Source organism: Tasmannia lanceolata, unplaced genomic scaffold (genome assembly GCF_043159265.1).
Source record: "Tasmannia lanceolata isolate RefF3 unplaced genomic scaffold, GAP_Taslan_0.1 ptg000012l, whole genome shotgun sequence".
NCBI classification, from domain to species: Eukaryota; Viridiplantae; Streptophyta; class Magnoliopsida; order Canellales; family Winteraceae; genus Tasmannia; species Tasmannia lanceolata.
In genome coordinates, this window is record NW_027518689.1 from 49,135,161 (window position 1) to 49,207,249 (window position 72,089).

The 72,089-nt window shown below is 37.2% G+C and overlaps 1 protein-coding gene, 1 long non-coding RNA gene and 1 pseudogene across 3 annotated transcripts; all 3 read right to left on the reverse strand.

Annotated features, from left to right (window-relative positions):
* Positions 1 to 11,644: 11,644 nt before the first annotated feature.
* LOC143887485 (uncharacterized) lies at positions 11,645 to 13,419 on the reverse strand (annotated as a pseudogene).
* An 8,545-nt stretch (positions 13,420 to 21,964) lies between these two features.
* On the reverse strand, positions 21,965 to 41,693 carry LOC143888405 (NADH--cytochrome b5 reductase 1-like). Of its 2 annotated transcripts, none has more exons than XM_077392810.1 (10): positions 41,471 to 41,693; positions 41,239 to 41,378; positions 39,380 to 39,521; positions 39,023 to 39,113; positions 38,760 to 38,837; positions 28,809 to 28,889; positions 28,293 to 28,382; positions 25,917 to 25,982; positions 25,287 to 25,373; positions 21,965 to 22,342 (listed from the first exon to the last, which is right to left on the reverse strand). In XM_077392810.1, exons 2-10 carry the CDS (start codon positions 41,342 to 41,344, stop codon positions 22,250 to 22,252), a joined length of 834 nt encoding a protein of 277 aa, XP_077248925.1. In that variant the 5' UTR covers positions 41,345 to 41,378; positions 41,471 to 41,693; the 3' UTR covers positions 21,965 to 22,249. The 2 variants fall into 2 exon arrangements, with proteins under 2 accessions (XP_077248925.1, XP_077248924.1); XM_077392809.1 differs by having other exon boundaries at positions 41,475 to 41,688.
* Positions 41,694 to 46,674: 4,981 nt separating this feature from the next.
* Positions 46,675 to 54,077, reverse strand: LOC143888406 (uncharacterized). The gene is made up of 2 exons (XR_013254584.1): positions 53,676 to 54,077; positions 46,675 to 47,058 (listed from the first exon to the last, which is right to left on the reverse strand). It is a non-coding gene; the product is annotated as an uncharacterized LOC143888406 (long non-coding RNA).
* Between the last annotated feature and the right edge of the window lie 18,012 nt (positions 54,078 to 72,089).

A 72,089-nucleotide genomic window follows, 5' to 3' on the forward strand; every position in this document is an offset into this window, starting at 1 on the left:
CTCTGTTTTAGTGGATTGTTGCTCATTGATCTCTTCACAGTTCGAAGTTTTGAAGGAGAACTTACTTTCAGTTTAGATTTAGTTGCTTTCTTTGATTTTTATGAGGCTTGTTCTTAGATTTCATAGTAATAAGGAGAAGAAGGAGTACGAACAGGTAAATCAATCACTTCTCTTTCTATAATGCTGTTTCTTTTTTCTTCTCTGTGATGTGATTGATTGATGATCATATGTTTGCAAAATTAATTGATGCTCGATTGACCGATGTTCAAATTATAGTGATGTTTATTCTGTTTGTGATTCGGTTTTTATTTTGATGTGGATCATTTGTTTAGTCATCATAGTTAATAAATTCCGTTAACAATTCATGACAATCATATAATCATTTTGTTTGTATCTATTGATTTAAAGACTGGTGTTATTATGGTTATTACATAGAACAATATAGCTGAGATTATCGATTCAGAACGTAGAGTTATGTATGTGGATTTTGGTTGATTTTGGTGTTTTGTAGTATGTGGTTCAACTTTAGCAATTTTTTTTATGTCTGATGCTTGCATAAATTCATTTAGAATTCTAATGTTTTGTATTGATATAGCATTCAAGGGAAAAGTAGTCATTTACACAGGTAGGTCTGTTAGGTTCATAGGAAATTATTTCCTTAGCAAGGTCATTTTGTGATAGATGGGGAAAGGTTATGCTTGTATTATTCCAGCTTGGAAGGTAGACGTCTGAAGGTAGATGTCTAGCCTAAAGAATCATTTTTTTTGGTAATATGTTTGGATATTCTGAAATGTTTTAAATAAGCTTCATTCAGTTTTGGATATTGCTGATTCATATTTCTTCTAAAAATGTGTAACATTAGTAAATGCTCATGTAAATGAGTATTGTTGGGAGAGAAGGTCTTTTGTCTTGCTTTGAAAACCTGTTCAGATGCATACTCTGTTTGTTGGATCTCTATTTCTATCAATCTGCTCGGCTAGCTCGATTAGTTCATGTCTAGATTACAAGAGTTTATTATAGCTACTATAATGGTAAAGAAAGGAAAGTAAGAGAGAGCAAAAAGGTATGGTAGTGTCCCTGCTTCAAGCCTAAAAAGAAATGTCTTCTTTAGCTTTTTATGAGATTATTGTCAGGGTTAAATTCGTATATTTTCTTGGAAATAGAATTTGTATTGGATTCTTTCATGATTGACTCAATGATTTTAGCGATCTTTGTTATCTTTTTTTGAACCAATGTATTCACTTGTTTGCATCAGTTATACCCTGCACATGCTCTTCTTTATTCTTGAATTCATATACCTAAGAGATGTTGATATGGAATAGCTCAGGGAAGTTTAAATGCTAAGATTTTGTTCATTTGATCATATTAAAATTCAAAACTGTCATGAAAAACTGCTTTTACATGCTGTAAATTATGGATTTCTCAATTTTTCCAGCTGTTATGGTTGGAATCAGCAAAAATGTTTAGCATCAAAGCTGTAGAGTAACTTAAGTATATAAATTTTGGTATAAAATTCATTAAATTTGGTGAAGAAATGAGCAAGTTACATTGATTTTAAGATTTCAGTTCAAAAAATGACTTAAATGAAGATTTTCATAATTTGTGCTCATTTCTAATGAAAATTAGCTGAAAGCCTTAAAATAAAGGTTGTTAGGAATGATGTTTAGAACAAGTTATATGTTCATTAGATTTTTTGATTTGAAGTGTGTAAAGAGTTATAATAGAAATATTATTTTAGTTTATGCATTCTGTTTTTCTGAAAATCAGATCGGAAATGTACCTTTTTCGGCCGTTTCCGGCCAGATTTGGCAGGAGTGGTGAATTAGAAAAGTGTTCTCCGATCTCTTCTATAAAACTTTGATGTTGAGTACTTTTCTTGAATTTGAGATTTGATTGGTTAAAATTGTAATTCAAAATTTTCACCTTCTTAAAAACTGAGATTCTAAGAGCAGCACAGAGATGTCCATTTTCTGATCATCTCTGGCAAGATTTGGCCGGGGAGATGAACTAGAGACATGTTCTTTAATGAGTGCTCTAAAAATTTGTTGTTTTCAGTTTTTGATGAAAATGAGATTTAGTGTGTGAAAAAATCAATACAAAATCTCAATTTCTGCTGCATTGTGCTTTTAATGGCAATCAGCCAAGAGATGGCCATTTTCAAGCCACTTCCGGCCAGAACCAGCCGGAGATGTAAACTAGGAAAATGTCATTCAAGTCTAGATATACAACTTTGATGTTTATGGTTTTTGATGAATTCGATGTTTGGGTGGTCAAATTGTCCATTAAAAATCACATTTTTCACATCAAATGTCATTATTATGTCTTTTCGTGCAAGTCATGGATAATTTGAGCTTTAGGCAATACAAATGATTGTTTTTTGGATGTTGTGAACTTAGTAACATGTCCTAAATCATATATTAGACAATTTCCATGATTTACTTTGTACTTTTGGGCATATTTTGTGAAAATTCCATGTTGTTTGAAATTTTAGCCTTGCTATTCTTCTCGAATGATTTAACCTGTTGCATGAGTAGATTTGTAAGACTAGCCCAGTCTTTTAAGTACCTATAGACATTAGAACCCCTATTCATTGTAAGGGTGATGAAGGCGATAGCCCAAGCCCATCTTTTAGGAGGACTTACTTAGTCTCGGTAGTACCTCTTCTTTCTTCTTCTCTATATAGAGACTTGCCTAGTCTTTTAGACACCCTTAAACCATAGATCCTTCATTGCATGGGCGATAAAGGTGTCAACCCAAGCCCATCATAAGGGGACTTGCTCAGTCCAAGTAGGACTCCCCTCTTATTTATAAGACTGGCCCAGTCTTTTAGAAATGTACACCTTTTAGATATTAAATTCATTCATTGCAAGGGCAATGAAATAGTCATCTAGAGCCCCCCTTTTAAGAGACGGGCTATATCTCTTGCAGAAAAGTCGTACCCTTTGGAGACAAGCTTTGTCTCACTAGCGAGTCAACCCATAGGAGACTACCTCAAGTCTCATAAGCTGCACCTCATTAGAAGACTAACTTAGTCTTTTATTTCCTTAACCCCTATTCTATCATTGCAAGCGCAATGATAAGAATACTTGGAGCCCTCCATAGGAGACATGCATTTTTTCATTAGTAATAGTGGTTTCTTCTTCTTCTAGAAAACATATTTTGTCTAGTTAACACCCCCTCTTAGGGTTACCATTTTAGGAGTCTGTCCATTAGCATTAGAGCCTATCCTTAGTTAGAGAGTCAGTCTTTCAGGAGTCTATCCTACCGTCATAGGAAGCTAGGATTCTATCCAACCTTTCATAAGTCATGTGATTCTGTCAAATGCTTGCAAGGCATAGGATTTTGTCCAACCCTTGCAGAGTCGGGATTCTGTCTCCCCCGCAAAGTATAGGATTATGTCCAACCTTTGCGGGATATTAGAAGTCTGTCCTACCATTATGATGATAGGAGTCTGTCATCTTGAGTCAAAAACACTTGAAAAACATCTGAAAAACCAAACATCAGAAAAGTTATGAGTCATTAAGAGAGTAGTAGGAAAGTCTGTTTCCGAACTACGTTAGCTTGATCCTCTTCCACGAGGTACGTAGGCAGCGTGGGATCCTTATCCCAAGTCCAATCAAACCTCTCAAAATAAACATTTCAAACCTTCCAAAAATACAAAAATTCAACAAAACCTTTTCAAAAAGATCTTTCTCGAGAGTTAAGAGTCTGTCTTAGAAGTTTGGGGTGTCTTAGAGTTAGGAGTCTGTCCTGGTTATGTTGATGCTTTGTGTGTCTTGTCGCATGAGTGTCCCTAGAGTTAGGAGGCCTCGAGTAGTGGTCGGTTAGACACTTAGTCGAGCCAATGGCTAGACTAGGAAACACTTAGTTAGCTCATGGTTTTCCTTAGGACACACAGCCTAGTAACACATAGGATATAGGAACCACCTGCATTAGCTTAAGGCTAACCAACTTGCATTAGTTAGGGCATATAGGGAGTCATAAAAAGTTACAATTCACTTGAACTTAAGCAATCGTACAAGAAGCTTTAAAAACTAGTTGAGTCTAGTTGATCGAGTCTAGGATAGCGGTTATAGATGATTAGGCATCGTAGCTTAGAATAGGCCATTAAACTACGTTGACTCTGATTCTTTCGAGGCCGGGATACATAGAGCAGCCGGGATGACCATCCTGATCCGAGTCAAGTATCACATTAGAGTCTTAGAATTTATTGTCCTAGAATCATAGGAGTCTGTGGTCTGATACTTGTTTGTATGCTTGAATGATTGCTTGTCCTAGAATCATAGGAGTCTGTGGTCTGATACTTGTTTGTATGCTTGAATGATTGCTTTCTTTAGATGATTCACATGCTTAGCTGTAGCATTTGCATGTTTATTTTATCTAGTTTACCGCTTGCTCACATGCTTAGCTGTAACTCTCACATGCTTAGATGTAAAATTTATCTTCTTATTTATCTTGATCATATGCTTAGCTATAGCTCTTGATTATTGCTTGATTATTATTTTGCTATCATCTATTGATGTTTGCTCACTGTGCAGGTTCGTCTCTTTAGTTATAGTTATGCATGCATATGTTTACCGCTTTCTAGATGTGATGAGTTAGGACTAGGTATGATTGATGGAGATTGGTAACAAGGTTATCTGTTATCAGATCGATACCAGTCTTCAACGCCTCTTTCTGAGAGACGGCGGATTCTAGTGTTCATTCTGATAACAGATGAAACTGGTACTAGCTCTCTTTAGGCGTGGATGTTAAACATGATGTATGGAGATAAATAGCAGGGTTGTCTTACATTGGATAAACATTAGTCTTTTACGCTTCTCTAAAAGACGTTGGATTCTAGTGTTCATTCCAATGACAGATGACACTAAAATCAACTCTTCTTAGCACTTGTATGTTTTCTTTTCTTTATCCCTCCCCGAGAAAAGCATGCTTAGGTAAACGTCTTCTCAGGGATAGCCGTTCCCATTTCACATGATTTTTGCTCAAAATTCTTCGAAATTAATAAATAAATGGCATAAGAGACTGAGTGTTTACACTCGGGCGAATTGGGGGCGCCTAACACCTTCCCCATTCGTCATCAGGCACAAACTTTTGTATCTCTGGTTATCCGTTGCGCTAGAGTATAGTATGGGATCCAGGGCCTACTTCCTTAGATGGCGACTCTGAGTTATTTTAGGTACGTCTCGATTCCGGGCTAGCCCCCGAATTAAGAGGTATCTCATTTGTACATCGCCACTCATGCTGTGAGAGGCACTCTTTCTAGAGTTCCTTGGTAGAGCTCTCCTGCACGTGTGGAGGTCTCAGAGGATCGACGTGGATCTCGTGTAAATGTCGCCTTCCTCGGGATCGGGGTCCACAGTGATATAAGTGCATGCCAACTTTTGATGGAATGTTTAAGAGAATTTTTGTGTTGGCTTTTGTAGTGTCGTTTGTAACCCGTTACTTGTCTTATTGATGGTGTATGTTGGGTCTAGTGATATTGGTGGTAGTTTGTTGGTGGCTTGATTTTCAGTGTTATTCGTAGTTGATATTCGTTGGTGGTGGATGTTAGTAGATTGGTGGATTTATTTGTGGTTGTTCATGTGGCATCTATGTTTGGGTGAATAGCAACCCATTCATTCCTTTGTGGCTGGTGTTGTGGTGTTACCGTTTGTTTGTATTGTTGTGATTTTGTGTAGCTATTCACCATGGCTATGTCCTCTACTGTTTCTGGTTCTCTTCCTATGATCTCCATGACTTCGATCAAACTTGAAGAATCTAACTACCCTGCATGGAGTCGGGCTGTTAAGCTTTATCTCCGTAGCCAGGGCAAACTGAGTTATATCCCTTTAGACCCACCATCACCTAAGGACTCCACCGATGACAAGTGGAGCCAGGAGGATGCTAGTCTTCAGTCCCTGTCATGTTAGAGTATGGAGCCCAAGATTGCTAGTCATATGTTGTTCCTGGAGTCCTCGAAAGCTGTCTGGTTACGTGCAGAGACACTCTACTCAGGAACCAACAATCTTACGAAGATTTGTGATGTGTATTCGGACCTCCTCAAATCGAAGCGGGGCGAGCGATCTGTTTCTGAGTATTACTCTGAGTTTGTCGGCTTGTGTGAGCAGCTAGACTGTTACTTGCCACCCTCTACAGATCCTGCTGTGCTCGCCAAACAAAAAGAGGAGCTACGTGTTGTTCAGTTTTTGGATGGTTTAAGAAGAGAGTTTCTTCCTATTCGACAACTGATAGTAGGTGAGGGCAGTTTATCATCTCTTGATGTAGTTTTCTCTCGTGTTCAACGGGCTCTTCTGGTTGATGTTCCTGATGATCTTGTTGGTGAGCAATCTACTTTAGCTGTTCAGTCTGGCTATGGTCGCGGTACTCATGGCGGTCGTGGCCTGGTCGTCGCGGATCTGGTAGAGGCTTTGGACGTGATTCAGGGGGAGGCCGTGGATCCCGTTATTGTACACACTGTGGCATGGAGGGTCACACTGTCGACTACTGCTATGACTTGCATCCAGAGTTACGACCCCCACGGGCTGCACATCACATTTCTGGGACTCCCACATTGAGTTCGACGGTTGTCTCTTCTGCGTCTAGTTTTTCTGATACACTGGTTATTTCTCGTACTGAGTACGAGCAGCTACTGCACCTAGAAGAGAAAGGAAAATGATCCATTTTCACCCATCCTGTTCTCTTAGTCACACCAGTTCATGGCTCATTGACTCTGGAGCCTCCCATCACATGACGGGTAACAGTAGTTTTCTTAGCTCATTTAAGCTTACTTCCACTTCAACATCAGTTACTTTGGCTAATGGGGGTTTGTGCCCTATCTCTGGTGTAGGGAACACATTTCCTTGTTCTAATTTATCTATCTCATATGTTTTATGTGTTCCTAGTTTTCCTTGTAATGTTCTTTCTGTTAGTCAACTTACTCGTCGTCTTAACTGTTCTGTGACCTTCTTTCCCTCTTATTGTTCTTTTTAGGATCTTGCGACTAGGAGGAGGATTGGAACGGGCCATGAGGTGGATGGACTCTACTATTTTGACGATGATACTCCACCCACTGTGTTGCGCACTTCAGTTGATTCGTTCATGTGGCACTGCCGTCTTGGTCACCCACCAACAGATCGTCTACAGTATTCTTCAGTTGTGTCTAGTCCTGTTAGTCAGTTTTATTGTGAGTCTTGTCAGTATGAAAAGCACCATCGTGTCTCCTTTTCGTCACGTTTTGTTAGTCGTGTTTCGAGTTCGTTTGAGTTAGTGCATTCTGATATTTGGGGTCCATGTAGAACTCCATCTTTATTTGGATATCAATATTTTATTGTATTTGTGGACGATTATTCAAGAATGTCTTGCTTATATGTAATAAAAGATCGTTCAGAAGTTTTTTCTTTGTTCCGTTCTTTTTATGCTGAGATTACTAACCAGTACTCATGTTCTCTTAAATACTTGCGTACTGACAATGCACGTGAATACTTCTCTGCTTCAAATGGGTTTCAGGAATTTCTATCTAGCCATGGCATTATTCATCAGTCATCGTGTGCTCATACCTCTCAGCAAAATGGTGTTGCTGAGAGGAAAATTAGGTATCTTGTAGACATGGCGAGGACTCTCCTTTATCAAATGCATGTCTCAAAGTCATATTGGGCTGATTCCGTTCTCACATCATGTTTCCTAGCCAATCGTCTTCCATCATCAGTTCTCCAAAACCATTCTCCATTTTCAGTTTTAAATCCATCTGGTAATCCCTTCCCTTTACTTCCTCGAGTCTTTGGTTGCTCATGCTTTGTTCATGATCTTACTCCTGGACTCGATAAGTTGGATCCACGCGCTATCAAATGTGTATTCTTGGGATATTCTCGTACTCAGAAGGGCTATAGATGTTATAGTCCTCAACTTTGTCGTGTCTATGTGTCTGCCGATGTTTCATTTTTTTAGGATACCCCTTATTTTGTTGATTCTGTTTCTACATCAGTTCCTGCTTCTCAGGTTCCTCTGCCATTACCCGTACTAGTCCCGAATTTGTCACCTGTGGAACAATCCAAGCCACTGCAGGTTTATTCTCGTCAGGGTCAGCAATCTTCACTGCCCTCATGTACAGACGACACCTCATGCCCACTAGCTCCCTCACAGCTCGCAGGACTCCCTACTGCTCCTGAGCTAACTGTTTCTCCTGATGAGGCCCCTATTTCATCTCGTACACGCTCTCGCTCTATACATCCCATTTCTGACGTGGTTTCTTATGCTCATCTTTCACCCACTTATAGCTCTTTTTTATCATCTATGTCCTTTGTTTCCGTTCCACGTTCTGTTGTAGAGGCTATGGCCCATCTAGCTTGGCGAGCAGCTATGGAGGCAGAGATGGATGCTATGAAGTCGAATCATACGTGGCGCTTGGTCCCTCTTCCTCCAGGGACGCAGGTAGTAGGCTGCAAGTGGGTGTTCACAGTAAAATACAAACCAGATGGGACAGTAGAGAGATTGGAGGCTAGATTGGTTGCAAAGGAGTATACACAGACTTACGCCATTGATTATATGAAAACCTTTTCTCCTATCGCCAAAATCCCATCAGTACAAGTTTTGATATCTCTTGCAGTGAACATGTCATGGCCTCTCTATCAGCTTGATGTCAAGAATGCATTATTGCATGGTGATATGCACGAAGAGGTGTATATGGAGCAACTTCCTGGGTATGTTGCTCAGGGGGAGATGAAGCATGTTGTTTGCAACCTACAAAAGGCAATATATGGCCTAAAGCAATCCCCATGTGCCTAGTTTGGAAGATTTAGTGAGGCAGTGATACGATTTGGCATGAAACAGTGTGCCGTAGATAGGGGTGTAAATGGATATTCGGAAATTCGATTACCGTCCGCATCCGAATCCGTTTAAAGTGAATATTATCCGAATCCGTTTCAAGCGGATATTATCCGAATCTGTTTATGAGATATCCGGCTCTTAGCGGATGCGAATCTGGTAAATGGTATATCCGATCCGTTTAACATCCGAATCCGAGAAGTAAATCATTTTTATTTATTATTATTAATATCATTAATATTTATTTTTAGTAATGACCCACTATCTTTTGTTTCTAAAAGAAAAAAGAAAAGTGAATTTTCTTTTTAGAAAAAAAAAATAAAACAAAAAGTGTTTTGGGTAGGAAATGAAGTAATCTCTCATTTTAAGGGAATTCTTGGAGTTTGACATGGCTTCTTTATGAAGCAACAAATGTCGGTTGTAGGATGAAAGAGACAAATGGATGATGGTGATTGAAAGAAGATGGCATAGCTTCAAGAGAATTATAAAGCAAAAAGCCCATCTAGGTCATTAATGGTAAATGGACGGCTCAATTTTTCAACTTAGGGTTATAAAAAAACCCAAAATGCAATTAAATAGGGGCCTTCTAAGGTTTGCAAATAGAAGCAAGCAAGAGAGAGGAGAAAGGAGGAGGCTGAGACACCTCTTCGGCATTCCTTGGTGCCTCCAACCCCACCAAAATCCACCGCCGCCCCTCTCCACCTTTTCACAGCCACCTCCATCACCGCTAGTCACCTCCATCTATAACCCAATCCCCATCTCCATCCCCATTTCTCTTCATCTTCCACCATCAACACCCCCACTTCTCTTGTTCAAAATAGCCCAAACCCATTCCATCATATAAGGACACTCCAAAGATCAATGACTACTACCAACACCATCATCCATCCCCACCGCCTCTCTCTCTCTCTGACTTTGTTTTAAAAGGAAGAAGAGGATCTCATATATTTTAGGGTTTGAGAGTTAATTTTGTGAAGAGAATGTAGAGGTCTAGTTTTAGGGTTTGGAAAATTCATTCGAGGAGTAAGAAGGAGAAAAAAGATAAAGTCCTGCAATAAAATGTTCGAATTTACCGGATAAACGGATACGGATAATCTCCGAATTCGAACAATATCCGGCGGATACGAATTCGGTAACAGATATTAAATATCCGTCAAATCCGAATCCGAATCCGAATTCGGATAGTGTATACTGTAATCGAATTCGGATATAGCCATATCCGCTCCGAATTCGATCCGTTTACACCCCTAGCCGTAGACCATTCAATGTTCATCTCCCAGAGCAAAGATGATAGGATCTTCCTGATTGTCTATGTTGATGATATCATAAATACAGGGAGTGACATTGTAGGTATACAGAGGCTGAAGGACTTTCTTCATAAGGAATTTTGCACCAAAGATCTTGGTCGCCTGAGATACTTTCTAGGGATAGAGGTAGCACATTCGCGCGGAGGGCTATCTTTATCACAAAGAAAGTATACACTGGATATATTGGAGGAGACTGGTCTTCTAGGAGCAAAGCCAGCTGAGACTTCTATGGACCCAAATGTCAAGCTTTCACCTGATCAGGGGGAGTTATTAGAGGATCCATGCAGATACAGACGTTTAGTTGGGAGGTTGATTTACCTCACTGTCACACGTCTGGATATCGCATATGCAATTGGTGTAGTTAGTAAGTATAGACATCTCATTGGTCAGCTATAATTCAAATAGTGAAATATCCGAAGAAAGCTCTTGGTAAAGGACTCCTCTTCAAAAAACATAGTCACATGAGGATTGAGGGATATTCAGATGCAAATTGGGCAGGATCTTCTGCAGGCAGAAGGTCTACAAATGGTTATTGTACTTTCGTTGGAGGTAACCTAGTTTCTTGGAAAAGCAAGAAATAGGAAGTTGTTTCAAGGTCAAGTGCCAAAGTTGAGTACAGAGCCATGGCCTATACAAGTTGCGAGTTGATCTGGTTGAGGTCATTCATGTCAGAGATTGGATTACCCTACTCATCACTTGCGTCGCTCCACTGTGACAATAAGTCTGCCATTCATATAGCCATGAATCCAGTCTTCCACGAGCGGACAAAACATATAGAGGTGGATTGTCACTTTATCCGTCATCAGATCCAAAAATGGGGAGATTTGCACTATGTTTACAAGATCAAATGATCAAATAGCTGACATGTTTACAAAACCATTGAGCAAGGCTAGATTAAGCGATTTATGTAACAAGTTGGGAATGTATGATATACATACTCCAGCTTGAGGGGGAGTGTTGAATATGGTCATATATGTGCGCACCTCCCATGTGGAGGGGTATTATTGTGTTTCTATGTATCCACCTATCTCACTCATATATATTCATAATATATTCGTTTGAGAGACAAGATACTCTCTCTCTCTCTCTCTCTCTCTCTCTCTCTCCATTGTAACACAACAACATCCAACCAATGCGAAAAGGCTATGGCTTCTCTATAGTGGTGCCCATCATACAGGTGCATCTGTCTTGTCAGAGTCTCATCATAGGTGCAGCTGGTAGGATTATTCATAATACAAGAAAACAGTGACAGCTAAAGGACTTCTACTTAAATAATAAACAAGTTCACCACATGCTAGGAGGGATCAACTACACATTTGTTATTCCAAAAGACAACAACACGAGAACATAAATTACCATTTTTTTGCTTGATCTTCAACAAAAGATACTACGATCAAACTAAAATGAGAGAGAGAGAGAGAGAGAGAGAGAGAGAGATGTAAGTCACCAGGATTTGGAATCTCAGTCCAACATTACGAAATTTGGAATACCCATCAAATGGCTCAATGACCTGTTACAAATTAGATGATATTAACTCAAAGCTTTTCAGATATCCTAATCATAAAAGAATTCACAGCAACCTTATCCAGAACAATCCATGAAGACTCAAAAAGCTCATGGAAAAACTCAGCTCCAATCTCCTCAACTGCAGCTCTAAATGCCACCCCAAATGAGCTCCCTAAACTGCCCCAAGACACGGTTTTCCACACACCCCAACAACCAAAACCTTGTTAGTATCTTGTGCTACACAAGCACAGATCAAAGGTTTCATCTTTGCACCCTTTTCTCGCAAAGCATCCATCAAAAAGTAGCAAAATTTGGTTAAAGCTTGAGGATGACCTAACAGCTTAGTGTCTACTGTGTCTTCAAGTTTCAGCCACCTGAACTTTCTGCCACTTCTAATAAACCCACTTTTCGTTATTCCAGAACTCCCTTGCCTCAAAATAGCTCTTTGTACCTGAATTGCATTTTGCATTCCCTTTCTTAACTTATCAAGATTGCCTAAAGAAAGCACTGAATATGCAATCCAAAACTGTTCGGCTGCAGATAAGCTATTAGACTCTACGAATGATTCAAGCAATGTTGTAATCCCATAAACTACATCAGCTGCCGACACCTTCGAGCTATAACCATGAAGCCTTAAAAAGCTTCTGTAGTATAATTCTGTCAAACCATATTCTGGTAAGAACCGCTCGAACTCATCCTTCATTTGTTTTTTAACTTCAGTACTCATGTACTGAAATTTCTGCCAACAGTCAATGAGAGCGAACCCCATTCGGGCTAAAAGGAGCTTCATTTTTTTCAACCCATTGTCACTCCAAGTCTTCAATTTCGTCGCAATATTCGAGGAACAAAGCATTGAATCAAATAGATTCCACTCCCTTAAGAGCATTAGTCTAGGCTCATCTTCATAAGCAATTCGAGAAGCATCCGGCGCTCTGATTTTTGTCCCATCTTTGAGAGTCACTGAAGTAACCGCGTCCAAATTCCCCGAGCTGTTTATATGTTGTTCAAGCTCCATTACTTCAGTTTGGTACCTCTCATTCGTTAGTCTCTTGTGTACAAACTGATCGGTGAGAGAGACGCAAGCTAACCATAACAACTCGTTATTGTTTCTTCTAAGTGAATGAGATAGATCAAACATCAAACAACCCGAAGGCTTACCATGGAATGTACCCAACTTGTAATACTCAGTTTTCAGCCTTCTATAAAGCTTAACAGGATTCGATTCCAATTCTGATTCCTCATAAATCTTTCTCCGCTTTCTAGCACCTTCCTCCTCATTCTCGCTCTCACTTTCTTCATCGCTATCAGAGTTTTTATCATTCTCATCATCGCTATTCAAATCCGATGCATTTGCCACGGTGCAGATATCAAAATCATAGGCCAAATCAGCCTGATGTTCGTCATCACGAGTATAAAGAACAACTACTCGGTCGTTCTGTTCACTTAAATTGTGAAGATGAATCGGATGGTGACTATCAACAACAAAAACAGAAGCCACAAGCCCCAGATTCAAAATTCTTCGTAAATCTCTATGGCTTCCCCAATTTATGAGGAGAATAGAGATTGGTTCATTCGAAGATCGAATATCTGGCCCTGCAAATTTGTCAATTTCACTGAAAGAGGAGACAGGGTAGCAAGCATATCTAACAGAATCTGAAGATAGGATGTGAGTTATGATCTTAAGCGTAGAAAGGGAGTCAACATCGGACGTAGATGAGAATATTAGCAAAGGCGACAACGAAGAAGCAGAGGCTGAATCGCATAATCGAGTATAGAATGACTCTACTCTATACTCGCTCACCATAATTCCTGAACTAGGTTTCCAAATATTAAAGAGAAGAATATATTTCTGTAGGAAAATACAGAAACCTTCATTCATACCAATCACACAAATTACCCCCTTTTCATTACACTCTAAGCTCTTCTTATTTTACTTACTCATTTCCCCCTTTTTTATAAAGAGAATATGAAGAAACTCCTAAAGAACAGATCTAATAACAAACAACTTTTGAAATTTGGAAGAAGAAATGTACCTGTAATAGCAAAACCGTTTTGGATGCTCTGATTTTTAGGGTTAGGGATGTTGACTTTTTATGGGAAAAAAGTCTTTTTGTAATTCAAACTTACAATGGGGTGTTTTTAGTCATTATATGTATGCTTTTGGGCATCCCTCCAAAAAGACTAAAGTCATGAGAAAACTTTAGTCCTAGATGGGAAGTGTGAGAGGATGAGAGTGGCCATATATATACTTTCACTCTCTTAACCTTGTGAATAAGTAAGAGGTCATGGGGATCCTACGCGCATGAATCACCCACTTGGGTCCGGTGGGCTTTTGATCTTACCACACACGCGTGCCGCCCGGCCCGGCTCGGCCGGCCACGCGCGTGGACCTAAGGCTTTTCTTTTTCTTTATTTATTTTTTCCTTTTAACGGTCAAGAATTTATTTATTTTTGTTTTAACTCTTTTTTTACCGTTTGAGATTCCTTAATCGTGGTTTAGTGACCGTTTGGAAAACGCCTCTCACGCACTAAAAGAGTGCGACGTTTCACCCTAACGTGTCGATTATCTTTCTATATAAATCGGTTTTAGAGAAAACAGAAAACAGATCCTTGACGGATTCTTCTTCTGTTCTTTCTCTTCTCTGGCTTTCTCTCTGGTTTTCTGCTCAAGGCTTTTGGCAATTATAAGCGAGTTCTTAGGCATCCGGGCTGCGTGAGTGCTCACCCCTGGAGCGAGAGTTGTTGTATCCTTGAGGCATACGCCAAGACGCCCATCTGCACCGTTGATTCGTCATAGTGGGGGCGAGATTTGCCTTAAGGACAGCGAAGATTCTTCGTGCCTCAACTCGATAAATGATCTAACGATTTCTTTTTCTTTTACAGATTATTATTGCAGAAAATAGTATTATTGATCTCTGTCTTCAAGTTGTGAGATTAATTTGTTATAAGGTATTCTCGAATCCTAAATTACAGATTTGCACATCAATTTTTCTAACAATCTTAAGGCAAATCTTTATCTGTGATCTGTAATTTTTGGGATTTCGATTATTGAAAATTAATCATCATGGCTTCCCAAACCGAAAGACCGGAGAAATTTGACGGATCGGGTTTCGATAGATGGCAGGAAAAATTGCGATTCTTTCTGACTTTTCTAAACCTAGACTATATCTTGAATGATCCTGACTCATTACCTGATGAGGAAGAACCTGCTAGAACTCATCTCACTGAGAAAAGAAAAGGAGATAACTATCTCTGTAAAGGTCATATACTGAGTTGTCTCAGTAATCAATTGTTTGATGTATTTTTTAGAATTGAGTCTGCAAAAGTGCTGTGGGAAACTCTAGAGAAGAAATACCTAGTCGAAGCAGCGGGTTCTAAGAAACATCTAATTGGAAAATATTTTCGATATCAGATGGTACATGGAAAATCCATTATGGATCAAGTGAATGAGATCCAATTGATTGTTTCTAACATTCTTGCTAGAGGGATCAAAATAAAAGAACAGATCCAAATTGGTGCAATTATTGAAAAACTACCACCTTCATGGGAGAAATTCCAAGACACATTATTGCATGACAGAAATGATTTTTCTCTTCAAGACTTGTTTGTTTATCTTAGAACTGAAGATGAAAATTGTTTCAGAAAACAGAAATCTAAGGCCTATGAGTTTAACTCTAAGGCAAATCTCACTGAATCTTCATCTGGAAAGAAAACTTCTTTTAAACCTGCATCTGGATCAGGAAAAGGTCATTTCAAGAAAAATAATAAGGATTTCAAGAAAAAGAAGGGTAACTGCTTTGTGTGTGGAAAAGCAGGTCACTATGCTAAAAACTGTAGGAAAAATGATAAGAAGAAAAACCCTCAAGGAAACAATGTGCCTCAGGCTAATGTGGCTGAAGATCAATATCTGTCGGCCGTAGTATCTGAAGTGAACCTGGTTAATAACGTGAAGGAGTGGTGGGTGGACACTGGTGCCACCAGACACATCTGTAGTGACAGAAGTGTATTTTCTTCCTACGAGCTTCTAGGGGATGGAGAGCAGCTTTTCATGGGAAACTCGTCATCATCTGTTGTGATGGGTAAAGGAACAATGATGTTGAAGCTTACATCTGGAAAAGTTCTGAAGCTCTGTGATGTCCTTCATGTACCAGATATAAGAAAGAATCTGGTGTCTGGGTCACTTCTGATCAAGAAAGGTTTTAAACTGGTTTTTGAGGCTGATAAATTTGTAATCACTAAAAGTGGTGAATTTATGGGAAAAGGTTACTCTAGTGAGGGCTTATTCAAACGGAATGTAACTGGGAACATTATGAATAAAGCTTCATCTTCTTCTGCTTATATTACTGATTCTTCTTGTTTATGGCATGGTAGACTAGGTCATGTTAACTATGCATCTTTAAAGAAAATGATGACCATAGGTTTAATTCCTAAAAGTGATCAAGTAGTAGAGAAATGTGAAGTATGTGTGCAATCAAAGTACTCTAAGAACTCTTTTCACAAAGTAGAAGAAAGAAAAACAGAAATATTAAATTTAATTCACAGTGATGTATGTGACTTAAACAATGTTTTAACTAGAGGAGGTAAAATGTATTTTATTACATTCATAGATGATTTCTCTAGATATTGTACTGTTTATCTTATTAGAAATAAAGATAAATCTTTTGATAAATTCATTACATATAAAATTGAATTAGAAAATCAGTTAGAAAATAAGATCAAAATTTTAAGATCTGATAGAGGTGGTAAATACACTTCTAATGCTTTTAGTGAATTTTGTGAAAACCAAGGTATTATACATCAAGTTACTGCACCATACTCTCCACAGCAAAATGGAGTTGCTGAACATAAAAATAGAACTCTAATGAACATGGTAAATTCTATGTTAGGAAGTTCAGGATTACCTCAAAATTTATGGGGAGAGCCTCTTCTCTCTGCTTGTTATATTCTGAACAAGATATCTTTTAAAGATTTTGACAAAACTCCTTACGAGTTATGGAAGAATAGAAAACCACATTTTAAATACCTTAAAGTGTGGAGGTGCTTAGCTAAAGTTAGGATTCCAGATCCTAAGAGTACTAAGTTAGGTCCTAAGACTGTTGATTGTGCATTCATTGGATATGCACAAAACAGTAGTGCATATAGGTTCTTGATTTATAGGTCAGATCATGTTGATATGCAACCTAACACCATAATAGAATCCAGAGATGCTGAATTCTTTGAAACCTTATTCCCTTATAAGACTAGTCTAAGTGAGAACACAATTAAAAGACCCTTTGAATCTATAGATAAAGGCCATCTAGTGTCTGAAGAATCAGTAGAGCCTAAAAGAAGTAAAAGAGCAAGAGTAGAGAAAAACTCTGGTCCAGAGTTCATTGCCTATCTTCTACAAGGAGATCCAAAGACATATAAAGAGGCAATGTACCTTCCAGATTCTTCATTCTGGAAAGAAGCTGTCAAGAGTGAAATAGACTCCATTTTGAGTAATGGGACATGGATCTTGACAGATCTGCCTCCTGGTTGCAAACCTATTGGTTGCAAGTGGATCTTTAGGAAGAAATTAAAAATTGATGGAACTATAGATAAATATAAAGCTAGATTAGTAGCTAAAGGGTTCAAGCAAAAAGAAGGAATGGACTTTGACACCTATTCACCTGTAACCAGAATAAGTACAATAAGAATTTTAATTGCCATAGCTGCAATCTATAACCTGGAAATCCATCAAATGGATGTCAAAACTGCATTTTTGAATGGTGAATTAGATGAGGAGAGCTATATGGATCAACCTAAAGGCTTTGTAATCCAAGGCCAAGAGCAAAAGGTGTGTAAACTTATAAAATCTATATATGGTTTGAAACAAGCCCCAAAACAATGGCATGAGAAGTTTGATAGTGTGATGCTATCAAATGGATTCATAATAAATGAATCAGATAAGTGTGTATACAACAAATTTAGTGGGGATAGCGGTGTTATTGTTTGTCTGTATGTAGATGATATGTTAATCATCGGAACAGACATTAGTGTAATTAAAGGCACTAAAAATTTTTATCAAATAATTTTGATATGAAAGATCTGGGAAAGGCAGATGTAATCCTGGGTATCAAAATTAAAAGAAACCCAGAAGAAATAATTCTATCTCAGTCTCATTATGTAGAAAAAATTCTTAGAAGGTTTAATCAATTTAATTGTAAACCTGTGGCTACCCCATATGATTCTAGTATAAGATTATGTAAGAATAAAGGAAGTGAAGTAAATCCACTTGAATACTCTAGAGTTATAGAGAGTCTAATGTATTTGATGAACTGCATTAAGCCAGACATAGCCTATGCAGTGGGTAGACTCAGTAGCTATACCAGTAATCCTGGTAGTGATCACTGGGAAGCTCTAATTAGAGTATTGAAATATCTTAAAGGAACCATAGACTATGGTTTGCATTTCACAAAATATCCTGTTGTACTAGAAGGGTATAGCGATGCAAATTGGGTATCTGGATTTGAGACCAAATCAAGGAGTGGATATGTTTTCACTCTAGGAAGTGCAACAGTTTTTTGGAAATCAACCAAGCAAACGTGTATAGCCAGATCGACTATGGAGTCTGAGTTTATTGCTTTAGAGAAAGCAAATGAGGAAGCTGAATGGCTTAGAAACCTTCTAACTGATATTCCATTTTGGAATAAGCCAATACCGGGTATTACAATCCACTGTGATTGTCAAGCTGCTATGGGAAGAGCAGGTAATAATGTATATAATGGTAAATCCCGACACATTCGTCGGAGGCATAACTCCATAAGACAGTTGTTAAAGAATGGAGTGATAACCATTGATTATTTAAGATCAAGTGATAATATATCAGATTGTCTTACAAAAGGACTAAATAAAAATTTAGTCATGAGCACATCGAGGGGGATGGGGGTGAAGCCCAATGTTTAGATCACCTATAACAGGAACCCAACCTATCTGACTGGAGATCCCAAGAAGTAGGTTCAATGGGAAAAACAAGTTATTTGAGTGATCTGTTTTGCACCAAGTTGTATGTGAATTAAGTTCACTAAGCCTATCCCTATGATGTGGGTGCAACCTGTAACAAAAAGATGATGAGTTGTAGGACTCTTAATGTTATCTATAGCTGACTAGCTGACTAGCTGATTGTCAGTGGGGTGCGTAATTACAGGGCACTCTTGATAGATACACCTATATGAGTGTGGAAGTGTGGCCGCTTCTTATGAGAATGGGCTAATTTCTCTAGAGCGCTCATGAAAACAGGACATAGCACATGGCCGAAAAGTGCAACACCGAATGAACTTGCTTATGCCTTATGTGTTGTGTGTGTGGTATGTTGTCTCAGTTTATTACTAACAGTGCTTGGTTCAAGACGCATGTTCACCTAGTACTTGATAAACTCGATATACCTACACTAAGTAAAGGTTCAAGTCCAAAAGACACCTCTACTGATACATAACACATCTTGCCTTGATCAAATCTATTTACATTTAAGATTTATTTATTTCTTGTAATTTTGAATTAGGGATTGTTGACTTTTTATGGGAAAAAAGTCTTTTTGTAATTCAAACTTACAATGGGGTGTTTTTAGTCATTATATGTATGCTTTTAGGCTTCCCTCCAAAAAGACTAAAGTCATGAGAAAACTTTAGTCCTAGATGGGAAGTGTGAGAGGATGAGAGTGGCCATATATATACTTTCACTCTCTTAACCTTGTGAATAAGCAAGAGGTCATGGGGATCCTACGCGCACGGATCGCCCACTTGGGTCCGGTGGGCTTTTGATCTTACCACACACGCGCGCCGCCCGGTCCGGCCCAGCTCGATCGGCCGCGCGTGTGGACCTAAGGCTTTTCTTTTTCTTTATTTATTTTTTCCTTTTCACGGTCAAGAATTTATTTATTTTTGTTTTAACTCTTTTTTTACCGTTTGAGATTCCTTAATCGTGGTTTAGTGACCGTTTGGAAAACGTCTCTCGCGCACTAAAAGAGTGCGACGTTTCACCCTAACGTGTCGATTACCTTTCTATGTAAATCGGTTTTAGAGAAAACAGAAAACAGATCCTTGACGGATTCTTCTTCTGCTCTTTCTCTTCTCTTGCTTTCTCTCTGGTTTTCTGCTCAAGGCTTTTGGCAAATATAAGCGAGTTTTTAGGCATCCGGGCTACGTGAGTGCTCACCCCTGGAGCGAGAGTTGTTGTATCCTGGAGGCATACGCCAAGACGCCCATTTGCACCGTTGATTCGTCATAGTGGGGGCGAGATTTGCCTTAAGGACAGCGAAGATTCTTCGTGCCTCAACTCGATAAGTGATTTAACGATTTCTTTTTCTTTTACAGATTATTATTGCAGAAAATAGTATTATTGATCTCTGTCTTCAAGTTGTGAGATTAATTTGTTATAAGGTATTCTCGAATCCTAAATTACAGATTTGCACATCAATTTTTCTAACAAGGGTTTGGCTAAGAAGAGCTTCTTAGTAGTATCCCTTGGTTTTCCATTGAGGAAATAGAGAGATCTGTTCATAGAGAAATGGGGAAGGAAGAGTTTTGATGGTGATTAAAGCCTTTTTTTATTTTTTTTCAAATTTTCGAAATTCAAACTTTGTAACGACTGCGAAATTTTTTGGCAGCCAGACGGAGAGAAGAATCTTAGAATCTCCGCTTTTTTTTTTTTTGTTTCGATCACGTGCTGTCTAAATGACTATTTTGTTGGTAGCCATTTTACTTAATAGCAATTTTATCCTACACGTTGTATAGATCTGCGTAATCTCGGCCGCTCATTCGGTGGGCCTAAGGGTGGATGAGTCACGCTAGGAAAATCGTACTGATTGAACCATCCTAGCTGTTCCACCTTTGGTTGATCGAAACTGTCTATTTGATGGGTCTTTCTTTGGACAATAATAGAGCTGTAGCATCAAACAATGTTTACTTTTTGTCAAAATTATTATATAGCCAACGGTTTGGATCCCACCATGCCACAGTGGGCAAGGCTCATCTATAGGACCGTCAATCAGGCCGAGCTTGGGCGGGCCTGAGGTGCTCAAGCTCAGCCCATGTCTATACAACGGGCTTCAGGCCGAGTTCGGGCTTGCCCATCACCTCTTATTTTCTGCACGAGAAAAGACTAAGCCAAGCACAGAAAAGCCAATTTCATAGAAAGCCATTAAAATTGTTGGCTTTGGCATGTGAGAAAAGCCACACCGATTGATTTTTTGCCAGATTTTGTCTTATTCATTTAATAAATCTGAGGTCGAACTATAGCCTATAGGATATTAATGTTTAAGTAACCTATTTAATTAATATCTTCTTATTTTTAAGGGCATAAAAAATCTTGAAAAATTATATAGTAAATATATTATCGGGCTCAGGCCTATAACAGGCTTGATGACCCTTGATCAAGCTCAGCCTAAATTAGAGTTCCGGCTTCAACTTTTGACCAAGCTTGATTTGGCTTGTTCTCATTTTAATTATGGCCAGGCTTTTAGCGGGCAGAACGGGCGGGCTTCGAGCTTGCCCATCCCGATTGACAGTCCTACTCATCTATAGACCTGCTGGTCCACCTGGCCCGCCCGTAATTTATGGGTCAGTATCAATAAATTAGTGACCTGTTGAAATTTGACCCAGCCCGTACGGGTCCCATCAAAACTGGTTCAGGCCTTATGGACCGTTGGTGCCTGTAAAAGCCGAGGAATCATGTTTAGGTCTTGTGTTACTTTGAAAGCTAATAGAAGAAGACAAAGTACCAATAAAAAAAAATGAAAAAAGAGAAAGTGTGACGTCAATGTTGAACACTAGGAGGCATGTGAAAAGCTGACAATCTCAAGACAACTGAGTGACCCACGGGTCAACCCGGCCCATACCAGTGGAGTCCGGGTCAGGTCATTTGATCCTTAAGATTCCGGGTCACGAAATGACCCGGCCTGTACCAGCCGGACCCATACGGGTTGGGTGAAACCCGGCCTGGCCGGGCCGAGCCCACCCATTTGCGAGGTCTACTCATCGATCCATTTATCTATGAGAAATTATATATACTAGCCATGTTTCTTTCCAGTTTTCCGTTTTTTTTGTACTCTTCTGGCCAATTTCTACAACTCAGCATGGGGCAATATCAATAGCCTATATATAGAATTGTACAATTGTATATAAGAGACTGTTTCACAACATATAAAATCTCATAACTTAGTAATCTACCCAAAAATCAGCTTTTCACTTTTATGCAAAGGTTGAGATTAAAAATACGTTTTTAAATGAGATTTATCAGGTGAAACAGCCTCTCGCATAAAGTATTCGGTAATTTTTTAAATGGCCCCATGTTTTCCCTTTTCCTCTTATTTTTGTTGAGAAGAATACAAATAAAAAAGGATCATTTTATTTTATGATATTAACCTTCATTTTTATTCTATCAAGAACAAAACAGCATCCTACTTTGGGCGTTCCAACAGTAAAATGGAGGAAGGCCTTGGGCCTATTTGAGTCTTGCCTTTTGCACCTTCCCTTCCTTTTCATTTGAACTGGTTTAATAAAGCGAAGATAACGTATGACCTCATATTTAATAAGTTTCTAAAAGCCAGCAACCAGCTTTAAAGATCAAACAAGTCTCATGCTCAACACCAGAGGGACTAATGCCCACAAAAATGCTTAGAACTGGAACTGCATCTCCTTCATGTATCCTAGATCATCAAGGTGAGCACCCATGGCCTTGTTCATGGGTGGAGGGCCACACCTCAAAACCTGCAAACCCAATGGACCAAAGCTCAGTTTACCAACTCAAATACTTTACATCACAGCCACTGTAGATTGATGAGAAAAGAGTTCCTACTCCCCAGTAGACAACTTATCTACTCTGTGGGCTTAAAATACAATGAGGGCCACATTGTTTGGGTGATCCAAAGCACTCATTTGATGGGCCTCGCATAGATAGGGTGTGCCCAAAAAATCATCTCTGTAGGATCATCCCAACCCTTCGATTTTGATTTGTGGATGCAAAAATGGGCGGGTACAAACCTTCACAAATCTGTCCATTTTTTGCCTCCACAAATCGAAATCGAAATCGAAGGGTTGGGATCATCCTATGGAGCTGAATTTTGGGACACCATATCTATGTGAGGCCCATCGAATGAATGCTTTGGATAACCCAAACAATGGGGGCCCACTGTATTTTAAGCCTACGGCTTTGGATCACCCAAACAATGTGGCCCCATTGTATTTTACGCCCACGGAGTAGATAAGTTATCTACTTCGAGGAGTAGGAACTCCTCTCTTTCATATATATATAAGTTATCTACACACTAGCTTAAATACAGTGGAGGGAATATTGTGTGGGTGATCCAAACCATTCATTTGATTGGCCCTCACATAGATAGGGTGTCCACAAAAAATCAGCTCCATAGGATCATCCCAACCCTATGATTTGTGGAGGTAAAATGGATGTGTATAAACCTTCACAAATCTGTCCATTTTTTGCCTCCACGGTTCGAAGGGTTAGGATGATCCTATGAAGCTGATTTTTTGGGCACACCCTATCTATGTGAGGGCCCATCAAATAAATGCTTTGGATCACCCAAACAATGTGGGCCCCCACTGTATTTTAAGCTAGTGTGTAGATAACTTATCTACACTTGTGTGTAGAAACCGTTATATAAATATATACTCATGATTTGGCCGACACTTCGAATTTATTGCCGACACACGTGTCGTGTCGTGTCCAACACGACACCCGTGTCCACACGTGTCAACACTCCTTTAGACACTTTCAAATGTATTTCTATAAGTGTTAGCAACTTTATATGTATGTATGTGTATGAGTGTGACACTATTTCTAGTTTTTTATGGGTTTCCATGTTAGATACATCGTATTCGTGACGAAACTTGGTCGAAACTCGGCACACGAATATGTGTCCACAAATCATGAGTATATGTACTTTCTATTTTACCAGTGTCCCCGTTTCTAAATTTTGGGAGTTTGACGTGTCCAACTCCCCGTGTCCGTGTCGATACGCGACACTCGTGTCCGTGTCCGTGTCCATATATATATATATATATATATATATATATAGGGCTTACTATTCCTGCGCTAGAGCACATATAAGCTTATTTGCGCTCGAGTGCATAAACAGGATGAGCCTACAATTTTGTAGGAAACCAAAGCATTCATTTGATGGGCCCTATCATGGATAGGGTGTCCACAAAAAATCAGCTCCATTGGATCATCCTAACCCTTCCATTTTTTTAGGGAAATTGGGCAGATTTGTGGACAAACAGGATCTGTCAATTTTTCCCTCCACAAATGGACAACCTGAGATGATACAATGGAGCTGATCTTTGCTACACAACCTATCTATGATAGGGCCCATCAAATGAATGCTTTGGATCGCCCCAAAAATGCGGGCCCAACCCCTGTTTTCTGCAGATAAGATACGTATGCTCGAGCACAGAAACAGTTTTCCAATTATATATATATATATATATATATATATATAGAGAGAGAGAGAGAGAGAGAGAGAACGGTTCCTACACATATGTGTAGAGAGTTCTCTACACACTAGCTTAAAATACAGTGGGGGCCAACATTGTTTGGGTGATCCAAGCCATCCATTTTAAAGACCCTCACATAGATAGGGTGTCTACAAAAAATCAGATCCATAGGATCATCCCAACCCTACGATTTGTGGAGGTAAAATGGATGTCTTTAAACCTTCACAAATTAGTCCATTTTTTGCCTCCACAGTTCGAATGGTTAGGATGATCCTATGGATCTGATTTTTTGTGGACACCCTATCTATGTGAGGGCCTTAAAAATGAATGGTTTGGATCACCCAAATAATGTGGCCCCCGCTGTATTTTAAGCTAGTGTGTAGATAACTTATCTACACGTGTGTAGGAACAGTTTTCTCATATATATATATATATATATATATATATATATATATATATATATATATAGAGAGAGAGAGAGAGAGAGAGAGAGGAAACTGTTAGTTTCCTCATATATATATATATGAGGAAAGTGTTGGTGAGCTTAAGCTCACCAAACTTATGGTGAGCTTAAGCGCCCAATCACATTGGGGCCTACTTTGTTAGGATGATCCAAAGCATTCATTTGAAAGGCCCTTACATAGATGGGGTGTGTACCAAAAATCAGCTCCATAGGATCATCCTAACCCATCCATTTGTGGAGGTCAAAATGGACAGACATTATTTGTCCATAAATCTGCCCATTTTTGTCCTCCACAAATGGAGGGGTTAGGATGATCCTATGGAGCTGATTTTTGGTACACACCCTATCTATGATAGGGCCTTGCAAATGAATGGTTTGGATCACCACAGAAAATGTGGGACCCATGTGATTGGGGCGCTTAAGCTCACCATAAGTTTGGTGAGCTTAAGCTCACCAACACTTTCCTCATATATATATATATATATATATATATATATATATATATATATATATATATCATGTTTTGATAATTGCACTCGCCGATTCATTTTACACCTCGCTAATTAGCTGTTCAGGCATGTTACTATTATGAAAAGGCTATCAATGGCCAATCAGAGAAGTGTTTAACAAAGAGTGCTGATATCTAAACAAGGGGTTGCAGAATCATTTTCCGGAGGAAAGTCTTAGAATTTTAAGCTTGGACACAACATAATCGATCTATTTCCTTTCAGAATCTACCTGAATGTCTGCTGTCGGTGCTGGGCAGTAGGCTTGAATCATTTCCTTGGATACAAATCCAACGCCACCATTCCATACTTCTGGAGGCTGAAAATTTGAAAAATTCATAAGAATAGGCAAGTCCTCACTAACTTTAAAAAAATACAGTAAGAAGTCCCTTTGAAGACTTCAGATAGAATTGGAACGATAGAGAATTCATAGTGGTAATTTCCAAAAATTAAAGACTAACCCCCTGTTTGGATACGTGGCTTTCAGAATCCAGGTTTTAGTTTGAAAGCAGTGTAAAATTCTGGATTTTACAATGGAAGTAGGTTGCAGATGTGGGGTTTAAGTAAGAAATCCATGTTTTAGAAATCTCTACCCCATCCCAAGTTTTCTAAAAACTTAAACAGGGCAATCTTCAATCTCGCTCGACAGAAAGCAGGGCGAGAAATCAGAAAACGACGAATGGTTTCCTTCTCTAGTCTTCCATCCACGATTTTGAGGAAATCCAAAATTCTAAAATCCGCATATCCAAACCGCCCCTAAAGGAATCCAATTCCGCCTTACTTGAAAATCCCTTGCAAGAAGTTAAGAGTAATAACCATCTTAGTATGAGTGACATCATTTTGAGAGGATGTGACCACTAACCTGATTCAGAACATAGTAAATATTGAAGCGGCCTGGGAAGTTAGCGGCAAGGTTATCCAGCTCTTCCTGCACATATCAAAATAGTTACAACTCTGAATTATAATTAGACATACATACTGATTACTGGTGACTCAATCCACGTAATCATCAATAAATCCTCAAGCGGTAATGGGTATTTGCAGTCGTTGGAAAAACAATTTATATGATACATAAACATTAGTTAGAAAATGTTCTGCAAACATGTTTTGTGGCACATAGATATAGGAAAATTACATTCAAACTTGTTTCAAGGAGCCTAGAGACCAACTCAACACCCTTAATAAATTGGTTTTTCCCTATAATGCTACACAGGCAAAAGACCACACTTTACCATAAGCAAGGTAAATTACAGACCACATAAATGCATGATAGAATAAGAAATGTACTATAATATATAAAAGTTACAGGCAACATACATACATATATATACATATATTTGTGCAATATCCTAAACCAAGCCCTAAAAGTGCTGCCAATTTGTAAAGATATGAGGGTTAGGGTTTTGAGAATTGTAGAAGCTTGAAAATTGGCAGACACTACAGAGAAAGAAAAGTGTTAATGTTGTAAGGCACCTTCTGCTAAAATACACAGGAGGTGCAGCGTCCAGGTGCGGCTTATTCGACCAAGTCTTGAGAAAAGAGAAAGAAATAGCAGCCAGTTCAAGAAACCGATGGATAGATAGATTTTTTTTTTTTTTTTTAAAAATGGAGGCTAAAGGCAAGTAGGAATTATTTCAATTCACTGGAAAGAGAACTATTTAGGAAGTATGTGTACCGGTCTACAAATTACAGTTTTTTCAAAAATGCTTGGAAGAAGAGCGCAATGCTCTTATGGAGGTGGCTTCGGATGGAGAAAATCAACAGAAAGGAGGTGGGCACTGTTATCCCGGATGTGGAGTCTACGATGTCTAGAGACTTGATGGACGTGGATCTCAGCGGAAAAATAAAAAATTGTCTTGGTATGGATGAACAGGTTCCCTAGAGGAAGAGAAGGGAGTCTCAGTGGATGAAGAGAAGGCCCTAATGCAGGAAGAAGAGCAAGCTTATTCAGATGAGTCTGAGGAGATGGCTAAAATGAGGGATATTCTGGGTATAGGTTACAAGGAAGACGTGGATGAAACAAAAAAAAATGTTTTTTGAAATTGAGAAAAGGGTCGCGGAAGAGAAGAAAGGTAGGACCCCTGGACGTTGGACCAAGAGCTCAAAGCTCTCAGGAAATGAACGGGGGTTTTTCTGTGTAAATAATCTTGTTGAGTGTTTTTTTCGGATGGTTGGAAGTTTTTGGAATTTTTGGTGGAATTGTGGTAGGCTACGGAAGTCCCTGGATATTGCAAGTGCTGGGAATTTTTAGTTGGGTTGGAAGCCTAAGGTAAAAGTCTCTTGTTGATAAGTATTATGGGAGGTTATATTGGTTTATCTGAGTGTGCTTGAGGGACAATGTTCCTTCGCCGCCCGGGGGAGATTTTCTCCCCCGGAGAACCATTCCTTCCCATGGTGGGTTGTATGGAGTTTTCCTTAGCTAACAAGGTGGGTGAAAAAATGACATAGATACTTGATAGCATTTCGAAGCATATAAGCTCCTTGGTTTTCTTGAATTCTGTGGCTGGTCGTTGGGTTCTATGGTGTTTTCTGTGGTTGGATTGTCTGGAAGTTATAGTAGAAGGTTTCTGTGGAGGGTTGACGTAGGAAGTCTTAGATGATGGTGGGAGCCTTACTATAGCTCTTTACGCTTTCTTACTTTTCTTTTGGTCCTGGAGTATGCTCCTGGACCCTCATACTATGTAAATCTGGTGGGACTATTGGTCCCGATGTATATTCCATGGTATGAATATAACAGTCAATTTTCAAAAAAAAAAAAAAAGAAAAAAAAAAAAGAGTCAAGGCTACGAGCTACGTATCCCAACATTGGCCTAGCCGTTACCAAAAATAAAAACAACAAAATACGAGTGATGGTGGTGGTGACAGGGGAGAAGGAATAACAAACTTAGGGGTGTAAATATCAGGAAGCTATGAAATTTAAAACACGATGCCAACCAAAAATTAATAGATCATACTATGGAAATAAAGAAATAAGTATAGCATGATATATTGCATGAGTCTTCCAGAAAAACGTAACAGCGAAAATATACCCAATTTATTTTTTCCTATGAAAAAAAAAGGGTTACCCCATGCCAAGTCCAAGTAATTGAGTTACTTGACTCGGATGCATCATGGCTTCAGTTTCATTAATCTCGATCATCAAATGTTAAAAAATGGAGTAACATGGAGGATTAAAGCAGCTAAAAAATATGACAAATAATAACAATAGCAAAAAATCTAAAATGAAGTAATTGATTACCTTGAGGAGAATGTCTTCAAATGTGACGTTGGCATAAATAAGATGTACCTTGGTGTTGTCTTTAGGATTCTCCAATATTGCTCTAGTAACCTAAATTACAGCCAAAACACAAATAAAAGCATAAATCAACTCCAATTCAAATAGAAGAAGCAAGATGACTGTGATTTAAACCGGTGTATAAAAGCTTCTTGAATCAATCACTGACTCACCCAAGGCAATTCGATTTTGCCCTATTGAGTCAATCAATAAACCCTTTGACTCACATTAGTCAGTAAAAAAAAAATCATTGTGTGAATCAATGACTAGCCCAAATGGACTCAGTTTTACCTTGAGTGAGTTCTTGTCCAAGTAAGAGTTTCCTAAATTCCTAAAATAGAAGAAATATTTAAGTCACAGCCACAAAGGAAAAAAGAGAGGGTTGGTGGGACGGTTTTACATGGCACTAAGTGGCAGTCACATAATTTTAGTATTTAAAATCAACCAATACATGGATTTTTCAAATTACTGTATACTTACTTGAAACATTGGAGTAATTCCAGATCCTCCAGCAAGCATCCCAAATGCCCTGACTTGGCCAGGTCGGTATTGGAAACGACCCTACAAGCATTGGAAAAAGTGATGCAACAATGAGTACAGGATACAGCTGTAAGATGACGAATATCATTGTTGTAGAGAATGTTTTCCACATCATTTTGTATTATGTCAGTGAAAATGCTGTCAATTGTTAGGGAATGAATAAGATACTTTTGATCATTCACAAACATAATGAATTAAGATAGTACTATTGAGTCTCGCAATATTTCTTTCAAAAGCTTAAGTAAGAAAGAAAAGAAGAAAAGGAAGAAAAAGAGAAAGGAAAAGAGATAGCAATAATTTGTTAGGGTCAAGAACTTGATCATACAATTTCTATCCCATAAATGAATAAAATCATATATAATGTAAACAACCATATTTACAAGTGCGACATTATTATACTTAATAATGATGGGCCCCATCATATAAAAGTATGCTAGCAGTATGCTACTATGCTTCATAATGATGGACCCCATCCTACATTAATATTAATACAAGCTAATCACGTTAAGTAATGGGCCATCGTTCATAAAGTACTCTTAACACTCCTGACCCCTTCCCCTCAGGATAGAGCATATATGCCAACTTGGAACAAATAATATCTAATATTCTAATCCACTAAAGCTTGTGGCATTGGTAAACATTAGCAAACTGAACTGCAACCAAAAGAATGGAGTAGACACTTCCTTGTTAATCACTATATCACGAACAAAATGACAATAAATCTGAATGTGTTTTCTTCTTCTAATGAAAAATTGAGTTATTCAAAATATGTGGAGCTGCCTCACTATCACAATATAGTCTCAACTTAGCTTTAACCTTGAAAGCTAATTCTTCTTCAAAAGGGCGCAACCAAATCAACTACAAGTGGTGTGCGTCATGGATCTTTACTCTGCTTCTGTACTTGACCTTTTTTTGAAGATAACAGAGTTTATAATAGCAATATCTAGATTAAAACTACAGGGACGAGTCATCCCACCTGAGCAAACATCAGCTATGCCAATCCCAAATTGATTACAACTTTGATGCCCATCCCAGTCCGTTGCAGTCCTACCCATGATCTTTTCCTCCCAAAATTGACTTAGTGGGCTCGTTCATTTTGAGTCCCACCAAAACTGATTGCACCACATCATAGCAAGCAACCAAAGGGCAGTATATCTAGCCTTTTCTATCCTGTGACAGCACTAGAATACCTTTCAGAATCAAGAATCGCCAAATTACATGCATCGGAGAGTTTGTATCAACTGACATCTACATGCAGGAAGTGCCAAACTGTTCTGGACTGTATCCCATCCAAGATTTCAGTAGCTGCAAATTGTGCAAGTAGTCCTTCAAGGGTTCCAATGTCCCCATGTATCTCAACAGTAAGATCCATCATCCGACTAGCGCAAGCACTTCATACACTTCATCTTAGATTGAAGGAAGCCCCCAAAAATCAGTTGAATAAGAGTAGTTTCTTCTGCCAGTGCACCCACTGCCCTTACACCACCTTCCTTAAGTCACACAGATTGCATTTTATCAATAGCATACCTTAAAAATTCATGGGTCTTCTTCTCTCCCATGACCGAGATTACATCCACTGCTTTGAATTTGTGAGAGTATCCTGATCGGGATTGGAGGGGACTGACTTTGCCTTCAAAACAAGACTCTAACTCAAGTGAAACACCCCTCTTTCTTTGGACCCCTTCCAGTATGGAGTCCTTGAAGAACATAAGAAGAAAGAGGCCTTGTAAATGAACAGGCACTGGAAGACAGCATTGGCCTAATAGCTGTAGGCAGTGCCAAACTGTTCTGGACAGCATTCACAACAGAGCCTGAGTAAAGTATGTGCATGCCCAGAAAAAGTGTTTCAGCACCAGCTTGATTCCTAGGAGCAAGTCCCCTTACTAACACCCGTCCTGATCAGTTGGTTATATTTGTTTCATTCCTGCAAGTCCTTTCCATCTGCTCTGATAATACTCTCCGCTGCAGCAACATAGTAAAAGCCCCCTTAGCCTCTCTCTCCCAACAACCAATTACAGCAACTTATATCTTTATGTTTTCTCAGATTCCATCCAACTGCATCCTGCAGACAATTTTGAAACATTTGACTGAGATTTCACATCCGAAATCCTAACAAGAGCTTCTGAAGTGCCAGTTTCAAGGATGAGGCCATCAGCATGAAAAGCAGGTGGTGTATAACCCTCCTCCCATGAATTGTCACCAAACTTGAATGAGAGATGGATTGCTTCATATGCACTACAGAAATGAACAGATGACTGAACAGGAGAGATAACCGAACTGAATAGAAGCTGCTACAGAGGAGAAACTTAATGTCTGTTACAGGAATGGACAGAGCAAAGTTAGAGCTACCACAAGGGGCACCTAGATGAGGATAGGGACTGCCTCGATGCACTAAATATGTTCCAAAACATAACTTCTTTATCTGATTTATGGGTCTCGCACTCTCTTACCACGGAAACACGAGCTAAAAAACAGCTCCAGTAACTTCTGTAATTACTTCTACGGCCATCTCAACCAAGAAGTAACAAAACACCCCTTCTTAAAACAGTGTGATAGCCAGACCTGAAAGTTCCCCGTTCCTTACCTTAGATTACAGCTGAAATCCTGCAGACCTCCGTTCGTGCTTCATGCTTCCGCTACTCTATCACTTGACACCTGCTGGATACAATAGTGATCAATGGATGGAGGGTTTTTTTTTTTTTTTTTCCCTTTCTCTATTTTTTTTTTTTTTGAATGACATAGATGGAGATTGTTGAAATCTCCGAATTGTAAATCCCCAATTTTGATTAGTCTTACACCCAGCTTCTCCAATGTAACAAAAAACCAGAAGCCGATGTTGACATTTTATATTTTCATCGTTCCTCATATTTCCCCCTATAGGTTCTTCCTCTTCTAGCCTCTCCTAGTGATGCAGTAATTACCTCCACTCCATCCATATCAACCGCACTTTTGCCAATTTGTCAGCCCATTCATTTGATGATATTTTTTTGTGCTGCAATCTTGGCCCAAATTTAAACACCAGATCTCATATTTCTGCTATCATGCTTCATATCTTCCAAGGACCAATTGCCGTGTTGTTGGCTCATCCTATGAAATTGGCTAAATCAACTTTTATAATCAGTTGTCAGAAGGTTGCATTAACGTAATATCTTAAACCCCACAACAGAGCTTTTGCCTCTGCCTAATTAGAATCAAATTCTCCCGATGGTCCAGAAAAGGACATCACCATCATACCACTTCGATTTAGGCCAGGGAAGAGAAATAGAAGAATGAAGAGCATAAGAGAGGAAGAAGAGAAGAAGAAGAAGACATGGGGAAAGAAAGGAAGATGAAGGAAGAAGAAGGATGAGGGAAAGAAGAGAAATTAGAGGGGCAAATATCTATTCACTTCAATTAATCATTAAAACTAACATAAAATCTGTAACTTGGCCTATATATAGGCAACCAACAATAATAAAAAAACTAAACTCAACTCAACTAAGCCTTTCTCCCAAACTAGTTGGGGTTGGGGCTAATGAATCCTTTACAAAGTTTTCAAAAAAATTTCAAAATTTTTCATGAAGGTGAAAGATTCTAACCAGCTCAAATTGACTAAGTCTAATCATGACACTAGTTGGGTTCGTTTACATTGATCATTTTCTTCCATTCTCTCCTATCCAAGGTCATTTTCTCTGTTATGTTCCTAGCCATCATGTCTTTCCTCACTGCTCCTACCCAAGTTGTTCCGGTCTGCCCCTTCTTCTTTTCACTCCATCAACTTGGCACGAGTCACTTCTTCTCACTGGACCATCCAAAGGCCTACGTTGGATATGCCCAAACCATCTTAAGCGGTGCTCTGTCATCTTCTCCTCAATTGGTGCCACCCCCACTTTTTTATGGATGTCTTCATTTTTAATTCTTCTAACATTGTGTGGCCACACATCCATCTAAGCATTCGCATCTCCGCTACACTCATCTTATGCACATGCTGCTTCTTGGTGGCCCAACATTTGAGCCGTACATCATGGATGGCCTCACATATGTCTTATAAAACTTTCCCTTCAACTTGGTAGGTATTTTACGAACGCACAGAACTCCTAAAGCATTCTTCCACTTCAACCAACATGCTCTTATTTTGTGACTAACATCCTCTTCAATCTCTCCTTCCTTATGTAGGATTGAACAAAGATAGCGAAAGATATCCCTCTTCAATCTCTCCTGTCCAGTCATATTTACTAAATCCTCGCCTCGCCTCCTTACATTACTAAAGTCGCACTCCATATACTTTGTCTTAGTCCTACTAAGTCTAAAACCTTTGAATTCCAAAGTAGTTCTCCATAACTCTAACTTAGCATTAACTCCTGCTTTGGTTTCGTCAATTAATACAATGTCATCTGCAAATAACATACACCACGACACCTCATCCTGGATACCCTCCATAAGTTCATCCATAACTAGTGTAAAAAGATAAGAGCTTAGAGCTGATCCTTGGTGCAGTCCTATTGTAATTGGAAAGTCAATCGTGCCATCCGTAGTTCTGACACTAGTTACTGCTCCATCGTACATAAAATCAATAAAAGACCAAATAACCCTAATAAACACAAATAAACCCCTAAAATGCCCCCACAAATAATAAAACTATTCGTACGAACAATAAAAATATCCTTTCAATTCCTATTGGGCAAATATGCCTCTTATTGAGCCTACAATACTCATCACTCACCCTCGAGTTCTCTACTAGCCTCGTCATCATGGTAGTCTGCCTGGATCAAATATGTAGATGATCAACTCTAGTAATAGGAGTAGTAACCCATCGAAGTCTCTCATCTATAATACTTGTGATACTCGTGAAAGAAATATGAAAGGCTGGAAGAGTGATATGGAAGAAATCGCCCATGTAGAATCATGAGAACCATGGTTTTAAATTTCGGTCGAAACGTTTTGTTTCGGCCGAAATATTTCAGTTTCGGCACAAACTGAAACGAAATGTAGTTTCTTTTCAAGATTTCGCCGAAATTTTAACAAAATTTCACCGAAATTCCAAAATTTTGCCGAAATGTCGCTGAAATTTTGGTTGAAATTTCATTTTTGGACTTTTTTACAAAATTTCACCGAAATTTTAAAAATGTACACCGAAATGTTATAATTTTCACCGAAATTTTAGACATTTTGATCGAAATTAAAAAAGTAAACGAAATCATAATCATATTTTTACATGATTTCCACAGAAATTTTGGCCCGAAACCGAAACCGACACTGAAACTGAAATTTAAAACCTTGATGAGAACACAAATAGCTCCGGAGAAGTAAACTGGCTTGGAAGATAGAAGGACTCGGCTGCAACAGAAGTAGCAGACTAGGCATCTCAACAGGAGCTGGCGAAGGATCAGAAAAATAAGGAGTATCTACAAAGAAAGTGACATCTGTAGAAACAAAGGTTTTCCGCAGTCTAGGACTATCACACTTGTATCATTTTTTAGTACGAGAGTAACCCAAAAAGATACATTTTTTCGCTCGAGATCCAATTTGTCAAGACCAGGACAACCAAAGACACGAAGGATCTAGGGAAAAGGATCAGCTAATGGGTATAGGACAGAGAACGGTGACTGGGCAGATAGGACAGAAGAAGGGAGACGATTCCCTAAGAAGCAAGCCGTGAGAGTTGCATCTCTCCAATAAACCTTCAGTACTCGCATCTGGAACATGATAGTACGAGTCATATCCAACAGGGTATCGCATCTACCTCTCAGCAACGCCATTCTGCTGCGAAGTATATGCACAGGAAGGTTGATGTATGATGCCATGTGAATCAAGAAATTGGTTGAAACCATTACAGTTAGAGAAATATTCTTAAGCATTATCATTACCGAAACAAGAAATAAGAACATTTAAATTGGTTAGCAATATCAAAATAAAACATACGAAATGCAATAAATACTTCAGAATGATCTTTGAGCAAAAACAACCACGTAGCACGTGAACAGTCATCAACAAATATAACAAAATACCTAAAACCATATAAATAGACAATACGTGAAGGACCGCATATATCTGAATGAATGAATTCTAATGGACGCGAAGTTAAGAGATGATATCAATAGAAGAAGAAGAGAAAATTGATGTGAGAGAAGGGTCTAGGGTTAGATTTGAGAGAAAAATTACATTTAGGAACTTTTAGGGTTAGGGTTATAATTCAAAAGGGACTTTTGGGCTAGGAAAAAGGAAAAGGGTTGGGAGAAAATTGTTGGGAGGTCTATTAAGGGAGGGCGGCTAGGGTTGGAGGAGGGATGAAGTAGGCAGCTAGGGTAGAATGAGAAAAAAATTTAAAAATGAAGGTTTCAGCTAGGTTTAGGGTTGAGGGAGGGGGCAAATAGGGTTAGGGTAACTGTTAGGGTTGTGAGGTGGAGGAAGATTAGTGAGATAAGGGCAGGTTTAGGTTTTATTGAAAACCCCAAAAAAAGTGAAGAAGGGGTTCGTTTCATGGTGGGAGTGGGGAGTTTCATCTCATCTTGTCACGTCTTAAGGATCATTGACTCTCACTACCATTAGCTATGATACAATGATATATTCTTACATGATGACGAGACCGAAGAGATGGATAATGGCGTGAGAGAGAGTTAGAGTTCTCTCCCACATGATTTCATATTTATATGATGTATATATTACAAATGGCAAAAATGCCCTTAATGAGCTGCATACGTCCAACAGCCCTTTTGTCTGTAAGAGCCTTTCTTTTCTAATTCCTTTTCCTTCTCATAATCTTTCTGCCACTTCGAGACGCACATCTATCAATTCACTCTCCTGAATAAAGATTGAAAACTTTCACATGCTCAATGTGGTTCTTCCCACCCAACTCTTTTCATATGGATACCTAACTGTACTGAAATCCCCCTACTATCCATGGCTCTCTCCATGCCCTTTTAGCTCCTTCAGCTAAGCCCCGAATGGATCCTGCTCCCTCACCGTGGAAGGTTTGTAGACAGCTCTTAAGTACCACCTGGAGTTGATTTCCTTATTTAAAAATCTAATTGATAGGGAGAAATCATTTCCTTAGAACGTCTTCTGCTCCAAATCTATCTTCTCTCCAAATTGTTATAATACCCTCTGATGTTTTGCATCTAAGGCTGCCCCCTGATATGGCAAAAGATAATCTTCATTTTAATTGATTGAATGACTCCCTTGTGCTTAGCGCGGGCTAGACTCCTCAATTCCCTAAGCCCTTTGCTTTTATTGTTTCCTCATAGTGATATTCCACTTATCTCTATTTTATATTTCCAGCGATCTTGCACAGGTTCCGTTAGCTTCTTCCTCAAACGAAAACCCAAACACCTTATCCATAGAGAACATTGATTCCTGCTCATAGTCTGTAGAGGTAGCTGCTATATATGAATCTTACTTTTCTTTTTGTATGGCTGCTTTTATACTGTCCCTAAGATCTTTCTCCAAAGGATCTTCCTCTCTCTGGCTTCCACACACCAGTTCTCCTACAGTTGAGATGGACTTTTCAGACTGCTCATTGTTCCTGGAACTCTAAACGTTTCAGCCAACTATAAAATCAGATTGTTCTAAATATGGGTCAAAGATTTATGCTTGCTTCCATAAGTGACTTGAAATCGCCTTACACAAGGACATGCACTTACACATCTTCAAGACCTTGCGAGTCCGCTTAGCTGATTTAACATGTTGAAAGAACCATTCAAAAAGAAAAAAAAAACATGTTGAAAGAGCTACCATATTGTCAACTAACATGGTTTAGTATTACTGCCTTCCGCACTTTGATCTCACATTTGGAATTCGACTAAAACACAGTCTTAGTTCAGCCTATTTACATATTATTTGGTTCCAAAGCATCTCTGCAAGCTAGCATAATCCATTCCGCGAGTGCACCTGTATCACCTTGTTTCCAAAAGCTTGAATCATGAACCCTTTTTTAAAAGCTTCCATCATCGATTTACATAGCCTTCCCCTCCACTGTTTCAACCCTTCTACCTCAAGCCATAGTCCAAATCTTCATTACTTTTTCTTACTGTTTCAACATCACCTTTTTTTCCTTTTCCTTAGCCTTTCAATATCACACCCTTATCAATATCTCCTTTTAATTTTTAACCCATCCTTGCCTTTCTTGAATCTAATTCTTGATGTGATCACAAGATAAAAAAAAATATTTTTTAGATCAGTCCCTTGCAGGCCCCATAACTTTTGATCCAACAGTCCAATCTGGACCAAATTCTGGGAAAAAAAGAAACTTCTTTATAGTTTAAATAACATACCCAAAAATCAATCTGATCCAGAAGTTATATCAGAATCCAAGATCACATCCAAACCGTCCAACTTTTAAAATCTGCAGATCTCTTTATTTCTACCAAAAGCGACGATCCGAGGGTCCGATCGTCATCCAACCTCAGAAGATTGATCCTAGATATAGATCCTAACATATATCCAAAGATCTATTTGATTCAACAGTCGGATCATCATAGAACACCAAGATTCTAGATCTGAACCAAATATGCACCCTATTCGTACCCCGCCCCCAACACACACACACACACACACACACACACACACACACACACACACACACACACACAAATATCTTAGATCACTACTCTCCTCTCTTCCCATAGACCGTCCTACATCAAGTGGAATCAGAGTTGCATATATAATGATCTTTTGGTACATGTCCTGCGTCAAACAAAAACTTGGCTTTCCTACAGTAGCGAGCTTCCCATCCAACTAGGAAATTTCTAGTTACCTTCATAGAAATTTTGAACTTATGAGGTATGAAGAGAAACCCACGACACATGTACCTAAATTACCAGAAACACGATGTGCATTCCCAACATTATGTGGTGGGGTGAAACTCTGCAGACACGTGACACCTATATCTAGGCAAGTAGATCATTTCCATAGAAAATAGCAAATGACTTTATTATCACATCTAGGCAATCAAACTTTTAAAAGCTTATATGCTTCTTTGCTTTTAATGATAAACTAATGGGCCTATGTAGAAGCAAGCATTTTGATTCTTTCTTTTTTTTTTGATTTATTGATTCATTGTTGATTTTAAGATGATTTTATTCATTGTTGATTTTAAGTAAGGCTTAAAATTAAGAAAAGCAAAGAACATATGAAAAGAAAAATTGGCATTCTGAGCAGTTGGAGTTGCTTGTAGAGATGAGTAATGGTGAAACATCTCCCAAAACTTGTTACTTATATTTGGTTGGACGCAAATACAAATGTCATTCGTGTTGGGCCATGGTATGGGAGTGACTGATCAGCAGGTGTTACCCTGTCAAAGAAAATCTGGATTTCTGCATTCCCATATCTCAAACAAGATCATGTACCCATTTCCTGTGTGTTAAAGCGCCCGTGTACCACATCTTTCAAAAAAAAGTGCCCATGTACCAGACCATTTCCTCCATACTTATACTAACGCAACAAAATTGCAAATTAAAGGCAAAGTTCCAAATTGATGTCAGGCGAAGAAGAAATATCTAATCTCAAGATTTCATCTATTACAAATGCTGATCTTGCCGATTAGTATTCTGAGGTTCTGTAGTGTTCAAGCAGGCTAGGTCAACAGTGAAAATTTCCCAGATCATCTCGTTTAAAATAAGAACAATTAACTAAATGTCTCAAAAGATAGGGCTTGTAACTACGCTATCCTATTGTAGTCCCAATTCCCTATCTAGTTTTTCATTGTAAAAAATCAATGAACTAGGATATAGTTTAGTAGCATTTCATTCAGATACACATGTTTGAAGGAGAAGAAGTGCCAACTTCCAAACATCTTGAATAAAAATGATATAGAGGTCATAAAAAAGGAATGACCCAGAGATAAACGACGCAAGCATTCAGCAAACAGCAATAAAAATGGCCTTAATTTTTTTCTTGGAAAGGAAGCATATCTACCTTAGGTCCCTTTACGGACAAGTAATCACCAACACGCATCTCACGAAAATGGTGGGACATTCTTCCTTGTGGATACATCTGCATATTGGCAAAAATTGTAGCACATAAATAAGTTATGTGGCACAAAACAAGAGATGTCTGCTTGTGCTGATAAAATTGGTAAATTTAAAGCTCAATTAATGAAGTAATAATGGATTAACAATGAAAGTTGATGAGTTCCATGTCTCAATGCCCATAAGAATATGACTCGATGGAATACAAACCTTTATAACAAGCTCAAAGTATCCAACATCTGAATCCAACGTTGTTGGTGTATAAGGCTTGATAACTTCTTCACCAACGCTATCCTTTCCCCTGTCCGAGCAGATGATAAAAATTTTAGGAATGAAAATGATGCGGATTGTAGGCCCAATAAAGACCATGGAAATAAAATTCCTAGAAACTAAATAACATAGAAATAAATCCCTAAAAAGTCCTATTGTTCAAAAAAATCCCTAAAAAGTCCTAATGGGCAAATATGCCTCTTATTGGGCCTACAATCTGTATCAGAAAAGATCATCAATTCTAAATACAACTTGAATTTCAAGAATAAAGGTCAACACCAATATGATGAATCAAACCTGCAACTTATGTGTTGCCCAATCGGAAGACCCAACACTGAAGTAGGTGTAGGAAGAGCAAATTGAAACCTAGCCACATTATGGCTGATCTGTGTGCGTTTCACAAGTTTGAAATCTCTGAAGTTTTCAGGGTCCAAGCAACCTATAAACATCAATTACTGCATTATTCTAGTGATAATTGAATGTAACCTATCATTGCAAGCAGCAATCACTGGGACCTATAATTGCATAATCAAAGACCCAGCCAGCTAAATGAACAGCTAACCACTCCCCAATTTCCAAATCTAAGCAATTCAATTCTTCCACATAACTGACTACATAATGCATGATTACAGAGCAAGCAAACTAAATATCCCCAGAATCCTATGTGAGCAAATATCCAAATATAAATATAGGCATGTAAATCAACAAAAACTACAAGCATAATATTTCAAGAACTACATCCTAAAGATGAGGGGAAAACTAAAAATTGAAAACTAAGACATAACTAATACCCCTAAAAATTGAGCTTCAACAGTCCTTATTGCATAATACAAGAACTAACCTCATCATAGATGCTTAACGTAAATGCATTCCCTGTTTGTAAATTTATTTTGTATGTTAATTTTTTAATAGACTTTCTTTCACTTGGTTGAAAGATAAGAACCAAAAAAGAACACCACTAAGTTATCAGGAACATAAGTACCAGTAACTGTAAAGACCAAGTAACAAATCCTTCTCTTTTTAAGATAAAAACAACCAAGAATAAATAAAGATCAAATCTCAAGGATTCAATACGACAATTTCATAATTTGCAAGAACTAATTGCAAACATGAGGCAAACATGCAGCATAGATTTTTAGGTTCAAATTTCAAATGAGCATTATAGCAAAAATGCCAAAAGTGTCACAAAAGTTTATACTTTATACTATAGTTTTGGATTTAACGGCCTAGATTTAATCTTTGTGTACTTTGTTTTTTTATGACATTTTTCTTCATTCACATTACAAAAAATAAACAAAAAATGAAGAAAAGTAAAACAAACAGACTACTGTTAAATTTTCATAAAGTAAAATAGTTGCAAATAATAAGGGAAAACCAATCCCTCTCTTTTTCATTATCAAAAGTTCCAAACTACCATGCCCAATCAATTTTTCTATAATATCCCATATATGTATTCTCAAATAAGAAATCAGAATCGCCAATAAAAACCAGAGACATAAGTAAAACTTCCCTAAGTAATTACAATAAAAGGAAAAACAAGTGCCCTCCTTTATGATCTGAACAACCATGATTTTGGGAAATGATGTATTCTCCCTTTTTTTTTAAACCCTAAAGTAATTACAATAAAAGGAAAAACAAGTGCCCTCCTTTATGATCTGAACAACCATGATTTTGGGAAATGATGTATTCTCCCCTTTTTTTTAAACTTGGGACAGCCCCCTCTAGTAGTGTAAAACAGTAGTCATAAATACAATACCAAAAGGGGATGTCCCAAGTAAAAAAGAAAGGGTGAATATACCACTTCCCTCTTTTTTGTAGGCAAAACAACCATAACTAAATCAATCAGACTTTCTAGGATCTAAAACACCAATTTTCTATATTCTCAGATCAGAAAACAAAATATTGCAAATTGAGAGAAAAAAATACTTAATTTGCAACAATCAAGTAGATCCCAAAAAGGGAATCTTTTATGATCAAAGCAACAAATAGAAAAAAGATTAAGGGATCCACATATTCCAACAAACTAAACAAACAAACTAATGATCTCAACATACAAAATCCCCCCATTTAAAATTCCAACAGAATAAACAAAACCCATAAATCTAAATAGAAAAATCATGAACATAAACCACAAATGAAGTTAAGAAAGCTCATACCCCTTGATTTCTTGCTGAAATATAAATAAGCGGCGCCAGCTCCGATAGCAACGATAGCTACGGCCACACCAATAATCTCAATGTTGGGTGTCTGTAACAATTCCATTGCTAAAACAAACACAGATCTTCTAAAAGATTGTCTGAATTCAAGAAAATTTATCAGTTACAATAGAGTGATAGAATAGGAAGGTTAAAGGCTAAAATAGCAGAACAAGGATGAGATCTGGTTTACCTACCGCTCTAGGGTACCCTATCCCTTCCTTTGAAGGACCGATGCAGAGGGGAAGAGACAGAGAGATGTTACTCCAAATTTACGAGGATGCCAGTCTACGGCGTTACCAACTTTTGGGGATGGCTGGGTAGGAAAAGGAGCTTTCTTTTGAAGTATATTCCTGTTTTACCACTGAATGGGCACATGATATTTTCACGTGCACACCCCCTTATAACGTGACTTTATGTCAAATCAGGTTATAAGGGGGTGTGCAAGTACGGTAGGCGAGGTGAAATTATCATCACCCTTTATCACTGCCCAACCTGATCTTACGCCCTGACTCACATTCTGTGGACAAACCTTGCGGAGGAACCCTTATATTTTCGGAGCATTGTTTTTTTTTTTTTTTTTCAAAAAAATAAAAAACAAGACTATCCCAACTCATGTAGCTCAAGATAATCTACTTGGCACTTAATTGTCATTAGGTAGTTCGGTAATTGCAAGAAAATTAGCTACGCACGGGCAATTGAAGAAATAGAAAGGGTATTTTAGTAATTGCACAGATATCCCCGGTTGGTGTAGCGCCCATGGTTTTCACTTTTCAGCAGGCCGTCACGTGCAGCACGTGGTTTTCAGTTTCTATTCCTCACCAATAGTGGTTCATATCTTCCACACCACAATGGCTCTCGGTTGGTGGAGGTTGGCAAGACTTCTAATTTTGGAACCCAAATGAACAAATTTTCCAAACTACCGCTGGGATTTCACGAAATGATAAACTAATCAGAAAACAACAACAGACGCCCTGTTTGGATTGTTTGATAGCATGAAAAACATTTCTAGCAGAAAATTTTTCTTGGGAATTATTTTCCTTTCATGATTTAGAGGGAAATGATATAGTTATACTTATTTTGAGGGATATTGTCATAAATGGAAGGTACTTCTAAGTACATCTTGACCGAGGCTTATTCTTAGTTATTTTTCAGGTGTAATTAAACTATGGAAGACCATGATAGTTCAGAAAAGTTTTTTCTTTTAAGAAAATTTTCCAAAACACTATGCAATGCAAATAGGGAAAAAGGTAAAATCCCTCTAATCAATTATCAATTGTTGCTTTGGAGAGAGAGAGAGAGAGTTAGTTGGTGAGTTTCTTGATAAATAAGACTTGTCTTGTCCACTTTGCTTTTTGTTAATGCCAGCCATTGTGAGTCCAAAACTGATTATTGGACTCAAAATAAACATAAATTTGAGTCCAATAATTAATTTTGAACTTAAAATTGGTTCTTAAAATCCAACACAACAACCAGGGCCTTAGGGCTTGTTTTGGATTTTGAGAACCGATTGCGAGTCCAAAACTGATTATTGGGCTCAAAATGACTCACAAATTTGTTCTAAGAAAACAAAACAAACAGGGCATAAGTAGTTAGGGCTGGTTAGAAGAATCCATTGATATATATATATATATATATATATATATATATATATATATATATATATATATAGAGAGAGAGAGAGAGAGAGAGAGGAAACTGTTGGTGAGCTTAAGCTCACCAAACTTATGGTGAGCTAGCTTGCCCAATCACATGGGGGCCCACTTTCTTAGGATGATCCAAACCATTCATTTGAAAGTCCCTTACATAGATGGGGGGTGTACCAAAAATCAGCTCCATAGGATCATCCTAACCCCTCCATTTGTGGAGGACAAAAATGGACAGACACAAATTTGCCCCATTTTTGTCCTCCACAAATGGAGGGGTTAGGATGATCCTATGGAGCTGATTTTTGGTACACCCCCTATCTATGATAAGGCCTTGCAAATGAATGGTTTGGATCACTCCCCAAAATGTGGGACCCATGTGATTGGGCAAGCTAGCTCACCATAAGTTTGGTGAGCTTAAGCTCACCATAAGTTTGGTGAGCTTAAGCTCACCAATAGTTTCCTCATATATATATATATATATATATATATATATATATATATATATATATATATATATATATATATATATATATATATATATATATACACACACACTAGCAAAAACGACAAAAAATTGTATAGACCACATCATAGGTTGATCTAAACCGTCCATGTGATGGAACACAACATAAATAGGTTGTGCCCCAAAAATCATTTCCATAGGCTGATCCTAGCCCTCCAATCTATAGAGGTTTCTATAAATTCCTCTTCAATCGGATGGTTAAGATCACCCTATAGATTTTTTATTAAAAAAACATAAAGGAGGGAGGTAAGATTGAAATTATGTGGCTTTAATGGGTGCCTTTGTTAAAAAGCATAAAGGAGGGGATAGGATTGAAAATATGTGGGTTGAATGGGTGCATTTGTTAAAAAAAGTCAAAAAAAAGTAATGTGTAATTCTCATAGAATTTTCAAAAAAATTTCTTCTTTTCACTTCTACTATATATATATATATATATATATATATATATATATATATATATATATATATATATATATAGTAGTAGTAAAAAACCCGTGCGATGCACGGGCCGACAAAGAACGGTACGGACCACGTCATAGGTTGATCCAAACCGTCAATGTGATGGAACACAACATAAATAGGTTATGCCCCAAAAATCATTTCCATAGGCCGATCCTAGCCCTCCAATCTATAGATGTTTCCATAATTCCTCTTATCTTAAATCGGATGGTTAAGATCACCCTATAGTTTTTTAATTAAAAAACCATAAAGGAGGGGGTTAAGATCGAAATTATACGGCTTTAATGGGTGCCTTTGTTAAAAGCATAAAGGAGGGGTAGGATTGAAATTATATGATTCAATGGGTGCCTTTGTTAAAAGCATAAAGGCGGGGGGGGGGGGGGGGGTAGGATTGAAATTATATGAGTTGAATGGGTGCATTTGTTCAAAAAAGTCAAAAAATGTGAGGTGTAATTCTCACGTAATTTTCAAAAAAATAGAAAAAACTCTCCTCTTTTCATCCCAGCTTATTGTGTGTGTGTATATATATATATATATATATATATATATATATATATATATAGAGAGAGAGAGAGAGAGAGAGAGAGGGAGAGAGAGGGAGAGGAAAAGGAGTGTGCAGTCGACCTCATATAAGGTTATATGCAGTCGAGGGCCCAAACACATGGGTCCCACTTTTTTGTGGTGATCAAAACCATTCATATGTAAGGCCCCATCATAGATAGGGTGTGTACAAAAAATCAGCTCCATTGGATCATCCTAACCCCTCCAAAAGTGGAGGGCAAAAATGAGCAGATTTGTAGCAAACGATGTCTGTCCATTTTGCCCTCCACTTTTGGATGGGTTAGGATGATCCTATGGAGCTGATTTTTTGTACACAGCCTATCTATGTAAGGGCCTTGCAAATAAATGCTTTGGATCACCCTAACAATGTGGGCCCACATGAGTTTTAGGTCCTCGACCGCACCTAAGCTTGATGCGGTCGAGCGCACAATCTTATTCCTCATATATATATATATTTTCTTAAATAAGTTTGTTGGGTAAAGGATATGTAACACGAATAGATATATAAATACAAGTAGTGGACGGCGATCAACATTTCTATATATCTATATTTTACACTAAGCCCCATGACGAATAGGTTCGTCGCCAACTCCCAAGCCGCACGGTCATGTGTACGGTCCACGAAGAGATGATTCCTATTTCCTCCTATCTCCCCATCATCGTTTCCTTCGCAGGATTTGGCCATAGTTTTCCTCCTCCATCAAGCGTCCAAGGGCAAAAAATCTCACATGAACATTGAAGCTTTAACGCAAGAGCTTGCATGTCTTCACAAAGTAGGTTTCAATAAGGAACACATTGACTCCTCCATGGTTTTAAATTTCGGCCGAAATCCGAAATTTCGAATTTCGGTTGAGACTGAAACCCAAAATTTAACGAAAAGCAAAATTTCGGGAATTTCATCCAATATTTCGAAATAATGATTTTTTTCAAAAACAAATATTAAAATTCTAAAATTTCAGTAATTTCGTCCGAAATTTCATAATTAATAAATAAATACTTTTTTACCGGATTTCAGCCAAAATTTCGGTATTGAGGCCAAATTTTCAGTTTCGACCATGGTCGAAACCGAAACTAAAATTTAAATCCATGCTCCTATCTGAACGAGCTGGAAAGGCGAACTTGTCTTTGAAGAAGAATTTAGGCTGTTACAAAATCTTCGGCTGCTACCATTGAAGCCTTAGAGGAGAACTACCGGACTCTGCTTTTCCAAAGAGAATCCCTGCAAGCAGATGTTGCCTTTTTCTTTTCTTTTTTGCAGAGAAAAGTTCTAATTAGACAAAATTATTTCTCATCTTGATAAATTTTCTTTGAAGATAAGAGAAAAACCACATTTCTTTATTGCACTCGAGATCTGTAAATACATTTACTATGTTTTGTATTCACACTTGACTCCACTAACACTTCTATAACACGGATTGCAACTACCTCGGTTTTTACTTTTCCATCATTTGAAACCTGAAAATGATTGCAGAATCAGTTTGGAAACCTTTGTCGAAATAACGATGTCCTTTCTTCTTCTCTCATTGCCTCTTCTTCCAAGGAGATATGAATGCAGAAATTGCTTCGGCCTCGCCAGAAAAATACGACGAAATCCCACTAAAGGAGATGGTGGACTAAGGGAGGGATGAGAGGGAATGGGAACTGCCCACAAAGTTGAGAACGTCTCTTCGTGATTTCAGAGCTAAAATAGGGAAAAAGGGAGAAAATAGGTTATCGGTAACCTAAAGAACCAGTTAAAAACACTTTTAAATATGGATCACACATGATCGTGCATCTTGGGAGTTGACGACAAACATATTCGTCATGTGTCACAGCACTGATAAAGCAGCCTGGTATACTAAGCACTAGTGGGGCAACCCATGCGATCCCGGGGTGAAAGCTATTTTTAGATCGAAAAGAGACCACATGGCACGTAGGTTGGGCCAACATGCCCATCTTATAAATTGCAAAAAGAAAACGCAAGAGAATGGCACTTAACCTGACCCATATAACACCTTGTAAATGGCACGTAGGTTGGGCTAATATGCCCATCTTGTAAATGGTGTGTATCATGGCCCATATAAAACCTATTCATGGAGAAATTTGTTTCAAAGAACATCCATGTAGAGAATTTCTTGAGGGAAAACCCATTTTAATCATCCACCAAGGAGAGAAATCATTTCATACAATGGCTCATAGGATTGATAATAATACATATTCCAGATGTAGCAACTGTCATAAAAAAAGTGCTCTATAGTATGGAAAAGAAGGTGTGGAGCAAAAGCCACTCTCCGAAATGAGAAAATAAAGGAGATAATAACTTTCTCTAAGTATCGTTTCCCTTAGCCTTAACATACACAACAAAATATAGGGAAACTCAAATTCCAGTAAAAATAATGAAGTAAAATGGAACATATGGGTCAAACTATTAACAGGAAACTCCAATTCAATTACAAGAAAAACTGGGTAGAAATTTTCTAACCAACCTTCTGCTCCATAAGTGTGCTGCACATATTCCTTAGTTGGCCCCTCATGTGAGAAAGCTATGATAAGCTCAGAAAGCACCCCTGCTTCAAGGATGTCATTTAACCCATTTTTGTAGAAGAAATCCTGCATGTAATGGGCATCTAATTTAAAACTTAACAAAAGGAAACATCTTTGGGGAATAAAGTACCTATCTACAAATTTGACACCTGTTTATTAGAGAGATTTCAACAATTAGAGATTGTGGAGAATGGAGAGGACAGATTCCCCTCATCCTATAGATCTCCACATGTGAAGGAGAGCTCTACCAAGGAACTCTCGAAATGGTGCCCTCACAGCATGAGCGGCGATATATGAGATACCACTTGATTCGGAGACATGGCTTAGAATCAAGACGTACCTAAAAAATAGTAAAGAGTCGTCATCCATGAATTAAGGCCATGGAACCCATAAAAATACACTCTGTTTACAATGGATAACCAGAAATAATTGGGTCCGTGCCTGGTTACAAGTAGGGAAGGTGTTAGGCACCCCACTCGCCCGAGCGCGCTCAGTTTCATTTTTATTATTTTCGAAGAATTTTGGGCAAAAATCATGTCAAGTGGGAACGGGCATCCCCGAGAAGACGTCTACCTAAGCATACATGACCCGGGGATGGGCAAAAGAAAAATAAAACTTCAAAGTCCTAATGAGAGTTGATATCAGTATTATCTGACATTGGAAAGAGCACTAGAATCCGTCGTCTCTCAAAGAGGCGAATAAGACTAATGCTAATCCAATATCGGATGACTTGATCCACTAATCCTAACACATCACATCTAGCCCTAACTCATCACATCTAAACAATCACATGCATTGCTATAGCTAAGCAGGTAATGACAATGATAATAAGCAGATATAATAAAAGGAGATAAGCAGAAAAAAAATAGTAAATAACTACAACTAAACAAGTGAATAAGCAAAGATAGTAAAGAGCAATAGCTAAATAATAGGAAAAGTAGCAAATGAATAAGTATGCTACAACTAAGCATGTGAATGAACAAATAAATAAGCAGTAAAGAGACATATATACTACTACTAAACATGTGAGTAAACAAACAAAACTGCATAAATGATGTATCTAGAATAAACACTCAAAAGAAATGAAGAAAACACACTATCATGTGCCTATGCAGGAAACAATGACAAGCAATAGACCACAAACCCCTAAAACTTTAAAACGATAAAAAAAATGTGCAACAGTATGATCTGGACCTGGATGGCTTTCCAAGCCGTCCAAGCTGCCTACATATCCAAGCCTCTTTTTGGAATCAAGTTTAATGTAGTTCTTGTGACCTATTCTAAGCTACAATGCCTATTGTACTTGGACCACTAAACTAAACTCGACCTAAAAGACTGGACTGGACTTGTGATTAAAGCTTGTTGAACGATGTTTAATTAGGTTGAAGTTGACTATGAGTTTTAAGACACCCTATATGCCCTAACTAAATACAAGTTTAGCCCTAAACTAATGCAGGTGGGCCCTACATCCTATGTGCAACTAGGTTGTATCTTAGGAAAATAATGGGCTAACTAAGTGAATCATATTCTAGCCATTAGTTGACTATGCGATAAACTGCATAGTCAATTTGACCGCACAGAGGATCCTAACTCTAGGACTTTCCTAACTCTAAGACAAACTCCTAACTCTAGATTCTCCATACATCTAGGACAGACTCCTAACTCTAGAGGAAGATCTTTTTTAAAATGATTTGCAAAGTTTTGTTTAAAAAAGTTTTTTTTAATGATTTTTGAAAGATTTGAATGGTTTTATTTGAAAGGTTTGACTGGACTTGGGATAAAGATCCCAAGTTGCCTACGTACCCCGTGGGAGAGGATCAAACCAATGTAGTTCGGAAATAAAATTTCCTAATACGCTCCTAAAATTTTTAACTTTTCAGATGATTTTTGAAGTTTTAAAATGTTTCAATATTTTTGAGTTTTGAATTTCTGTTGTTTTTGTTATTTTAAAATGAAAGTTTCATCCTTTTAGCCAAAGGGAACATACAAAGCAACACACTAGGGCAAAATCCATAGGGCTAAAGGGAAAACCCTAAACAAGTAAACTAGTGTCCCAGAAAATGAAACGATCCCAGAACAAGTAAACTAGTGTGCCATTATAAACTGGTAAGATCCCAAGCAGGTAAAGCTCTTACAAGACCGGACTAGTCTCTATTAGAGGTGGGAAAACAATAACTAGAGGATTGACTCCTAAGCTAAAATGATAACTCTAAAACTAGAAGACATACTCCTGAGCTAGAGGATAAACTAATAGTTTATGAGATAGACTCCTAAACATGCAATACTAAATGAGGGTGCTAATAAAACAAAGCATGTCTAACAACTCTATAAAGTGGGTGCAAATAAGTCAAAGAATGTCTAACAACTATAAAAGGGGGTGCAAATAAGTCAAAGCATGTATAACAACTCTATAAAGTGGGTGCAAATAAGTCAAAGAATGTCTAACAACTCTAAAATGGGGTGCAAATAAGTCAAAGCATGTATAACAACTCTATAAAGTGGGTGCAAGTAAGTCAAAGAATGTCTAACAACTCTAAAGGGGGTGCAAATAAGTCAAAGCATGTCTCATAAAAAGAGGAAAAACAACTAAGGTAAATGAGAAAAAGCATGTCTCCTATGGGGGAAGACATCTAACTCTAATGAGACAATACATGTCTCCTAAAAGGGGAACTAGCTAATGAGACAAAGCATGTCTCCTAAAAGGGAGAAAACTACTATGAGACTAAGTAGTCTCCTAAAATGGGGAGGCTCTGGATAGCTCCGTGATAACCTTTTGCAATGATAGGGGAATCTAAAGTTCAAAGTTACATGTCTAAAAGACTAAGAAAGTCTTCTAAAGAAAAGGAGAAGAGGGGAATGCTATAAGGACTATGAAAGTCCCCTAAAGGATGGCTTAACTTCAATAAAACACTATCTGAAACTATAAAAGACATGATGAAGAAGTTAGATCATATATGAATACTCTTGAGTTAATTGTCAAAATAAAAAGAAGACCAAACTTCATTTTCATCTTATAAGATTCATCTTCAAACAACATAGCATATGGGTTAATGATAAAGCTCTATTACATAACTCAGATATACCCATACTTTAAGTACCTATATAATACCGCCACAAAATTAATACAATACTCATCATGAAATTTAACTGCTACAACCTTTACTCACACGACTCAACAACTACAAACTTTTAGCCCATTTAATATACTCATTTAATATACATGCAAACAGTCGTAAATCGCAAGGCAGATAACTATAAACCATTACTCATACTAAACATCATATGCATTATTTCATCAATACCATTGTGAGATGATAAACATTACTAATGATGGATCAACAAAATATAATGAAACTATGCTCTCAGTTTTGAATCACGAGTACCTTCATACACAACATATATGTATATATACGGATATAAAAGAAGATAGAATGGGAGCATGGAAGTGTTATATATTAAAAGCATCAGGTTATATGTACACACACAATTTGATAGTATACCTAAGAATATTTGAAAAAAAAATATGAATAATTATTTAGACATGGTTTTGGAAACATGAAAATTTACCTTATCATTTAATACCTAATAGTCCCTTTACAGAAGTACTACAATTTTTTTTTTTAAATCACGTGTTAAATAAGTACGGTTATTTCATTGACCCTATCAAATAATTCACAATGGCACCATTTATCAAAGGGATAAATAAAGAACAACCCATGTCAAGCAACTAATTCTCCAAGAGAACCACCATAGCATTATTCAATCTGGGCATCATCCAATAGAGACAAAGTAACATCAATGGATCTCCATAGCTTAAGGGAATAAATCCCACAACTGATGTTGACTAATCATCCTCCATAAACTGCAGGCTAAAAGAGAAGTGAAGCTATGTCCTTGACAACAGATAAAAATTTCAACAGATAAACTATGTCCTTGTCCTAATGTTTTGATCTATTCAATAGGTAAAAAAAATCAGGATAATTTCACCAAAACACAAAAGGGATGTGCAACAAATTCAGTACCCTTATGAGTTTCCTACAAATGGATGCTATAATAATGAAATAGAACCATGGACTACCATACGCATGCACTTATAGTTAGAACTTCTCTAACTCAGGTATAAACCTATCATTCTCAGATAATAATTTGCTTTCAATCTATTTGACATCCCCATATTTCGAACCACTGATATAAGCATTGGTAGTCTAACATGGCATTTGGAAATAATACCATCAAATCATGATCTCAATTACACCTATTATCCTTAGCCCTTGTGACTCAAAAATTAATTGGATGTACTAGTAGTCCTTCCACACTCATCATAAACCAGCTAAAGGGAATGAAAAACAACCATTAAATTCATACCACATTTCAAACATAATGACATCAGTACACATGACCATGAATATTATCTCATTCACTATCTTATTTCCAAACCAAACAAATTTCGCCAGCTAATGCATGTAGATTGCAAAAGTCACACAAATAATCAGTTAAATATTTTAGCCCTTTATAGAAGGGTGCTACATAGTGTTCATGCATGTAATGCGCACAAGAAATAGAATGTGCCTAACATGTCAAATATGCCCTGCTCTCAACTACTCATCTGACCAATTGAAGATTTCCTATTTAAACAGCCCTAATTCCACATATGATTTCAAAGTTGTTATCAAACCTCTCTTTAACTACCAAATGAATTTCATGATTCAAATAAGAAATTGACTTTGACAATATATTTTCATCTACACCTTTATAGATAAAAATCAACATATTGGAATAATAAGTCATACCATTTAACTAGAGCTTAGAACTCTCTAAAGAAATGAAATCAAAAATAGGGTATCATTCAGCACAACAGGCTAGTAATGGTTTTCAGAACAAGATGGACATAAACTGATTTAGAGATACTAATTATGATTATGAAAATGCAATGGTCAATGAGATGTAGCTACTAGCAAGAATGTATAGCAAAAATATTTTCCAAACCTTATCAAACATCACTCCAAACTATCTAATCAAATAGTCTATTATGATGAAAAATTGTGCATATAACTAACAGTGCAAAACATGAAAGATCCTCCATCTAAATTTCTTTTTTCTAAAAATAATAATTGGTACAATTACTGTCATTCAAGAAAATTTCAGTCATGATAAGAGTCGACACTGAAACTACAATTATATTCTAAAGCCTACAAATCTTCATGCCCCTCAACTCATCCAAAGTCAACTACTAAAACATCTTTATTCCTTGTACATTAGTTGCATTCTTTACCCAGAGACTTTTATTTTATAAAAAGTGCGCCTACTGATGTGCTTTTTCAAAACATGTTCCTACCAATTTCTAACCTGAAAAACTAAAAAATTTAATCTTATAGGACTAAGGGCATAAATTAGGATAACCAATATCAATGAGGTGCATGCATCTGCTTAACATAATTGTAACTTTTTTTTAAAAAGAAAATCCTAACTAAACAGGGCTGATTATAAATGAGGAACAGAGAGATTGACTTGTGCACTCATGAGGTTCCTACTAGAATGTAATCTTTGAAACACATACAAATACTCCATGTTTGAAGTCCTACCAACTAAAATGAGAATGCAGGACAATGTCATGCAACCTTTCGACTTCTTCATTCGAAATAAAATTCGTACCTCATATTCTCTGACTTATCCTTCTAAAGCATAAACAGTGGAACTCAAAACCAAATCCAAAAGACAAAGAGTTGCAACCTTTGTATTTTACATCTAAGTCCTTAAGCTTCCTCAATAGAAAGGTAAACAATTCAAATTCCCTTTAAGCAATATGAAAGCAAAAAATACAGACAAAAAGAATATTCTCTTTAAAACCTGTACCATATTAACTAGAATAGAAGCCATATACAATTCCTTATGTTAATCATGACATTCTGTTTTGTAAATACTATAAAGTGAATGCATATCATACCATATGTTCTTTAGAAATCTTCTATTCATTATATTGCTATCAAAAGGCAAAGAAAACATTAAAACTAGACAAAAAGCTGACATTGATGTTTACAATATCTATTCCCTTAAACTGAATAAACACACATACATATGTTTTGACTGCCCTGAACCATACATAGCTGGACCAGATACGTGTAAAATCAACAAAATATATTGCAACAACTATTACTTTGAACTATTTGAACAATAATTTTTATATTTTTTCAAACAATTTTCAGAATTATTTAAACTATAGCAAGAATTAAATGCATCATTAAACCTCCTAAAAAAACGCATAGTTTCTCTTCTCACTCTCTCTCTTTTCTTCTTAAAACAATATCTCATAAGTCATTTAAAAAAATGAATGAATCCTTTGCTTAAAAGAACATTACAAGTCACTTCAATCAAGAGAATTTAGAGATGATTCGAACACCTAAAGCTGACTTAATTTCTCAAATAAAGAAGAATAACAACAAAAATGCTCTGATTATGAAATTAAACAAAATAATTGAGTACATCTATCAAATACAACAACGCAATATAGAACATGCATTCCTCTACAATCATCTAAGCATAAAACTCACAAGATCTTTTAATGGAAAAGAAAAATCAGAGATCTAAATCTAAACATAAGAATCTAAAGTAATTTGTTCGTAATTTACTCAATCAAAATTAAAAGATTTAAATTAACTAAACTAATGTTGGAAACAATTACTGACCTTGAGATGAGAATTACACCTTGTTAGCTACTAAAGTTACTGATTCAATTTTCTTCGGCAATGGAAAACCTCCAATCCAGAGAATTGGATGAAATAGATGATGGATTGAGGCTAGGGATTAAGAAAAATCTCTGGATCCAGAGTTAGGGTTCAAGGTTAGGATTTCTAGGGTGCAAATGAGCTTTAATAAAGGTCTAAAAGAAAGAGAATTGGAGTAAAACAAAGATCTCAGTGGTGAGGAAGAACCAGCCGGAGTTTTAACCGAAATCCTGTCGGTGAATGGCCGGAGAAGAAGGCTTTTGGCTGGAAGGAATAGCTTGAGAAGTTAGGGTTTAAAAATCCTCTTTTCCTGTGTGTGTGTGTGTGTATGTGTGTGTGTGTGTGTGTGGGGAACGAAAATGAGGAGCCCCCAAAATCCCTAATCGATGGGGTATATATAAAGGGAGTTGAAATATTTGTCCCCCCCAATTGCTTCCAGGACAACCCCCATTAGTGCATTGATCTTCATTATTTTAGTCTCCACAGGGTGGCTTGAGTAAAGGAACAGGAGATAAAGAAAAAATGTCATGATATATTTAACCCCCATTTAGATGATTCACCTCTCTTTTGCACAAAAAGGAAATGTTATTCGCACAATACACACTTTGACAATTGCACTAGTTGACCCCATTCCAATTATTACATCAACGTCCTTATCTTTTATGCTAAAATGGGTCGACATCAACACCCAAATTCTAACAGTGACACCATTCAGTTGGTCTTTAATTTCACTCAAGGAATCGACATCAGCCCACACATATTTGATACCTACACAAACTTGGCTTGTCTTGTTTGGCATTTTCTATCGGTTTTTTCTAAAATTTTATGGACACCTAAATGGGATTGTAAGCTATTCTAGCATTAAATTTGGGACTCTAGTTCACCTGTTTAAGCAATTTTTATTCAAAAAGATGGTTTAAGGTTCGGTCAAAATGGGGTGTCTACAGAGATATGCAATGCCACTAAGGTTGGCTTCAGCGGGATGGTCATCCTCCCTAAATATCATGAATGCATTTACAAATAAAATCAAACAAATGATACTACCATTGGTTAGTGCATACATAGTCACCATGAAATTTTCAATACTTCCTCACGATGTCTGGAAAAGTTTTCTTGATACCCTTTTTGGGTTGCAGTTTTTTTCTGGAAAATTTTGGAAAGGAAAATAATTATAAAATTTCTTACTTTTTTACACACGGAAAAAGATAACTTGAACCAAACCTTATTCAATTTTTACTTAGAGGGCACTTCAATTTATGATAATATCCCTCTAAATTAAATATAATCATTTATATATAGAAAGAAAGAATGAGAGGAATAGAATAGAAATAGAGATGAGAAGAACATTTCTTGGAGGAAGGGTTCTTCTCAAAGCTTAGGGGGTTGGGAGGCATTTATGTTTCAATCGGGTCCATAACATCTAAATAAGAAGAAAAAATATATACCCTAACTGTGAAAAACAAATAAAAAACCAAAATCATGAAAAATGAAGATATTGAAGGGTTTTAATAGGGGAAAAAACCTCTGGAAGTATTTGCCCTTGCAATCCATCCGTAAACAAAGAAAAATAAATGAGAAGACACTAAAAACTTTTAAAAAGCCAGAGAAGAAACTGATAAATCCCACCTTTCTATTGCCAAAATTGACCCTTCGATGTTTGATATTGAAGGAAAGGCACCCAACTTCAAGAATATATAAATATAGAGAAAGAGGTTCTGGTCTGTTTCGGCGATCAACTCTCGGCCAAGATCTACCCAACTGATAGTTATACGACTGGTCAAACCCCACTCTCGTTGCTTTTAGCAGAAGTATCGAATAGCTTGCTACGTATGATTATTATTCGGTGGAATCAGAATTGTTTTAGAGTGATTTATGGGATTTGGAGAAATTTAAGCTCGTGTAATACTAAACTTCGTTTGGAGAGATTACGTCGTTTGGTGGTTTTGGAAATAAAGAGGGAAGGAATTAATTGGAAATAAATGGGAAGACGTTATGAAACTCTTGGAAAGTATGGAAAGTTGAAGAGATTCAAAAGAGACACATTGGAAAGTTGAGGAGACGGACGTTTGAGAATTGGAAAGTTCAAAAGTCTTGCTGTTGAATTTGGAAATATAAATTGTATTAAATTCAATGTAGGAAATTCTTATGCCACATAGACTTGAGAGAGAAAAGTGACGAAGAAAAATGGGAAAAATATAAAAATGGGATATAAAGGGATTGCCACGTGGCGCACTCACAGAGTGCAGCATTATGTTTTACTTATATAATAGTGGGACCAACCGTGAAATTGCTAGGGGCCAAAGTAAATTTATATCTAAAAGAAAATGCAAGAAAATGAAAGACAAAGAAGGTAAAAGGTAAATTACAGACAACTAACATAAAACAACCTTGCACTCATGCTAATAGATGATCAATTAATTTTTTTTCCAAATTGCGCTCAACAAAATATCGGGATTCATTTAATGAAATGGAATGTCAAAAGCATTGGTTCCGGGGGCACATTTGGTATAAGAATATATTCATAATATGAATACAAAGTACACGGAACATCATATTCTTTAAGTCTATATAAGAATTCTAGTATGAAATCACATACAACAGTAACTCGGTACCTATATAAACCTAGATCAATAAGGCAAAAATGATTCCAGCCCGAAAACTTCTATAGGATGATCCTCATAATCCCCAAGGAGAAAAATAAAACCTAATTTTCAAATCCCTTTATAACACATAAGGAAGAAAAGGGCCACTAATCCTAGCTTTGGAGTGCCACATCAATATGCTCCTAAATAGTTCCCCACCTGTGGCATACTCCATAATGATAATCAAATGAATTGTAGACAAAAACCTGCAAAAGGCAGACTGTAGAAAGCTTAAAGTTGGCAAGAAAATCTTAGAAATGGTGTAAAAAGCCTGAAAGAGCAACTACTAGAATAGATTGAATAAATTATTTCTGACTGCATATTGGAGCTTCAATAATCAAAATTTTAGCATCTAAAACAGGAGCCAAGTTGAGCAAGAGAGATAGAGGGAGAGCATTTTCTTCAATCAATCACAAAGTTCAGTTATTAAAAATTAGAGAAGGAACCAGATCCATCATTGAAGAACTTTCACGTATGATATCCAACCTATAAAAAAAGGATTTCCCCATCCTCAAAACCCATGTCAGCTTGGATTAAAATAAAATAGGGTTTTCATGTATTAGAAAGAGAATAACAGAAATAGAAGAAATGAATGAGAAAAAAAAACTCACCTTGTTCTTAAAATCAACGGGGTCAGCTTGCTGTAGACATGGAGATTCAACATCCATGAAAAGAGATGCAGCCGAGTTTGCATATTGGAGAGAGAGAGAGAGAGAGAGAGAGAGAGTCTTTTTAAGTGATTTGGAAAGAAATTGTTGTATTTATGGGGTTTAATGCCATAAATTGGTGAGATATGGTTAGAGAGAGAGAGAGCGAGACGAAGGGGTGTGGTGGTTTTCAAGGGTTTCGGAAACGACTTCTTATGTGCAAGACGTTTCAGATTTTAGGAGTGGGGGAGGCATTTTGCATGGTGGGAGTTGTAAGAGGCAGGGAGAAGGGATGTCTTAGGCATCGTTTAATGTGTGGCAACTAATGACGTTTTAGAAAATTAATTCATTTTAGAGAAAATGACTATTTAAAGCCATTATTGACTTTTATTGAAAAGGCTTGCGTTTAGAAAGGAATAGTGGAAAAAGTGGAAAATCAGGGGAGTTATGGATGAAAAAAAGAATGCCACCTGGGAAATTGGGGTGCCACGTAGATTCGAGGGAGGAAGGGGATGGCTGCCACATCAGCGGTGAACAGTAAACCCCCCTTCCTCTTTATTATATATAGATTATTTTTAGATGTTTCTTCCTTTGCCATTCTTTTTCTTTCCATGGAAAATTTTATTGGAAAACTTTTTTTCATGAAAAAATTTTACTAGAGTTTTTTCTATGATTGATTTTTTTTATATCTCATGCATAATATGGGCGGGGTATTATTTTACAACACTACTAGTTGTTTTGACAAAGTAAGACCCATCATTTTACCCCCATTCAGTATGGTGGGGCCTACCATTTTACACCTAACATCTTGATATGGTAGGGCCCACCATCTCTACCCAAACCCATGCATATGGTGGGCACCACCATTTCACACCTATGAGTGGGCCCACCATCTCCACCCAAATCCATGCATATGGTGACTCCTCCCTCACATGTGCTTAGAAATTAGCAGTAAACCAGCCATTGCTTTTTAACTTCTTCTTTTATGTTTTTCACCAGTGAATGCAAATATAAATATAAATATATATATATATATATATATATATATATATTTATGAGAATGATTTCTACGCACAAGTGTAGATAAGTTATCTACAAACTAGCTTAAAATACAGTGGAGGCCCACATTGTTTGGGTGATCCAAACCATTCATTTGATTGGCCCTCACATAGATAGGGTGTCCACAAAAAATCAGCTCCATAGGATCATCCTAACCCTTCGAACCATGGAGGCAAAAGATGGACAGATTTGTGCAGGTTTATACACGTCCATTTTACCTCCACAAATCGTAGGGTTGGGATGATACTATGGAGCTGATTTTTTGTGGACACCCTATCTATGTGAGGGCCAATCAAATGAATGGTTTGGATCACCCAAACACTATGCCCTTGTGGACCCCGATCCTGAGGAGGCGGTGAGAGAACGGGTACCCGTCGGTCCTTTGATCTCCACATGAATGAGAGTCTACCAAGGAACTCTCGAAATGATGCCACTCTTATAGCATAGCACGAGGGGCGATAAACGAGATACCTCTTGATTCGGAGCCAGGGCTTGAAACCAAAACGTGCCTAAAATAACTCAGAGTCGTCATCCAGGGAAGTTAGCCCTGGAACCCAAAAGAAATCCTCTGTGCAGTGGACAACCAGAAATATATATAGGTCCGTGCCTGGTTACGAATGAGGAAGGTCCGAAGAGCACCTCATCCGCCCAAGTGCAAGCACTCGGTCTCTTATGCCATTTATTTATTAACTTTGAAGAAATTTGGGCAAAAATATGTGAAGTGGGAACAAATATCCCCAAGAAAAACGTCTACCTAAACATGCATGACCCGGGAATAAAAATAATAAGCACACACAAAATAAATGGAAGAAGTGTCACCTAAGCATAGCTAGATCATGAGTGTCATACCTAATTGGTGTCTAAGTTCTGGTGGGCAAATACATGCATGCTACAACTAAAGGTATAAGGTAAATAAATGAGCAAGTATAATGAGATATGATAAGCAAGAAAAACAGTAAAGCAACTATAGCTAAACATGTGAAATAGCAATAAAGAAAGCAGTAAAGAACTATAGCTAAGCAATATAATCAAGAAGTAATAGACTGGTAAGCAGTAAAGAGCTACAACAAAGCATGTGAGTGATCAAATAAGGAAATAATCTCAATCCAAAAGAAAACACACAAGAAAAAATGATAACCACAAACACAAACTCTAAAAAACACTAACAACAAACCCTAAAACTCTAAACGTTGTCGTCCGATTCTTGGATGATCTGATGTTCATCCAAGCCGCCTACATATCCCCGCCTCCATGAGAATCAAGGCAACGTAGTTCTTCGCACCTATTCTAAGCTATGATGCCTAAGACATTTAGACCACTAAACTAGACTCAATCCTAAAAGTCCGAACTAGTTTTTAAAGTTTCTTGAGCGATATTCAAATTTAAGTGGATTGTAAATTTTAGGACCCCCTACATGCCCTAACTAAATGTAAGTTTTTTTTAACCCTAAGCTAATGCAAGTGGTTCCTATATCATATGTGTAACTAGGCTGTATGTCTTAAAGAAAACAATGGGCAGACTAACGCATCTTATTCTAGTTATCAGTCGGCGATGTGGATCACCAACTAACCGGACGGAGGCGTAATAAAACTCCTAGCTAGGACAAACTTCTAACTCTAATATAAACGCAAAACAACCAAAACACTCTATCTAAGACAAACTCCTAACTCTAGAGGAAGAGCTTTTTGAAAACAATGTTTATCGAGAAAGTTTTGAAATATTTGTGTTTTTGAAAGTTTTAAATGGTTTATCTACAAAGTTTGACTGGACTTAGGATATGAATCTCAAGCTGCCTACGTACCTCGTGGAAGAGGATCAAATCGACGTAGTTCAGAAACAAACTTTCCTAACTACCACTAAAACTTTAACTTTCCAAATGTTTCAATATTTTTGATGCTTTGAAAGTTTTCAAATGTTTTTGACATTTTCAAAATGTTTCAGGTATTTTTGAGTTTCAAATTTTTAATGTTTTTGGATTTTAAAGTTTTCAAGTGTTTCTTGGATTTTTTAAATGCTTTAATGTTTTTAGATTTTTAAAATGCTTTCACTCTTGTGGTCAAAGGCCAAAGGGAACAAACAAAGCAACACCCTGGGGTCAAACCCTAGGGCAAAGGGGAAACTCCAAACAAACAAACTCACTAAAAGTGAAATGATCCCAAAATCAGTAAACTAGTGTCCCAAAGAAAATGAAAAGGATCTAAGATCCCAAGAAGGTAAGCTCTAATAAGACTAATATAGTCTCTAAAAGGAAAATGGAGGGTCTAAACTAACAGATAGACTCCTACCCAATAGGTAAACTAGAACATTCGAAGGCTAAACCCTAGCTAAAAAGCAAACTCCTAAACCAAAGGATAAACTCCTAAACTAGTACCACTAAAGAGGGAGTACAAATAAGTCAAAGTATGACTAACTAGTACTCTATAAAGGGAATATAAATAATACAAAGAATGTCTAACACTCTATAAAGGGAATACAAATAAGTCAAAGTATGACTCCTAAAGAAAAGAACAACTAAAACAAAGGAGACAAATGATGTCTCCTATGGGGGCTCCAAGTAACCTTATCATTGCCCAAGCAATGATAAATAGGGCTAAGGCAATTAACTGACCAAGTTGGTCTCCAACTAGTAAGGGTTCTAATAATGGATTAGACTCGAGTAGTCTCCTAGTGTAACTCTCTAATGAGGCCACAATGGTCTCCTAAATGAGGGCTCTAGATGACTCTTTCATTGCCCTTGCAATGAACAAGAGAACCTATGTCTAAGGGTATCTAAAAGACTAGAAAAGCTTACTAAATATAGAGGGGAGTGCTACTTGGACTGAGCAAGTCCCCTAAAGATGGGCTTGGGTTAACACCTTCATCGCCTTCGCAATGAGGGAGGTAACTACTTAAAAAATATCTAAAAGACTGGGCTAGTCTACTAAATAAAGATGGGAGCTCTACTAGGACCGAGCAAGTCCCGTAAAGATGGGCTTGGGATAACTCCTTCATCGCCTATCATAGCAACCCCCTTCTATTCATACTAGTGCTAGCATTCCCCTGTTTCGCATGTTCATTCTTAACATTTATCATTTTTTTTATTCATATGCTCCAAATAATAAAAAAAGAGTATGGGGTCAAATCAATCAACAAAAGTCATGCCAAAATGCTTTAAAGTTGCTTAAAAAAACCTCTAAAAATTAGTAAACTATAATAGCATGCAATAGACAGGCATCTTCAACATAGGTCGTATGTGATTTCTTTTCTAATGAAAAATAATCACAATGACTAAGATTTTATTCCTTCACATTGCATAAAAACTCAAAACAACAGGCATAACCTCTTTCCTTTTCCACTAAAGTCGACATGTTGAGAATCCAAATTTCAAATAAGCAAAATTGAGATGACATATTATGGGATTAAATAGTTGAAAGGCCATCTTATGGATGAACTGGGATGCCAACTTTAGATAACGAGATATAAGTCAACCATAAAAAGAAAATTTCACAAAGCTAATATTGGAACAAATACCTAACAAGAGTAAATCTCCAAAAAGAACCAAACAAACATGGCATTGCATTCTCAGGACAAGTAAATTTAGTACATTCATCAAAACATTAATGACAGCCAAATCTTCTCTCAAATAATTCTCATATTCCTAAACCAAATAGACATTTTTTCATCTTTATATTTTATTCTCAAACGCATTCAACTAAGATCAGCTTTATTCTTCTTGGCTTCTAGATTGAAAAGTTATGACCAAGATAAAACAAAATTATGACAATAAAAAATTGGGTGAAGAAATTAAAAAAAGTTTAGTCAAGCCTTAAATGAACAACTATATTTAAAGTACTTGTCAAAATCTAGTGATAGTGTTATAAAAAATAGACAAAAGCAACTTTAGTGTTGTTTTACGGATTAAAACAAAAATATATAATCACATGAGCTTGCTTCGGACGAGAGAAATAATTCAATACCAGTGGGACACAATAAGCTACAGCTTGTATAATAAACCCTGCTCTAATAGGTTTCGATACCTTCATTATATTACAAATCTGTTACATCAGTGGGCAATGTAAATTACATCATGTAATGCTTCAGAACTAAAAACAGCTAATACAAACCATATAAACAATTTAGACCTCCCCTATATCAGGCATTTTGAAAAGAACAAAGCTTTCATTTATCAAAATCTTTAAAAGACTTATAAACTGAATGAAGCAAAGAAAGACAGACTCAGAGTTTGACAATTTTCAAAACAATGATAGTGACAATCATTCCAAGAAACAACTGACAATGATACTAACCAACCCATCCATTAGTACATGAAGAGCTACCAAGTGAGATATTTCCATTTCCAAAATGAGGAGCTCCCACAACTCGAACAAAGAAGTAATGAACAAGATGAGTCTGGGCAGTCATTGAATCATGGATTTAATTTGGCAACACAATACAAGTTATTTGATAACTCTAGTACAAGCAACAACTCATTACGGTATATACCCACAGACACGTACACATATACACATACATACACACATTCACACACACACTCATATACACAGATACACTCACATACATTTAAACGCATACACTCATATACACAAACATACAAGCATATATACATATACTTACACACTGGTACATGCACATAAGTACATACACATGCTCACACAAACACACATTCACACATTCTTAGTCACATATACTCACAACACTTGCACAGGCACGCTCACAAACACTCTCATACACACATTCATTGACTTTCACATACACTCATATACACTAAGTCTGTACTAAAACATCATCATTTGAGCATCCCTTTCAAAACAACAAACATTGAATTTGAGGCCAATGAAACAACCCTACAAACCTCAAAAAAAAAACGACATTAATTTAGTGTGACTTTGTTAAGAAAATATTACACAAACAACCTACATTTGTCAAACATATATCAGAGCATCAAAGTATGGTATTCAAAGCTAATGCCATTGCCACAAATTTCAACTATATCATGTAAGATTCCCTCATTTAAAACTTTGAAAATCAATGCGTAAAACCAATGAGAAATTGAACCAATACAGAGGCCATATAACTCAGTGTGTATGGTACTTAGTGAGAAACTAAACAAGTGCAAAAAACTTTTTGCTAATGACACATAGACAAAGGAATTTCACTCCTGTACAGCTGGACAAAATGATCCAAAAATTATACAAAACTTAACCATATATATTAGTAATGACCTAGATAGGAATTAAACCATAAGTAAGCAAAAAATTGCTCAAAGATGAACTGTATATACGAGCAATAACTTTATCAAAAGCTAAACTACAAATGAATAAGCTATATTTTATAACACATAGAGTTACGTATAGATCATGGACTGAATTACATAGATGAGCTGCTTTATGACACATAGAACATGGACTAAACTGCTATAAATGAGCTGCTTTTATGACACACAGAACGTGGACAAAACTATGGACTGAACTGCAATTGGATGAGCTGACCTTTTATCATACAAGACATGGACTGAACTATGGACTGAACAATGGGTGAATAAACTGTCCTTGCATTACAAAACAGGGGCTGAACTATGGACTAAACTGTGGGTGAATAAGCTGTCCCTGCATTACAAAACAGGGGCTGAACTATGGACTGAACTGCGGGTGAATAAGCTGTCCCTGCATTATAAAACAGGGCCTAAACTATGGACTGAACTAAATTCATACAATATGACAGAACCTAAACGGACATGAAAAGGTGTATAAACTATTATCTTTGTAAACATAACTCCAAGACCAATAGATATTGGAAAACATGATTAGAGCAACGTTGAAAGAAACCATTATAATTCGAAACCAAAGAAACATTTATCATAAACGTGACCTCGGCTTATCACCCGCCCACATTGGTAACCAGTCACACCTCCTTTCAGAGACTAGTCCATGTTAAAAGAAATGCACATATGACAACTCGATGTGAGCTCCAAAAGTCACATACACACACATACACACATACATATAGACATATAGGCACATACATACATAGTCATAAATACACATATACACACATACACATATACACACACAAAAAGGACACACACAAGGATACACACAAGGACACACACACACACACCCTCACATACACACTTACACACACACACACACACACACACACACACACACATTCACAAGCACATACACACACTCATTGACATGCACTCACAGACACACACACACGTAGAGATTTTTCATAGCTGATGTATACGCTATATACACTTCACACACATACACATACACATACACACAGACATTCACAAATATTTACGTACACGCACAGGCACCCATGCGCACACACATACCCTCAAACACTCATAAGAATACGAGCAAGATGGGAATAGCTATCATGTAAACATCATAAGGAACATATCAAAAGATAGCATGGATGTCTCCACCTTCTTTTTCCTCGGATTTATTTATACAAAAGACTATCCTGCTGCTCTAAATATAAACTCACTAGACCACAGAAAATCAGAGGGTAACTCCATGGCTCTGATTTATGCTAATCTCACCTCATAAAAGACCTTTGTGAAGAAAAAAAATCTATTCTATAGGTAATTTAAACATAATCTCTAAATTAAATGCTTTCATGACATTTTTAAAGAAATCTATCTGTTGATAAATACAAATTTTACTCAGGCTGAACCAAATATCATTACATGAAGTGCAATTAAAGGAAAGATATATTATCATGTATAGACCACACACAACTTATAAAATCACTATGAAAACTTCACACTCCATCTGTCAGCATGCTTCGTAATTAGATAAAACTTTTTCTCAGTTATACAGTTGATGGTCCAGAACATGCATATCTTGAATCAATTATGACGATCAATGGCTCAAATAAATTTCGAATAAAATACTTTCCTGTCCAATTCAACTATAACACGGCATGAAAATCTATAATACCATAGAACAAAACCTGAACCTGAAATTATCTATTTACTTGGAAGTCAAAAGGATCTAAAACATCTAATTGATGAATTATGGATCCAGAAAATTCCTGTAGAAATAAATCAAATACCATTCAGCAATTTTCAAGCAAGTACTTCAATATTTTTAATTAGAACTAAAAGTCATTACCTCAAAACAAATCAGATGTCCCCAATATAATCGGAATCTATGGAGTCTATGATTCTATTTCCTTGCACTGCTTTAATTTGTGTGTAAAAACTCAAGATCTGATGAAGTATACAGCAGATCTCAAAAAAAATGCTAAAGAAAGATGCGTTCCAGAGAAGATCAGATTTTGAGCTCCGTTGATCTTGCTGAAGCAAATGATCGGAGCAAATAAGAAGATGAGATTAGGGTTTCTGGTTCAAAGAAATGCAAATTCGTGAAAAAATGGTGAGATTAATGAGGTTATACAGCTTAACTCTCAGATTCTCTAAGAAAAAATAATGGATTCACGGTTTTGTGAACAGATCTGAGAACTCAGTGAAGCTAGGGTTAGGAATGAAAGCAAGAGAAGAAGAATAGCTAGCAAAAAGACCGGTCAGAGAAAGAAATTTGGCCGGAAATTAATCGAATCTTGGCCGGAGTATGGTTTAGGTATGATCGGAGAAGATGGAATAAGGATTTAGGGCTTCTTGGTTTTTCTCTTTCTCTCTCTCTACAATTTTCCTCTTTTTCTCTTAGCCACCAAGAAATGAGAAGCCCCGGCCTCTAAGAAACCTTAGTTCGATCCCCTTATGCAAAGGGAAATGATATATTCGTACCCCCCACTCTTCCTATGAACAACCCACTCTAGTATATTATGACTACTTTTATACTACCAAGGGGTGGCTAGGCAAGGAGAGGAACAAATATATCACTTCTCTTTTAGCATAAGTGATTGGTATTGGCACTCCTATGCTGGGTGTTTCACCCCCCCTCTTTCAAAAATGTTTTCCATTCTTTATTGGTTTAAATAAATATCGATACAGGCACACCCCTACTAGGATAACTCACTCCCCTTTTCGGATAACTCACTCCCCTTTTCTTTACATTATACTACGCTATGACGCTCGTTTGCTAGACAAACCTCAACGAATTTTGACGAAACTTTAAAGGGACCTACTTGGGATCCTAACCTACTCTAAGGACACATTTGAGACTCTAATTCATCTATTTGGAAGAGTTTTATTTAAACACACTTAATTGGGGTTCGGTCAAAATGGGGTGTCTATAGCCCTCCACTGTATTTTAAGCTAGTGTGTAGATAACTTATCTACACTTGTGTGTAGAAACCGTTCCCTCTCTCTCTCTCTCTCTATATATATATATATATATATATATATATATATATATATATATATATATAGAGGAAAGTGAAGCTACACCGCCGGTGTAGCTAACTTAGCTACACCGCCTGCTTAAAATACAATGGGCCCACATTGTTTTGGTGATCCAAAGAATTCATTTGATTGGCCCTCACATAGATAGGGTGTCCACCAAAAATCAGCTCCATAGGATCATCCCAACCCTACGATTTGTGGAGGCAAAAATGAACCTGTAAAAACCTTCACAAATTTGTCCATTTTTGCCTCCACAGTTTGAAGGGTTGGGATGATCCTATGGAGCTGATTTTTGGTGGACACCCTATCTATGTGAGGGCCAATCAAATGAATGGTTTGGATCACCAAAACAATGTGGGCACATTGTATTTTAAGCAGGCGGTGTAGCTAAGTTAGCTACACCGGCGGTGTAGCTTCACTTTCCTCACATATATATATATATATATATATATATATATATATATATATATATATATATATATACTAGTAAAAAACCCCGTGTAGGATGCACGGGCCGAGAAAGAACTGTACGGACCACAACATAGGTTGATCCAAACCGTCCATGTGATGGAACACAATAGAAATAGGTTGTGCCCGTAAAATCATTTCCATAGGCTGATCGTAGCCCTCCAATCTATAGAGGTTTCCATAATATGTTGTTCCTCTTAAGGTGCCCGGAATTCGTCAATATTTTGAAAGGTGTCCTTAATCCGTAGTATTATGTAATATGTTAACAAAAACCCGTAGTATTATGTAACATATGCACTCAATCAGTAATTTTGCAAAAACAAAAATGCCACCATGTTGACTTTGTCCACTTTTTTTAATTAAAAAGCATAAAGGATGGGGTAGGATTGAAATTATGTGGCTTTAATGGGTGCCTTTGTTAAAAAGCATAAAGGAGGGGGTATGATTGAAAATATGTGGGTTGAATGGCTTCCTTTGTTAAAAAAAGTCAAAAAAAGTGATGTGTAATTCTATTAGAATTTTGGGAGAAATTCAAATAATTCTCTCATTTTCTCTTCTGCTATATAGTTTATAGATATAAAAAAGGAGAGAATTATTTGAATTTCTCCCAAAATTCTAATAGAATTACACATCACTTTTTTTGACTTTTTTTTAACAAAGGCAACCATTCAACCCACATATTTTCAATCCTACCCCCTCCTTTATGCTTTTTAACAAAGGCACCCATTAAAGCCACATAATTTCAATCCTACCCCCTCCTTTATGCTTTTGTAATAAAAAAAGTGAATAAAGATGACGTTTTTTCTTTGCAAAATTACAGATTGGGTACATATGTTACATAATACTACGGATTTTTATGAAAATATTACATAATACTACGGATTCAAGACGCCTTTCAAAATATTGACGAATTTCGGGCACTTTAAGAGGAATAACTTATTATGGAAACCTCTATAGATTGGAGGGCTACGATCAGCCTATGGAAATGATTTTACGGGCACAACCTATTTTTGTTGTGTTCCATCACATGGACGGTTTGGATCAACCTATGATGTGGTCCACACAGTTCTTTGTCGGCCCGTGCATCACACGGGGTTTTATACTAGTTTATTTATATATATATTATCTATATATAATAAAGAGGAAGGGAGGTTTACTGTTCACTGCTGATGTGGCAGCCCTCCCCTTCCTCCCTTGAATCTACTTGGCATATTATTACCAACGGGGCATTGAGAAATTATATATGGAAAAAAAAAACATTTCTACTTCTAACTCTTCGAATTCCATTACAATTTGTTTCTAATACGTTTTGTTTCCAAAATTTATGACATTTAATTCGTTTCAATTTCGTTTTGTATTCCAAAATTAATGGCATTTGCCTTTCCAAATGCATCTTTTAATAATTTGTTTCAATCAAATGCCTTTCATTTGATTGATATCCCTTTCTAATCGTGATTGAGGGGAACGGGAAAGGTCATCTAGCACTCCCTTATTCTGAGCATTAAATAAAGTACGCGCATAAATCTCAGCCATCTCTTTATTCATGGTATTTATTTCCATATAATAGTTCCGAAACTTCCTCAAAGTTGTCCTCTCTCTCTCTCTCAATCAACTTTGATAGATCCCAACCTTCATTCTCGGTCTCCCAGGACATCATCATCATTTCCATATGGATCAATTGCACTTGTGCCACGAAATTCCCACATGAGGCGGCCGTCAATTTTAGACCCTCAACCTTGCTTTTTACATGCATATCGGCAAGGATGTGAAACCAGCAAAGTTGAGTGAATTAGAAGCTTTCCACCACACTAAGCTTTCATTTTAAATGTATGAAAATGGTAGATTGGATTTTATTTTTGTTTGGGACTATGTGCTTTTGTTGTATTATTTCTCTTGAATCCTCCGGATACTACAGTTGTTACTAACCATCACTTGAAGATTGGTTCTTTAAGCCTTCATGCACCCACTCTATGCCTGAGATATGTATATGGTGATGGGGCCTCGAATTCTATAAGGCAGCATAGGAGGATTTGAAGTTGGCTGCTTTCGCGAAAGCGACTTTGATTTATAGATTTTGATTAATACTGGTGAATTTCATGGTCTAATGATGGTTGATGTTCTTAGTTTCGTTCTTTCGGTCAAAGGAGGTTAGATAATCTCCTTGCCATCCCTTTTTTTCTCTGTTCTTCGCCAATTTCTTCTAGCGTTTAATTTACATGGGTTTCGTCCTACATTTCTTTTTTCAGTGTCTACAAAAGAAATTAGATAGATGCCATCGAAACTGCAACTACATCCCAACAAAGCCACCACCACTGCAGGGGATGTTATATGTACACAGGACAGTCCAAGCACGCTGCCAAATGCTGTAATTTTGTGTAGGTCATTTTTGTAGCTTTGTGTTCAATTTTTTCTTTGTATATAGTACAACAGAGGAAATTATACACAATTTACCATTTTCTAATAGTATTTGGACTTTTTTTTTTCAATGTTTTTCCTTCTTTGAATATGACAACTACGGCTTCACATTAAGTTGTTCAACTGTTGTGATCATCCTGTGATTGAGATCTTCGAACCAGGCTAATTTGTTGTGGGTACAACATAAATATAGAGCATATTCCAAAACATGACATCAATTATATGATCTTGGACATAGGTTCAGAATAGGAGCCATCAATGGATAGTCATAGTCATGGTGTGGCAAGGGTACCACCATGAAAACGTGAAGTGTAAAATGTGGCAAGGGTGTGGCAAGGGCACCATCACGAAAACGTGAGCTGTAAAATGATGGGCCCCACCCTATGCACAACTCATGTTTTGTATGGGTTTGGGTGGGGATTGTGATCGCCTGGCGAGGGTGCCATCATCAAAGCCCATTACCCATAATAGCAAGTTACGAATAGCTTTAGCCTAACTGTTTAGAGTTGTTATATGTTGTCTGCCTAAGGCCCAAATCCCATACACATGAAAATTACTCTACTATGAATTAAACACCTTATCGATGTAGTTTTCTTCTTTAAAATTATAATTATCTAATATTTTAAGTCTTGGCGCGCTCTATTATTGCACCTTATGCTGAGAGAGTTCAGAGAGTTCTTTCACTGAACTCTCTCTCTCTCTCTCTATATATATATAGAGAAAACGGTTCCTACACATATGTGTAGAGAGTTCTCTACACACTAGCTTAAAATACAGTGGGGGCCCACATTATTTGGGTGATCCAAGCCATCCATTTTAAAGGCCCTCACATAGATAGGGTGTCTACAAAAAATCAGATCCATAGGATCATCCCAACCCTACGATTTGTGGAGGTAAAATGGATGTCTTTAAACCTTCACAAATTAGTCCATTTTTTGCCTCCACAGTTCGAATGGTTAGGATGATCCTATGGATTTGATTTTTTATGGACACCCTATCTATGTGAGGGCCTTAAAAATGAATGGTTTGGATCACACAAATAATGTGGCCCCCACTGTATTTTAAGCTAGTGTGTAGATAACTTATCTACACATATGTGTAGGAACCGTTTTCTCATATATATATATATATATATATATATATATATATATATAGAGAGAGAGAGAGAGAGAGAGAGAGAGAGAGAGAGAGAGAGAGAGAGAGAGAGAGAGAGAGAGAGATAGATAGAGATTTAGTTTGGTGAATTATCTGCCTAAAATATCTTTATATATTAAAAAATATTCATTCAATAATAGGCCTTTTGATGTTAAATAACTTCCAATGCTTAAACCCGTGCATCGTACGGTTTGGTCTCACTAGTATTATATAAAGAGGGAGGGAGATTTCACTGTTCATGCCTATGTGGCAGCCCTCTCCTTCATCCCTCAAATCTACATGGTAGCCTAATTTCCCATGTGGCAATTTCCTTGTTTTATATAAAAATCAAATAAATGAACCACTAGCCCACCATTTCCGACCTCGCATCATTTCCCTTAAATTCAATATTTACCCAAATAGCAATTATTATGTTTCCAATTCTCACCATTTCCATTTTCACCCGTTTCTTCTAATTTGATATTTACTCAAATAGCATTCGAATTACTAAAGGTTTTTTTATCTGTAATTTCCTGTTGTGATTTCGTATATTTCCTATTTAGTATATGCCGATTCATATCCACCAAACCACTATTTGTTGCCCAACCTACAAAATCTGTGAAAATCATGGCACCCCAATTCGTACCTACAAACCCTTAAATCTACATGGGGCAACGTGGCATGAGAAATTTAAGAGATTTGATTCTAAATTTTTTTGTTAGATTTCGAATTTCATCTGTAAATCTCCGAAAATCATGGCTTGCTATATTTTTTCCCATGATTTTCACCATGATTTGAGGATCAACGGCACCTAATCGAGGTACAGCCCTCCTTCCTCCCTCAATTAAAAAAATCTATTTCCCTAAATAATATGCCCAACGAAAGAACAAATCCTTGATTTCTCCCTTCCCCAAGCCATCTCTCTCTATGTATGTTATAAGCAGATGGTATGAATTCCAGGGAATATTCAGATTGTCTGCTTTTTTTTTCCTGTTTTGGATTTTATTTTCAATAGCTCTAGATCTTCATGTAAATTGAGTTTTTATTCTTTTTTATTACTCTTTTCTTGGAAAGGAATTTTCATTTGGTTCTATTCATCGATTTCATTTGATTTGTTTCCTATTGTAGGGCAATTTCAGATTGACTACATTTCTTTGGTTTCGGGTTTTATCTCCAACATTTCTTTGTTTCCTATTTTAGTCATGCTAGGAAGACCAGTTGCCTAACCGTGACAGATCCGGACAAATCCCTACATACCATTTCAAAGAAAAATAACCTAAGAATGGAACTAAGATTGCTAATGTATGAAGTGACAATTCTTTCTTCTTTTTTATACCTAAATGGGATGAGTGATCGAACCCATTCATTTATGGTGTTTCTTTCTTCTTTTTTATACCTACCAGGTTATATGGGATTTTCACTATATTTTTGCATTGTTGCCTTCAAAAGGAGAAGCCCCTGAAATGGATACAGGAGTCTTTGAATTCCAATCAGGTTACCAAGCAACAAACTTAAGTTTCATGAATTGATGTTATTTCCAATTCGCATTTGAATTCATTTGATTGGCTGCATCGAGGATTGGATCATAGACCTTGATGATCTTGATCATGAGGTAGAATAGAAGAGGAATCGCATGAGTCAATAAGATGTCGACCGACTTAATGCTATAGGTAAGTTTTATGTATGTCAC

Coding starts and splice junctions, on each gene's coding strand:
- LOC143888405 (XM_077392810.1), bottom strand. CDS start 41,344: ATGGAATTGTTACAGACACCCAACATTGAGATTATTGGTGTGGCCGTA. Junction 39,114..39,379: donor GGGCAACACATAAGTTGCAG/GTTTGATTCATC, acceptor CTGCTCGGACAG/GGGAAAGGATAGCGTTGGTG. Junction 25,983..28,292: donor TTGAAGACATTCTCCTCAAG/GTAATCAATTAC, acceptor TGATATGTGCAG/GAAGAGCTGGATAACCTTGC.